The sequence below is a fragment of the Corylus avellana genome, chromosome 2 (assembly GCF_965113065.1).
Source record: "Corylus avellana chromosome 2, dhCorAvel1.hap1.2, whole genome shotgun sequence".
In the NCBI taxonomy this organism is placed as follows: domain Eukaryota; kingdom Viridiplantae; phylum Streptophyta; class Magnoliopsida; order Fagales; family Betulaceae; genus Corylus; species Corylus avellana.
In genome coordinates, this window is record NC_142491.1 from 3349204 (window position 1) to 3421292 (window position 72089).

The 72089-nt window shown below is 35.3% G+C and overlaps 4 protein-coding genes, 1 non-coding gene and 1 pseudogene across 5 annotated transcripts; 4 read left to right on the forward strand and 2 right to left on the reverse strand.

Moving 5' to 3' along the window:
* The first annotated feature begins 7308 nt into the window (after positions 1–7308).
* Positions 7309–20383, forward strand: LOC132189208 (peptidyl-prolyl cis-trans isomerase FKBP15-1). Its single transcript, XM_059603825.2, has 6 exons — positions 7309–7506; positions 7686–7732; positions 10179–10241; positions 14668–14758; positions 18478–18582; positions 20101–20383. Exons 1-6 carry the CDS (start codon positions 7443–7445, stop codon positions 20187–20189), a joined length of 459 nt encoding a protein of 152 aa, XP_059459808.2. The 5' UTR covers positions 7309–7442; the 3' UTR covers positions 20190–20383.
* Positions 20384–26368: 5985 nt separating this feature from the next.
* Positions 26369–29606, reverse strand: LOC148587206 (uncharacterized; annotated as a pseudogene).
* LOC132163878 (peptidyl-prolyl cis-trans isomerase FKBP62) lies at positions 29540–34144 on the forward strand. Its single transcript, XM_059574259.2, has 13 exons — positions 29540–29957; positions 30042–30128; positions 31404–31664; positions 31769–31843; positions 31929–32009; positions 32093–32287; positions 32380–32472; positions 32562–32737; positions 32836–32958; positions 33073–33219; positions 33312–33439; positions 33644–33764; positions 33857–34144. The coding sequence occupies exons 1-13, from the start codon at positions 29774–29776 to the stop codon at positions 33869–33871; spliced, it is 1686 nt and encodes a 561-aa protein (XP_059430242.2). The 5' UTR covers positions 29540–29773; the 3' UTR covers positions 33872–34144.
* A 7169-nt stretch (positions 34145–41313) lies between these two features.
* Positions 41314–45785, forward strand: LOC132189889 (small ribosomal subunit protein eS8). Its single transcript, XM_059604724.2, has 5 exons — positions 41314–41396; positions 41525–41597; positions 42633–42963; positions 45266–45435; positions 45516–45785. Exons 1-5 carry the CDS (start codon positions 41393–41395, stop codon positions 45601–45603), a joined length of 666 nt encoding a protein of 221 aa, XP_059460707.2. The 5' UTR covers positions 41314–41392; the 3' UTR covers positions 45604–45785.
* Positions 43758–43885, forward strand: LOC132168323 (small nucleolar RNA snoR86). Its single transcript, XR_009438839.2, has one exon. It is a non-coding gene; the product is annotated as a small nucleolar RNA snoR86 (small nucleolar RNA).
* Positions 45786–51056: 5271 nt separating the features above from the next.
* On the reverse strand, positions 51057–60511 carry CSLC6 (Cellulose-synthase-like C6). Its single transcript, XM_059578297.2, has 5 exons — positions 59541–60511; positions 56546–56854; positions 52656–52946; positions 52433–52546; positions 51057–52133 (listed from the first exon to the last, which is right to left on the reverse strand). Exons 1-5 carry the CDS (start codon positions 60222–60224, stop codon positions 51495–51497), a joined length of 2037 nt encoding a protein of 678 aa, XP_059434280.1. The 5' UTR covers positions 60225–60511; the 3' UTR covers positions 51057–51494.
* Positions 60512–72089: the final 11578 nt, after the last annotated feature.

Here is a 72089-nt window from a genome sequence, read left to right on the forward strand (position 1 = left end):
CTGACCCTTCATATTACAAGCATCTCCTTGCACTTCACCCACCCCAAACCTAATGAGAGAAGGAGATTCTAAAGAGAGACATATATCAACACACACATTTGATCATAAAGTTAATATGTGTAGTAAACCCATGGTTGTCATCTTGCACGTACGAGTATACTATATTATACGATACAATTAATCTTATCCATATTTTACATGTATGCTTTTACAAGGCTCAATGTCATTATCTTGTTAAGTACCACATTTTCACAAAAATATAGAGTTCATGTGCAGCAAAGATTATATCATGAGACTTGTTAATATGCATGTTTTGGTACACAAAATAGTCACGCAATGCGGAAAAATAAATGGCGAGCATTATGTGAGTTAAAACTCACCTGGATCGTATAAATTCTTTGAGTATTCCTGCAAACGGTTTGGGTTCTCCAAATATGTGGAAAACCTTCTATTATAAGTTCAACTAAAACGAATCTAGAACATGAAAACAGAGGCTATCGAACGACTGGCCAAAGTGGCTTCCCTGGAATGCTTTGGGTCTTACGTTCGGGCTCATGGCCATACGTCCGGTCAAAAGGTTCAAGTAGAACCTCATTTATTCCAAACATCCTCCTATCATCCCAAATCGGTTCTAAAGCTACCAAAAGGATTTCTAAAACTTCCTACCTTATAACAAAACCTCCACGCATAAGAAAATACGTTCGACCAAGATGATACGCTAAACCCACTTAAATAAAAGAGTAAACGGAAACAACATAATTAGAAACTCAAAACTACTAACTTAGCTAACTATGAAAAGCAGTTAAACAATATAACAACTAAGGAATAAGTTAGGTTTAGAAGATTACCTCCTTGAAACAAAACCTCCAAGAATCACCTCCCTTTCTCCAAGAACTCACAAAACCTCCTCCTTGAAACTACTAACTTAGCTAACTATTTGCAGGAGTAAATCTGTGTAGTCCCCTATGCGTACGTCCGGCCAGAAAGTTTGAAATTTTTAAAATGCCCTTCCAACTATTCCTAGTGATCCAAGGCTCAAATTAACCCTCTAACTAAGCTACTTAAGCTTAGTTAATTATTTTGGTCACTACACCATACCCTACCAAATTTCCTCCCAGAAACGTTAGTCCTAGATTACCTGCTGCCAGATTCTCTGCTACTGCCTTTAGTGTTGCATTAAGGTACAATAACACTCCTGCTCCACAGCCACATCCTGGCTCAAGTTAGCCATCTCCTTTCAACAATGGTCATCATATACCATGCTAAATCTATGGTAAGATCAATCATCAAGCCCTAGATTGTTACCATAAGATGGACTATTCCTTCAAAGAGAGACGCATTTTGATTTTCACTGCTACACAATTCAAATTATATGACAGTTATATAGCAGTCTACTAAATAACATCATTACTTTGAAAAAAAAAGGGTTCAATATATGAGATCGAAATCTTTGCTTTAATAGGTGCTCTTTGACAAGTGTTGTTGACTTTTTTTTTCTTCCTCTAATTGAAGTGGGGGGAAAGGTTACAAGTTATGGTCTTTTTACTCTTGATTCTAAAATAAGAGAGAGTGGGAGACCTAAAAAAAGGAGTAGGTTTCCCAACAATAGACCCAAAGCAAAAGTTACAGTGCAAAAAATACAACTAAAAAGTAAGAAATGAATAAAAAATGACCTGGTCCTATCAATAGGGGTAGCATAAAGCGATACTAACACCAAAACAAAAGACATAGGAAACATGACCGTTGTGAAGCCCTTCAACCCTATTCAAATTTCCTTTTATTGTCTCTCTCTACTTTCCAACCCAAAAAGGCACAATCGTACAAACTACAAAGCTTATGACAGGCACATTCCATTGCCGGCAATCTTTGGGTTGGTTTTCTGAAAGGTGAGACATAGACTTGAATTTTTATTTTTTTATGTTTTTTAATTTTGTTATGCTTGGCTCATTCTAAGCAACAAGAGTTAACTTGAACAAAGAAAATGGAGGTTTAACCAACAATCCTGTTAGTAGCCTTTTGGAAGAGCGAGAAGAGTGGGAGACAATTCAATTCACTAGAAAAAAAAAAATGTCTTTTGGAAGATTAAAAAGGCAATTGAATTTTCTAGACAAATATTTATGGATATAATTTGTCTACAAACGGGTTTGTAAGAATTTTTCCGACTTAATCTCCAAAAGTCTCATATAGTTTTTGAGCATTTGAGAAATATGTTTTTTTTTTTTTTAATTTTTGTTTATTAATGCTATTAAAAAAGCGATTAAAGAAACATGTGCCAGTGCTACTCACATACTAACAGACAAATGACATTTTTAGAGATTGAGTTGTAAGAATTTTTTTGCAATCCAGTTTGAAGAAAATTTTATTTTTATCTTTTTGATAACCCATTAGAAAAGAAAAAGAAAAATACAAATCACTTATAAAGCATTCAAAGTTATTTCACTTTTATGCCACAACTCACTCCAGCCACTCCATATGTTCAAGATCAATGATCGCTAATGGACCGTTCATCTTGTGGGGGCATATTAAGGATATAAATCTTTTTGATTAATGAGGATTTGATTTGTGATTATTTTTGATTTGATTTGTTATTAATTATCCTTAATTCAAGTATTTGTTTTGTATTTGAAATTATGCCAAACCTCTATAAATAGAGTTACGTACTCAAATCATACATCAAGGAAATATATAGCCTATTGAGGCTTTAGTATGTGGATGTAGGCTATATGCCGAACCACCTTAATTTTTGTGTCTTTCTCTTTTTCCTTTATTCCATACTATTCATTAACCTTTGAAGTGTGGAAAAAATATATTTCTTGCTTAAAAAATGAAATTTTTTTGTTTTCTTTCTCCAATCTTTTCTAGGTCAATTGAATGACTAGACGAGTTAAGCCATCTTCACTCGTGCTTTTGGAAGATGAGAAGCATAGAGGACAAATTGTATTTAGAAAGAGTTCAAAACAACTAATTTTCTGTAATAATTACTAAATAAAGAGAGAACCTGACAAGAAATTTTAAATTTACAATTTTTTTTTTTTTTTTGAAAAGAGTAACAATATTACAAGTAGTTGAAAAGAACAGTTTTTTTTTTTTTTTTTGAGAATTTTAGCGACTAGGCATGTATTAACATGTGTTAAAAGTTGTTTTCTCCCTAAACTTGTATGTGTTTTGAAATTACTTTCTCAAAGTTTAAAAAGTCTCAATTAAATGGATCCAAATTTTAATTTCTTTCAATTACCATCTTTTGTTATGATTTTTCGTTAAATTTCGAAAAAAACCATGGTTTTTTTTTTTAAAAAAAAAAAACCTATAAAAAAAAAATAAAAAAATTAGCATATATTTTTTTTATTAAAAAAAACATTTTTGTAATATATTTAAACATCTTTGCAATCTTTTTTTATATAAAAAATAGGGATATTTTGGAAATTTTGTCCATATTTAACAAAAAATCGTAACGGAATAAGATAATTGAAAGAAATTGAAAGTTCAATAGTTTTCAAACCTTAGGATTTCGTTAAAATGAGTGAAAATTCAGGAGAATTTTGTAAAATTTTCTCAAAATTGTAAAAGGATAAAATAATTGTACGTCATTACTAAGAATAAAATTGGAAGTGCCATGCATAAATATAACTTATTTACAGGATTCAATTAAAATATTTGTATTGTCATTTGAGAGACAAGTGGATTTTTAACTTTGATAAACCTATAGGTTATAAGAAAATCCGATTAGAGGCATGGCACACATTATTCTCTCAATCATCTTTCAACCATCTCCACGCAAGAATAAGGAAATTGCGGAGGGAGATTCGATCTAGTAACCTCCGCCTCATAAAGCGTGATTGATCTCCAGCCGATTTAACTACTCATTGAAGACAAGAATAATACTACACTTACTCCCACCTTTTTATATAATTTTTTGACACCCATAAGTGACTTTTAAAACCATCATTGAATATGAGATGAGTCTTTATTGGATTTTAATCCAATAGTAATTTTAAAAACTACCTATAGGCGTGGGACAATAGGTGTAAAAAAGTGAGAGTAAATGTATCATTACTCTTTTAAGAAATTATTCTCTCCATCACTTTTCCCACTGAAATTGCTAATGAAATTAATGTCACACAAGCTCGTTACTAGAATATTATTGTCTTTTTATTTTTATTTTTAAATAATATGATATTGCGTATGAGACATGTGTCATACTGTGAGAGGTGTTGACATGCCACTCCATTAAAATATTGGACAAAAGAATGAAAGAACCATCTAAGTTTTTGAGGTCAAAATAAAAGGAGAAACTTCACTTAACCCCTTTGAACTTTTATCACATTAGAAATTACCTTCTAAATTTAAAAAACTCTCAATTTAGTATATCAATCTTTTAATTTTTTTTTTCAATTCCACCCCTCAATTAGGATTTAACAAGGTCAAAATTCCCAAAAATACCTCTATTTTTTTTTTTTTTTTTGTAATTTTACTTTAGACCCCTGAATTACCATGCGATTTAACAAGCCCCCCAAGCTTCAAAATCTCTCAATTTGAACCTTTGAACTTTCAATTACAATCAATTTGAACCCCTCCGTCAGATTTAGTTATTAACTTCTAGCGGCAAACTCTAAAAAGACCAAAATATCTTTGGTTTTCATTTTTTTTAAAAAAAAAAAAAAGACCCATGGGTCAGGCCAGACCCACGGTGGGTCTTTGGCCGAGATCCAACGTGGGTCACGGCCAGACCCGCGTGGTCCTTTTAAAGTAGGATTTGAAATTTTATAAAAAAGTGAGGGGTATAAACGTTATTGTCTTTCTTTTAATGTTTAAAATCTAATGAAGGGGTTCAAACTGAGAGGTTTTGAAGTTTGGGGGCTTGTCAAATCACATGATAATTCAGGGGTCTAAAGTGAAGTTATTCTTTCCTTTTTTTCTTTATCATTTTTTTTTTCTGAAAAAAAAAAGGAAAAAAATTGCAAAGACTTAGGTGTTGGTCAAGAATTAATAGAATTTGCAAAAATATCCACGCCGGAATCTTTGAATTTTTTTTTATAAAAAAGAAAAAGTTAGTATTTTAAGAATTTTGACAGGATTTAACGTAAAATCTTAACGGAGGGATGAAATTGAAAAAAAAATTGAAAGGTATACACTAAATTGAGGGTTTTTGAAGTTTAGGAAAATAATTGCAAAAGTAACAACAATTAAGGAAGGTTAAGTGAAGTTTTCTCAAAATATAATCTACTGCACCATTTGAAACCAAGAAGTCTATTTGATATTATGCCTTACCACATGCAATAAAAAGTAGGGTTAAATGCCTTTCCAGTATCTATACTTTGAGCCATAATCAAATACTTACCTTGGTTTTCAAAAATGTCACAAATAGTACTTATGGTAAGCAAATAAACTTACTTGATACTTTTATTATGATTCTGTTAGGTTTTTTAACGGAGCTCTATAGAACCCTTACACATGGATTGGTACCTATGGTTTCAAAGCGACATGTGGCGTGATACCTATGTTTTTAAGTGTCACATCATATTAAAAATATTAAAATAATATGTCCCAAAAAAAGACAAAAAAAAAAAAAAAAAAAAATCAAAATCAAAAGAAAAAACCAAAAAAACCCACAAAATATCGAACACTCCTTCAGTTTCTCTTCATTCTCCAACCCCCTAGATTTTTGCAGATCCAAAAACAGAATACCCATCTTCGCCGTCCATCCGTCCAAAAACAGAATACCCAATATATGAAAGCCACCATGCATCATGCTCATGCTCATGTGATGGGATATTACTTTTATGGTGCAGCTGGTGGGTATATATGTCCCACACCGGGGCTATGGCCAGGAGTTGTTGGAGGAAATGCATCACCCTCAAGCATCTTATAGCGATTTACAGCGAACCAAATTTTGGAAGGAGGCTTTGGTTTAACTGGCCTTGATGCTGCTACTGAGCCAAAGTTTTGCTAAGGAGCATAACCACATGGGTAATTGTATAATAAGTCTCGTTCAATCCTCCAAAATTTTTAAATTCTTAATTTAATTTTTTTTTTTTTTCAACTTTTTACTCCTAAGTCAATCGAAATGAAAATAAAATCTTTGCCGTCAAATTTTTTTAACAGTCATTAGTCTGGATCAAAACGCATCGTTTCACCTCATTAAAAATTAATTTTGTTTTTAATTTAATTTTAAATCTTAAAATAAAATAAAAATTTAAAAAAAGAAAGGACAAGGGTGGCCGAACCACTTCATAGGGAATGGCCGGCTACCACATTTTGCTTGGGGGTGGTTCGGCCACTACCCTAAACCCTAATCCCCAGGGCCTAAGGAGGGTGGTTCGGTCACCCCTAGGGCCAAACCCTCAAATTGAACCACCCCCTTGAGCCCTGAGGGTGGTTCGGCTAGCTCCTAAGGCCAAATTCTCAAATTGTTTTTTGAGGGTTTGGCCCTAAGGGTGGCCCAATCACCCCCTTAGGCCGTGGGGGTGGTTCGGCCACCCCTGTCCCTTTTTATTTATTTATTTTACATTTAAAATTAAATTAAAAAAAGAAATTAATATTTTAATGAGGTGAAACAGTGGGTTTTGACCCAGACTAATGGCTGTTAAAAAATATTGACGATAGAAATTTTATTGTCATTTTGATTGACCCAGAGAGTAAAAAATTAAAAAAACAAAAAAAAATTTAGGGATTTAAAAATTTTAGAGGGTTGACTCAGGGAGTTATTATACAATTACCCTAACCATAAATAACATGAAACTTCTGTGTGCCATTCTCAAGGTTGTGGAAAGAAGAAGAGGAAATTTGAAGTGAGAAAAATGCTCGATATTTTGAAGGTTTTTTTGGTTTTTTCATGGTTATTTTATTATTATTATTTTTTGGGTTACATATTATTTTAATATTTTTTTATTTGACATGGCACCCAAAAACACAGCTACCACGCCACATGTCGCCTTGAAATTACATGTACCAGTTCACGTGTAAGGGTTACGTGGATCTCTGTTAACAAAACTAACGGAATCATAACGGAAGTATCAAGTAAGTTTATTTATTTATCATAAATACTATTTGTGACATTTTTGAAAATCAAGGTGGCTATTTGATTATGGAGCAAAGCATAGGCATTGGAAAGACATTTAACCCTAAAAAGTAATTAACGCTAAATTTTATGATTTTTTTTTTTTTTTTTTTTAAAAAAATTAGTACACCTAAAATCTATCTCTATCATTTGAGTATAAGGAATTACATTTTTAATAAATGTGATGCAGTAATAATAGGAAAAATAAAGAGTATAATGGATGGGTGAAAGTCCCAGTGTAACTTCGGGTAGCCGAAGAAATGGTCGCACCAATTCTCTAGTATTACTGGGCAGGCGACCAATATAAAAGCCAGTTTAAGAGAGGGACCCAGCACAAGCTGTAAAACCAAAGAGAGAAGGCAAGAGATACACAGAGAGTGCCAAGATGAGTTTGAGTTGTGCGTTGAAGGCCGCTCCTATTTTGTTCTTGATGTTCCTTTTGACCTTCGGTACCATCCCATTTTCCTTTTTTCTTTTCTTTTTTTGATTGAATATGCTATTTTCCTTCGGGTTTTCGTACGGGTGGCTTATTGTAAGCATTGGATCTGATTATTTACGTAAAAATGTGGGTTTGCGATTTTATACATTTTTGATTGATGGGTTCGTTTTCTTTTTTTTAATTATTCAGTTTATGCGAAGTCCCGCGATGTGACTGAGTTGCAGATTGGTGTTAAGGTAAATTGCTTAGTTTATACTTATTGGGTTCTCTCTTTTTTGTAATTTGAGGTTGCAACTTGAGTTGATTTATAGAGCTGGCAAAATGAGAACATGTGTATTGTGTAATGTTGCTGTAGGTTGATTTGTGATTATATCTAAGTGTGAAGAAATTGTTAGGTCAATGAATTTGTTAATGGGGTTTCTGAATATTTTAAGACTTTAATGGTTTTTATTTTGTGTTTAAGAATGGAAATTGAGGAGACAATAAGGAAGCGTGTAGTCGGTACTCGGTAAAACAGTGCGTTTTTTTAAGGTGTTTCTGTTTGTGCATTGCTTTAAGCAGTTAAAGATAAGTTGGGTTGGTGTTTTTAGCTATTAGGGTGTCAGAAATAGTGTCATATTCTATGTCCCAATATCTTTTGGAGAAGGTGACAAGAGATTCATCATAATTTGCTAAAATGCTATAATTTAGCTATAGGCCTTTTTTTAAAAAAAATTGTCCTTTTCTTTTCTTCATCTTCCTCCTTATAAAATTTTCAGATTAAATATTGGTAAAGGTTTTGCTTTTGATTACATTCCCATTCGAATCTCCTTGAGCCCTAAACAATTCCTTGGGCCAGCCCGCCGGTATTATCCGATCTGAATGGAGGAGGCGATTTGCACGGGTCCGAGGTTTATCCGACTGGGGTGGGTACACGAGGTGGCCTTGCCTTGGAGGGGTTCAAAAGCTGATAACCATGGATTGATAACCATGTATCTTTAACAGTTTGCTTGGTGCCAATGTTATTCTTCAAAAGCTGTCTTCTTGTTATAGGGTCTTTTGGAAGGTTTGCTATATTGTATACTCGGATGATTCTCCCACGTTCTTCATAACATAAGATTATCTGTAAAAGAAAAGGAAAAAATGACAACAGGTGCTGACCCTTTGGACCATTGGGATGAGGATATAAACACTACACAAAGGAAAAAAAATTCAGAAACTAGAATAAACAATTGAGGCTGTTGTTTTTTAAACCAATGTCGTAGTAGCTTGTAAAATTCGTTGCTGGAAACATGTTTAAGCATTAATTAAGTGATTAAATTTACTATTTCCTATCAGTTTTAACTTTTAGGATAAATTGTGATTTAACATGGTATCAGAGTCGAAGTTTTGAGGTCAAACCTTGACTCTATGGTTTATTCATTATTTTTGATTAAAATAGTTCACATGTTGTATGGTCCTACACTTGAAGGGGAATGTTTAAATGGTTAAATTCATCATTTTCTATCAACTCAATCTTTTGAGATAAATGCTGATTTAACAAAAAAAAAGTGCCAAAATCAATGATATACAGAATACCAGCAGGCCATGCTAGATCAGCCACTAGGTTCTTAATTGATATATATATATATATATATATATATATATATATATATATTTTTTTTTTTCCCTTTTCTTTTTCCCTCAAGGGTCAGAGGTGGATCAAATAAAATTCTGAGTAAAAGTTTGGTTCCCTCTCAGAATGCAATTAGTTTCTTGAATTCATTTAATTATTTATTCAAGGTCAGTTATGAAAGGGACTAGGAGCAAGGTAATATTGCCATCCATTAAGAATATATGTGGTGACTGATTTTCTGTAATCAAACTTTCGGTTCCAAATAGAAGAGGTTAATAAGTATAAATTGGAGTAAGTCTAGCTGCAAGTATAGGTCTCTGCTTCCTGAATAGTCAGCAGTTAGTATTCCTTTTCTCTATAGATATGCAGCTTTGCAGCTGCTAACTTCCAGTGGTTCTGGTTGCTGCAAACTAAAGAGGGAGTTGTTGTGACTGTCTCTGCAGGGTGAACCGAAAAAGGTTTGTTGATGCAGAGACAATTTAAAATAGTGCTTGGATCTGTTTGACTTATTTTGTATAATATATGCAGTGTCACAGGGAGGAATGGATGTGTCTGAGAGGGCAGTGTTTTTGGGAAATAGTTTTTAGACATTGCTGGGTTAGTTGGTGATTATGGTGAACCTACCCGTCTGGCACAATAGTTTAATGGATGTTTTTGGGGAGAGAGCCTGCATGGTCCTTGCCTGAAGGGCTTCTAATGTCCATGGCCTGGGACAAGTCTGTGTTGCGAGCACTAGTTTACAGCGATTAAAGATGAAAAGGATAGATGAAAATAAAACATTCATTATATTTATGTTCATGCATGTGTTGTATGTTTATCTCCTATTTAATTTAAGTGTGTAATAGTTTTTTTTTTTTAATATATATTGGGATATAATGATGTAGATATGCATATAGCTGCACTAAGAGTATTTCATTTTATATCTATACAGATCATTGCGTGCTAGTTTAGATTTTTGTTTTCTTGTTTTGGGAACCTAGGAGAGTATGTTGGTACATAAACAAAGTGTAAGAGTTTGGCTATATCTTTTCCCAATTTTCCTGGCATAATGTTTTCTGCTTACTAATCTTTGTCATTTATTTTTGCAGTATAAGCCAGATTCTTGTGACATTCAGGCTCGCAAAGGTGATAGAGTCAAAGTACACTATCGAGTAAGTTTGCTTGTGGGTTTAACTGGTTGCTAATTACATGATAGATGTCTTGATAGTAGAACTGATAAACTTGTTGTGTATCAACATATTATGGAGTATAAATTTACACTATTTTACTGCCTGATTATGTTTGCTAAGTTCGCTTTAGTAATGAAGCTTCTGTTATTGTTTATTTAAAAGAACCATAGGCCCCAGTAACAGTTTGGATAGTAGTAAATAGTCATGGAAAAAATTGGAGGACCATGGGAGTAGCCACTGAAGACCTGTAAAAGGCACCCCAAGACTAACTCTATTCGCCAAGCATTAATTTGGCACGTACCTGATGATTCCAACGCTAATTGTAACCTTAAGTAAAGGAGGCTTTCTAGTTTATCCCAAATCATATTTTATTATGTTTCTTGGTGTTAATTAGCTGCTAGTCAGATTTTTTTTATTTTATTTTTATTTTTTATCATATTTTTTTCAATGAATAATACATGTATGAGATTTTTCAACAAAGATTGTTTTTGATGATTGTGTGATGTAACTCTATCCAAGGAATGATATTGAGAAACCCTATCTGTGATACAACCATATCCAAGGATCACTTGAACTCAAACGCTCTGATGGAACATGAGTGTATTTTGGAAGTTTCTGATTTGTTGTATGGAAAGTGTTTATTTAGTTTATTAAGGGATTTCTAATTCATTTGGTACTCCACAGCATTTTTCTTAAAGAAAAAAAGGGGGTGTGAGGTCCTCTCTTCTGCATGCTTTTCTCATGAATTTATTACCATACCAGTATACATCAGATCTTTGGTCATTATGTGATATGTTGGTTTGCTGTTGTCTGGTTCATGCTGTTATTGATTCTTTTTGCTCTAGATGCAGCCAGGTCAGGTTTCTTTAGGACTTCCCTAGTAGGCTTCTAGTTGCTAGGGAAGACTGGTGTTTTCTGGGGCATGCACCTGTGTCTTGTTTAGTTTTTTTTTCAATACATTTACTTACCCAAAAGAAAGAAAGTATGATGAAGAAAGATATGGAAATAACCCTCAAAATGCTTACTCAATTACATATAAGAACAACAGAGAACCAATCTGACTTATGTGGCAGGCTGTAGCCTGTAGGTAATCTGTTACATCTGGTCTTCTCAAACAATCACCAGTGAGTAGACTGAGCTCTCATTAATTATTGACCCCCATAAATTTCCCATAAGTTAAATTCAACAATGAGGGGAACTTAGTGTGAGTCTGAAATATTAAAGGGCGCATGAAATCAACAGTGGAGGAATTGCCTCTTAATGTATAGTAATCCAGTACAAATGATAACTTCTTCCCTTGCCTTGACATTGCTTTTAGGAGAGGCCTAACTGCTTTTCTGTTCACATAGATTAATCTGTTTTTTTTTTTTTTTTTTTTTTAATTTTTTTTAAATAAGTAAAGGAAATTATATAAAAAGCGTAAGGCACCTCTAAGTACACAAGCAATATACAACATGCACCTAAACTAGAGCGAGCATAGATTAATCTGTTCCAGAGTGACAATGTCCTTTTTGTTCTGCTTATATAACATACATACACACACATACATTTGTACATATATGATATATATTTCTTTGTTGATAAGTAATATGTTAAGCAAAAAGAAGTGCAACTGTAGTACATGGGAGATATGCAAGAGAAACACCTAGAAAGAAAAATTTAGCATCTAAAATTTAATTAATTAATGTAATCTTACCTCCTTTGGATAAGCTTCTTTCCAGCTTGCCAATCTCTTCATTTTCACTATCTCATATTGCCCTTGATCTGAAAGGAGAACCCTAAGAAAAACCCAAATAATGACTTTGCAACCAAGAATTTCTGCTAGTCCTTCCACATTTGGCGTGTTGCTAACATTTACTAATTCAGATTTGTCCAAATTAAATTTCAGACCTGAGACAACATTGACACAACAAAGAACACATCTCAAATAAAATAACTGATATGGATTTATGCCATAAAAAATGACGTTTTGTTCGCAAAGAGGAGGTGAGAATTTGTCAAAAGCCAGTTAGGAACACTTCCCGCTATAAGCGCAAATAAATGAGCCCCTTCAACTGCCCTCAATAACATTCCATTTAGTGCCTCCATCATAAAAACAAAAAATGAAGTGGGGAAAAAAGATTTTTTTTTTAATTAATGAAACAATCTCATAAAAAACGTAAGGCACCTCTAAATACACTGGGAGTATACAAAATGAGTCACCTAACTGGCAGGGGCAAAACGAGTTAGGAAATTACTAAAACTAATCGATAGAGGAGACACAAACGCTGCCATCCATAATTACAAAGTTTCATAGAACAAAAATAAAATTTTTTCCAACATCCTCTTTTTGTCCTCAAAGCACCCATCATTCATTTCCTTCAATACACACTAGAAGAGGCACATAGGCACAATTTTTCACACCACAACACTCTTAGGCCTGCTGAAGGACCACCAACAATTAAGTAGATCAACAACACTACTATGAATAACTCCGGACAACCCAAAATGACTAAAAAAAGTACTCCAAATGGCGGAATCCTCCTCACAATGGTGAAGAAGGTGATTCACGGACTCCCCGTTCTTCTTATACATGCAACATCTATCCATCACGATGATGTGCCGCCTCTTGAGATTATCCAAGGTGAGGATCTTGTCTAGAACCGCCAACCAAACAAAGACATCTGTCCTCGAAGGAGCTTGTGTCTGCCAAACATTCTTTCAGGGGAAGCGACTCCCTACAGGAGAAACCAGTGAGCAAAAGTAGGATTTGGCCTTGAACAAACCTTTCTTGGAAGAAGCCCACAACAGCTGATCTTCACGTCCTCTTGAACAAACCTTTCTTGAAAAAGATTTCCTGCCTTAAACCTCTAGAACTCCCAAAAAAACCACTAGTATTTCCATTTATGATAATTGAGAATTGCACCGTAAATATGCAATAACAAATCCATTTTTGCATTTCTCCCTAACACTGCACTGCTGTAGCATTCCGGAGGAACTTTCAATTAATATGGTAACAACTCCATTATGTTTTGATTTTCTATCTAGACATTCGTTAACAATAAGGAATGAGTCTAAAATCTGTATCCCTTTCATAAAAGCACCCTGAGAGTTTGATAATATATATATATATTTTTTTTTTCTAACATTGGCTTCTATCTATGAGCCAAAACTTTTGCAAGGATTTTCTCAGCACCACCAACAAGACTGATTGGCCTACATTCCTTAACATCCAAAGCCCCAGCTTTCTTTGGAATGACTGCGATGAAAGTAGCATTGAGGCTTTTTTCAAACGTAACTTTCTCTGGAAAGCCCTCAAAAGGTCTATCCTCTTTGACGGCGCCCTAACAAGGCAACAAGTTTCAAAAGCACAATGGAATAACCAACTAGAGCCCCTCTATGCTTTTCTTGCGAGATTGAATTACTTATCGAAAAAAATAATAACCAACCAGACCTTGTGCTTTGTCTCCATTCATATTTCTCCCATAATCAATTACTTCCTCTTCCTCAAAGTTTCTCTAACCATTCATCTTCAATATTAATGGATGCAAATTGTAAGCCATCCAAAGAAGGCCGCCAGCTGAGTGGTTCAAGATATAACTGTCTATAAAACTGTGCAATCCTCTCCGTAATCACCTCTCAATTGGATTAATTTCCTCTACCACTCTCTTATCCCATAACAGAAAAACCCCACCAGAAGCCCTTACTGTTCCCAAATGAAGCCAATCCATAAACTCCCTCCACTCCAAAAAGAAAAAAATAATAATAATAATAATCTCACTACTTACCTAGACATAATCTCAAATATGGTTTCCTGAACACATTATCATCATTTCAATCCCTTAAAAAATTCTTAACCCTCATCTTTTTTCCCCCATCATTTAAGTCACGTACATTCCAAGAAATCTTTTAAGATTCACAAAGTCACATGCAAACCCTCTCTCTTCTGTTCCCTCCACTTCTATAGCTTCACCTTCAAAATCATAATTAATAGAGAGAGAAAGATTCCTCAATCTCCAATCCCTTTTTGCTTAATCTCAAAATTCTTCCTCTATGAAACACAGTCCACTTCATTGTTCCTCCATCTATTCTTCTTGATAGGCACAAAAAATCCATAGCCTCCTTGTCAAGAAAACATTGTGTGATGAATGGTGGTAGCAGTCCGTGAACTGATTGTAAACAGCAAGGGGTTAGATTTCTCCGGTAAATATATAGAAAAATATTTATTGTCCCTGAATATCATGAGAAATATTTAGTTATGTATCCCTGTACTTATACATACGTATATACATATTATAAGCATACACATAATGAGCTTCTACTCTTTTTTATGACAAAGTCAACAATTTGTTGAATTTATTTGAAATTGCTATATAGTTCAGTTGTAACTTCTATAACTGTAATATACACTTGCCTCTTATCTTTGCAGGGAACACTCACAGATGGAACTGTTTTTGATTCTAGTTTTGAAAGGGACTCTCCAATTGAGTTTGAGCTTGGAACTGGTCAAGTAATAAAAGGTGTGTGGTGACCTCTCACTGTTTTAGCAAATTCTAAAATGAACTCTTCTGGCTTCCAAATAGTTAGATGTTTTTGTGAAGACAGATTGGGTTATAAAAACTGTCACTTGACGTAAGTATAACAGCCAAAATGGAGATAGTTCGTGTAGAAAGCATTTGAGTACGGATGATTCACACAACATTTGCATGACATGAAACTATGCTTCTTTACTTGTTTAATATTTTTAAGTTCAGCTATGAACCTGTGCATTGTACTGGCCATAGACCTTTTCTCTCCCTGGGAAAAAAAATGTTTAGGTATCATAAGAAAAGAAAAAAGTCTTTGTGTGGAACTTGGTTAATAAAGTGGACAAGACATTGCAGGGCAAAAATGTAACTACTGGATACATAAAAAAAATGCCTATTGATCTTTAATTACTAGTTTTAAAAGGGAGAACGCATTATGCCAACACAAAACCTTCTTTAGCATGAAGACTATTTCAGTGCTATTACTCTGTTCTCTTTAACATTAATTGCATGAGAGAAATAAGAGTTGCCTGCTTTTGCAGCTTTTCATTATCCATGGGCTCAATAGAAAGGACATCATGTAATTTTCTGTTTGTAATTGTTAATGGGTTTTCAAGAACGTTTTTTCATATTTTTGGACAAAACATTCTAAGTATAATATATATTTTTTAAGTGTTATTATGATGCTGCCTCCCCTCCCCACTCTATCAGCAGGCCCTTCTTTTGCAATACATAATAAGGTCTCTCGGGGCCCATCTCTGCCGTAGAATTCGCCCTTTGGGGTTAACCCAACAGCCATGTTTTTCTTTCTACTAATGTTTAGGCAAATTACATGGGATATTAATGTGCTAGAAATGTGCACTGAGAAATCAGAATTTAGCTGTAAAATAAATAAATAAAGGGTTAAATACTAAAAAACCTCTCTAGGGTTTGAGCTCATTAGTTTTTGCCCACTAAGTTTTCATTTTTATCACAGAAGGTACCAATAGTTTTCATAAAGACGGAAATGGTACCTCCGTTAAAATTCCGTCCAAAACTTAATAGAACGCCACGTCAGCACCAATCACTAGCCGCCACGTGTCATAATTATTTTTTTGATTTTTTTTTAAAATTAAAAATATTAAAAAATTATATTTTTTTCAAAAAATAATAATAATAATAATAATAAAATTTTTTTTGGGGTGGCTGGCCACCCCTTTGGCCATGGGGGTGGCCGGCCCACCCCCATTTGGCTTGTTTGGGGGTGGGGAGCCACCCCCACGGCCAGATGGGGGTGGCCGAGCACCCCTAAAAAGCTGCAAGCTCCACAGCCTGAAGCTTTTTGGAACATTCAGCTTGCTTTTCTCCACTGCTGCAACTAAGAGAAAATTTCCCCAGCTCTCAACCAAGCTTGGCGATCGTAGAAATCTGCGCATGGGGGCTTGCATTTTGCACCATGTGTTTGTTGTAATGCCATGCGCTAAAACGCTGAAAGGGCTGTAGTTCATACTTTAGAATTTTCCTCCCACGTAAACCATTCTGCGTGACTCAAGGCTGCAGAGCCTTGGGAGAGAAGAAGTTGTTCCCCATATTGAACAATATGAACGTTCTCCACCGTTAGACTTCTGAAACCAAACTCACTGGGGGTGGTTTCGGCCACCCCCTTAGGCTCCTTGGCCACCCCTATCCAGCCGTGGGGGTGGCTCCCCACCCCCAAACCGGCCAGATGGGGGTGGCCAGGCCACCCCCATGGCCAAAGGGGGTGGCCAGCCACCCCCCAAACGTCGCCACCCCCCATTTTTTTTCTTTTTTTTTTTTTTGAAAAAATATAATTTTTTAATATTTTATTTTTTTTAAAAAAAAATAATTATATGACACGTGGCGGCTAGTGATTGGTGCTGACGTGGCATTCCGTTAAGTTTTTTATGGAATTTTAACAGAGGTACCATTTCCATCTTTATGAAAACTACAAGTATCTCCTGTGATAAAAATGAAAACCTAAGGAGCAAAAAATAAAAAGTTAAAACCCTAGGAGGGTTTTTAGTATTTAACCCATAAATAAATAAGTTGTAGGTAAAACAGTATTTGATGAAAGTTCAAATTGTCTGTTTTAACAATCTTTAATAGCTTAGGTTTGACCAGACCCTCCTGTTTTGTAGTGTGATATGGAGGAAAATAAATTGAAATTACCTGGGATGCATGTGTTGTCTGACTCATCAGACCTTGAAACTTACCAGTTTGCCAGCAGCATAGGAACAAATATACAAATAATCTGTAATATTTTAGCCTTATATATAGTGTTCAATAGTTGGTTGTGTATGAGATAATTTATTTATTTATTTTAAGTAATTCAACCTTATATGTGGGATAATTTATAACCACACTTACCATTATAACTGTCTTTCTTTTTCTTTTTCTTTTTTTAAATTTTTTACAAGAGGTTTTGTTGTTCATAAGATGATTCATTTTCACAATTTTTGCTCTAGTCACCTGAGTATGAATATACTGTGGCCTTATCTTTTGCTTCCTCTGCTAGTGTATAATATATATTTTTTTTTTTACATTCTTGCTTTCATCACCTTAATATGATCGTACTTGTGTGTGTCCTCGAGAGAGAATTTCACATGAAATACAATACCATCACATTCTTGCTTTAATCTCCTTAGTGTTACGATTTTATGGGATGATACTCCAATTTAGTTACCTTCCTCTTCATTGTGTTAGAAATTCGGTATGCATTTTTAAAAACCAAAAAAAAAAAAAAAAATTGTTTTTCTGGATGTTTTACTGTGTTATCGGTTGGGTTCATTTGAACTTGAATCAATATTGTTCTTGATCTCAGATGTATCAAGATTGTTATTTTGAAATCTCTAGTGTTCCCTTAAGGACAGTAACAGAATAATCATAGCCTATTTTCAATCTTATTCCATTTCTTCTGCAACTTCTGTATCTTTCCTTTTATTTATCATTATTATCATCTCTTGATCCGAGCACAGCTGTGGGTCTGTCAGTCATTAGAATTATTCCTTTGGTCATTTAGAGAGAAAGGGGTTCTGTCAATCATCAGCTCTTGATCTGAGATTAGGACTGTGCATGAGTGTATGTGCTTGAAACAAAAATGACTTAGGTGGCACAAATGGCTATAAAACAAGGGCAACCCTCCCCCAATCCCTCCCCTTTTCTCTTACAAGGGGTTTGGAGACTGTCCCTCTGTAGAAAGGGGAGGAATACCAGTGTTACTAGGGTTGGTGGTAGTTCAGCATCATAATTATGGTATCAGATTTTTGTTAAATCCCAAAGTTTCAATGAAGACCAATGACTAGTAATCACGTTTTTTTTTTTTTTTTTATTCAACTTGTAAGCACTTAATATCTACTAAGGTATATTTTAGTCTGAAATAGAACCTGAATATGTCTAAAGACCTTAATATTAGAGAGAGAGTCCAAAGTTTTCATTTTGCAGTGAGAAGCTTTTGTGGCAATTTCTTTATAGTCAGGGTCATGCCACTTGTGATGTCATATGATGGCATTTTACTTGAATTGTACATATGGATTAGTCATTGCTTAAGCTTCAGTGTTCTTTCAGGTAGAGTGGTTCACAATTAAAAGCAAACGTTTGTTCATAAATGAGGCCTATCTTTTTGTTTAACTGTAATGGCATATGATAGTGTGGAGGTTGTTTTGTTGGTAACTGTTGTGCGTGCAACTTGAAAGTTCCCCTTTTTTTCTTTTCAGGGTGGGACCAAGGGTTGCTGGGAGCATGTGTAGGTGAGAAGCGGAAGTTGAAAATACCTTCAAAACTTGGTTATGGGGACCAAGGTTCCCCACCAACCATCCCAGGTGATATTTTGTCTCCGATCCTCTTACATTATAAATCTATTGCTTCTTGGTAGAATTAATGTTTAAAATACTTTCCATTGATTGAGCGGTAATATAAAGGAGTTCTCTTTCACATTGAGGTGATTAGATGGTATGGACCTTCTGAACAGCCATGATTGTCTATGGTATCTTTTGAAATCAGATGTTTTTTGGCCCATCATTTGATAATTAAAAAAGAAAACCTTAATTGTGGCATGAGTAGAATGCATAGGTTGATGTTCGTTGGTATATATATATATTAATTTTTGCTCCTCAAGCATGGCTATTGAATGTGGACCAGCCCTGTCAGCTGGATTATTGAACTTTAATAGGACAAATTGTGGTCAAAAGATTGTGGGGTATGACTTGATGGTTTTAATAATCTGTGTCGCCACCTGCCCATGGTTTTTGCGAACTGAAAAGGTTGAGCTTTGAACTGTAAAATGCATCTTTAAAAACAGGAAGCATCAAGTACTGAACCTAGAACCACTACAGTGCATTTCCATCAAGCTACAATGATGTTTGGGTATAAGTTTTGATTTCTAATTTTCAAACTGTTGAAGTAGTAAAATGTATTCCATTTATTAAAAAAATATATATATCTTGGCTGGAATTTAGTTGGAAATTGCTAGAAAATTCAAAGGAGAGAAGAAAAAAAACCTAGGCATCACTCCTAAGGCTCTTCAGCATCACACCTTGTAGGATTGCATCACATAATCCTCAAAGTGGGTTAGTCCTTGAATAGAAACCATTATATATATGTGTGTGGGCATACCCAATTTAAATAACTAGTATAACCGATAAATAAAAACTCAATAATATAATACAACAAATAACAAGACACAATCGACCAAAAATATGGGCCATTTCTAGAAATGTAAAAAGTTACAGAAGAACCCCAGCCCCAATAAAACTAATGACTGGCAGCTAATTAACGCCAGAAAACATAGAAGAATCATGATTTGCTAGCTACCTATTGAAAGTCCCAAGTAACATCAAAATCATCCAATATTTTGCCAAATCAATGCTTTAGAATTAGCGTTGGGTCACCTTTTATAGGTCTTCCTTGGTTGCTGCCATGGTCCTCCATCAAATGCGAACTAAAACATAGGGATCATGCATTTTCAACTTATTTAGAACCATTTCAACTGATTATTGGATACATACCTTCTATTCAATTAAAAATATTGTTTGTATGAAAGTGAATGCTTGAAAACTTTTTTGTGAAAACTTCATGTGTACTTACTTACAATCAACCAAAAATACACTTTTATATTCTCAATAATTTGTTGCATCTCTTATTTTTACATTAAACAAAATTTCAACCATCCAAGGGGTGAAATATACTATATAGGGCACAGTTATAGAAACCCTAACTGGAGATGTGATGTGCCTTTTCTTTCTCTTTTGCAATGTTGATTATATGGTATAAACTGCATTAGATAATATAAAATGTTGACAAAAAGAATGTTAATTTATGTATTTGTTTGGGAAGTACAGGTGGTGCAACTTTAATATTTGAAACGGAGCTTGTTGCAGTGAATGGGAAACCAAGTGGAGGAAAAACAGATGATACTGATGAGCTGTAGACAGAGGAATGGTTTCTGTCTTTGACCCTCTTTTATCCAAACGTTTTAAGTGACCCTGCTATCTTCAAACAGTGATTTTGCTTTCAGACCGTAGAAAACATTTGGTTTTGAATCTTAAAAATGAGTACAGGGTGTCTCTGTATTTGTATTTTGAATTAGAATATTTATAATGCAAGTCTTTTCATTTTCTCTTATTGCTTGGCTTCATTTCTAGACATCAAATTTACAAGCATTCACGTTTCATGGGTGAGCAGTGGCTGCCTAACCTAGTCACCGTATTTAAGCACTAAGGGTACGTTTGGTACGCGGAATAGCTAGCGGTAATCTGAGCAGTGACTACCTGGCACAGATTTCTTGGATCTTCTTGGATAAATTTGTTGATCTCTAGTGGTAATTTGCATAATCCTCAATTCACTATTAGCTGGATGTCATGGATTTTGTGTAAATTATTTGAGAACGTCAAGATGATCAAAACAGGGATCAATCTACAAGTCTCGAATATGATTGTAATCTTGTATTTTTCAACTAATTTTGTCCATTAAGATCGATTCAATTAGTGATAATTAGATCCAATTCCATAGGCATATCGCATCATAAAATATATATATATATATATATATATATATATATAGAGGGTTAATTACAGGCCAAGGGTACGTGTTGCTGGTATTTTTGAAGAGAAAATGGTAAGAAAGAACCAATTTTAGTATTTGAAAGGTTAGATCACCATAAGTTAAATTCTCATAATCAATTATACTAAATTCTCATAATCAATTATACCAGTGTGAGAATTAACAAGTTCATCTTTTACTTTGTGAGCAAATAATGAAGGTAATCTGTCAATAAATTTTTCTTTTCAATAAGGTTTTAAACTATCTATAATCAGACATAGTAGGGCATCGAAGATTATTCAAATAATCAGAAATACGAGTAGCAATATTGGAAGGAGTTCTACTAAAATGTTTAATAATAGTATAAATTAAAGTATTAACACCATCAGGAATACCCTAGTGGAAGGAGTTCCACTATGGGCATTCTTTAAACCAAAAGGCATAATGTTCCACTTGTAATGACCAAAAGGAGTGGTAAAAGCAGTCTTATACCTATTTTTATCTGCGATATGAACCTGCCAAAATCCAAACTTCATATCAAACTTAGAAAAGACTAGAGTCTCACTAAGACGATTGACAAGGTCTTTCTTATTAAGGATGGAATACCTAATCCATTCTAACACATCATTGAGAGGTTTGTAGTTAATAACCAACCTAGGGGTTCCTCTTTCAAGTTCAGCATTTTTCATAACATAAAAAGCAGCACAGGACCAAGGAGACTTGTTTTCACGAATAATATTTTTAGCAAGCAAATAAGCTATTTCTTTTGGCAAAATTATAAAGTTTCAGCATTCATTTGGATAGGCCTGGCTTTAGTAGGAATTTTGTTCTCAGAAATTTTTTTAATATAAGGCAGAGAAATAATATGCTTTTTTCTATGCCAAAAAGCAATAGGAAGATCAGAACATATAATATCAATTAGTAAGGTATTAAAAACATAAATTTTTTATTGTAACAATTTATCAGAGAGTTGTTCGGCAATTTTTTTATATTTGACTTCTTGTTTTAAGAAGTTGAAATGTTTAGTTTTAGCAGTGATTATATTTAATCGATTAACATCAATATCAAATTTGAAGGCGAAACGAAATTTCACTTCTTGACCCATTTTATTAGTTGAAATACTAGGCTCATCAACAGAAAAATGATAAAGCATGGCAATAAATGGAAGACCAAGGATAACTTTATCAGACATATTTTTAACAAGCACATAGGGAATGTGAAAACAAACATTATTCTGACGTAAATGAATATCATTCAATTCATACTTAATATGCAAACAGTTACCACGAGCAAAATTTAACCTTTCAGTGGATTTTTCCAAATATTTACTAGGAACTAACCCTTCCTATATACAATTTAAGTCAGAACAAAAATCAATCAAAACAATAACATCAAGAGTATAATCTTGAGCAACAATTATATTTACCTTGGAATACCATTTGGGAGGTATAATTTTATTAATAAGATTAACAACCTTACCATTATTGGACGAGATCATCCTATTGTTGGATTATGCTTCATTAAATTGCTCAGATGGTTTAATCAGCTCTTCATTGTCAGAATTATTATCATGAAAACAGTTTTGAAGCTCTAATAGCAGAAGTTGTTGTTTTAAATCTTTATTATCAATAAAATATTCAGCTTTAAAAATAGATTTTAACCAAGAAGTAGTATAAACTTCCTTCGTAGAAAGTTTAGAGATCTTCCATTTATCAAAATTAAAAGAGTTATCATCTTCAATAGAAAAATGTTCCACAATAATAACATTAGGTGGTAAGGGAGATATAGAGCTAACAGAAGAATTAGATCTAAACATCAAGGTGATCTAAACTTTCAAATACTAAAATTGGTTCTTTCTTACCATTTTCTCTTCAAAAATACCTAACTACACTATATATATAAACAAAATTCTTTTATAATCAAGAAGGTAAAAAGTTCACTCACAAAATAATAATAATAATAAAATAAAAAATACTACACCTGATGGCGGTTTGGGAAAGTTGGTAGATGGTTTACAAATAACATCTAAAAAAAGAGGAATGCTAGGCTTACAAACAAGATTTACAAACAAACTTTTACAACATAATGTGGCATAACATGATTAGAAATGAGATAAATTCAACTTTTGAAAAACCCAATCATATTGTACCACATCATGTTGTAAAAGTTTTTTTGTAAAATTTTTTTGTAAACCTAGCCTTTTTCCTAAAAAAAAATGTATTTCATGTGCCACACCTTTCCATCCTGCTATAATAAACATGAAAATTAAATCAAAATTACATGCAGTCATCACATTTTGAGTTGGTGTTCCTTTTCTTCCAATGTATGGAATTTTCTTATCCTCTCTAATATTGCTAAGACGTGTTCTACCAATGGCACCAATGCAATCTTAAAATACATTTTATTAAATTTTAGATACTTATTACATTACTTTAACAAAAGGTAAGCACAAATTCAGCAATATTAACGAAAAAAGAAAATTAGTACCTTAAATTGTGGCCAATACAATGGCTTGTATCCATTTTTTTTTTTTTTTTTGGAACGTCATTGAATGGAGGGTTAGAAGGTTTGATGAGATCCATTGCCATTAAGTTCAGCGCTTTCAAAACTTTATGGAATGTCTATGTGTAGTCTCATCAGAATATTGAAATCTTTCTTGAACCATTCTATTACATGATCCATGTCCAAGTGTCGTCAAACATATACCTACTAACTCTTCTAGTCTAATACATCTGGTATGCTGAAGTTCATATGTACGTTGTAGAACATTACATAATTGAAAGAAAACATGTGGTTTCATTCTAAACATATCATGACATATAGTATCATTACTAGTCAATGTACATATCAACCACCTGTACCCAATTTTTTATTTTATTATTATTATTATTTTTTTCTTCAGAATTTCTATAAAGTTGTTTATCAATATGTTTAATGACATACGTTACTAATATACGACATCCAACAAAAACAAGAAGGAAAAATTCACCATCATTACCATCATCATTCACGTCCTTATCATGATAATGATCATTATTACCATTATTCATATGATCACCATAGTCCATGTGAATGATACATAAGTTGCATCAAGTGGAGAAAAATAAAATCACATTGTCCAAAAAAAAAAAAAAAAAAAAAAAAGGCGTAGTTCAAAAATCCCAACAACAAGAATAACTAATATCTTACTGCAAATTTATCCACTTGCTAATCAAGCAAAGAAGTGGCGTCCCCCAATAATGTCTCTTCATCTCTTACAAACATAAGCTACAAATGTGGTTTTTCTAGCACAACAAACATCTCTCTCTTTTCTTTATTTTGAAAAATATGAGCTGCCACATGATGGAGATTAGAACCCTCTTTAACACCATCCAAGGTGCACACACGTTCCATGACATTATGAATACTGATATCTGAATTCCCCGAACTAAGTGAGCTCTTAAACTGTAACGCCCCCAAAACTGATCTTAGCCAGCCTGACACTGGCAATTACCTTAGTTTAACCAACTAGTGGCTAAATGGGGAACAACCCCTCTAAGCATTATAAGAGTTAATGCATAAGAAGGTGAAATAAATATGAGAAATCTATAAACATTATAGTACAAGTATAATCCTTAAAATTTAAGATATGGAGTAACTAACAATAATGTAAAGCAAACCTGATAACAACATGAAGTTCATTCTTAAGCAAGGTCTGTAGTGATAACCACACCACTCTTGACTTCTAAAAACAGGTTTCCTATAAGAGTAATAACAGCGTAAGTCTAATGACTTAGTAAGTAAATCTCACAATTAGATATGACATGAGCTCATTATTATTAAGAAGAATTAAACATGCATTTCTTGGTAAACTTAAAAAGAGGTGTTGTCTCCGTTAATACACCTTAAAAATATCGTTTGGTTTGATAAAGGGTGGTGTACTCCTGACGGCAATTGCTTAAGTATTTTGATGTATAAAAACTAATGCTTTATAGATTATAACTCTCATGTATGGTCTACCCAAGATATTACTCATTCTCAGTAGGGTTGGCGCTATCCCGAAGGACCTGTAATACAATACCCGTACCCTGGCCATTGTACGCTACCGTCCACCACTAGCAGCCCGACCGAGTCCGACCCATGCTACTAATGATGTACGTCCTGTAATGACCAACCATTTGGCAATGGCTGCGTCGGTCACAAAAACTACTAGATCCAAGGCACACACACACACACTTGACCATAGAATGAAGTTTATGTAGTAAGCGCATGGCCAATATTCCGCACGTACCGGTGTACCATGTCATACGATACATTTTATCAACTAGTTATTAAAACAATTACCAAGTTATTACAAAAAGTAGACATGCTCATATCAGATGCGTGGTCAGTTAGCTAACATATCCCATGTTTTTAAGGAAAGTGTTCGTAAGTGTTTACTTACCTCGTTCGCTCACTCGAGTCCTCCAACATCACGAATCTCTGCTATAATGAAACACGACTCATCGTTATAAGCAGTACTAGAAAACTTTACGAGGTTCTATTTAATGAAAAGGGGTGCTTAAAACCTTTGGACCACATTTTGGGCTAAGGGGGCGTGTGACCCATTCTTTGGGCGAGCGTTCAGCCATGGAGCTAGGGTTTGGCCAGAAGCCCTTAAAATGGGTCCTAAGCTTCGATCTAAAGCTATGAGTTGGTATTTCTTTTCCTAGACTCAAAATAAACACAAGTACCACAAGAAAATACAACACAAAGAATCAAGGAGTTGTTTTAAAGCCTTTTGTCAAGCAACTTCAAAGAAAATAAAAGGTTGGTGGAAAGCTTTTCGAAAACGTTATAAGAAAATGAGTATCATAACATCTTCAAAATCGTAATATTAAGAGAATAAAAACAACACTTGGAAAGCTCAAAACTTCTAGATATTACCAACTAAGCTATGGAAAATCAAGAAGCTAGCAACAAAACACAAAGAGGGTGTAGGGGTTACCTCAACAAGCAAGTCTCCCAAGGGTGCTTTTCTCTTCTCTAAGGTTACTCACAATCCTCACACACACTCAAGGGACAAAGTCTCAAAGTTTTCTTAAGGTTCCAGAAGCAGAATTGAAGGCTGGGACGAATGGGGTGTGGGGTATTTATAGGAGAAGAGCCCGAGGGCAAAATGGAAAATGTTAGGAAAGGATCGAGCACTCGTTGTACTACAAGGTTGAGTGTGCGTATACTGTAGCTTAGAGGGGTTAGAGTTACAGGTGGCACGCGCGGGGAAAAACCAACGGTCAACAAAAAGTCAACAAGCATTTGTGTATAGTTCATACGAGCGCTCGTGTACTGTTCACAAAAGGCCAAAATTGTTCAGAGTACGATTTCATGAGAGTAGCGTAAGGTTCAGACGAGCGCTTGTGTGGTCCTCTAGACGAGCGCTCGTCCAGAGAAGGTTTCTTGGGCTTTTGCTTGCTAAAAGGCCCTAAAGGCTTGGGCCTATCAAAGAAGGTTTTAGATTTTTTTTTTTTTTTTTTTGGGCGATTTAGAAGGCTATTAACTTGTCGAGTAAGAAGTTAAAACTCTTTTTAAAACGATTTAAAAGTTGGGGTATTACATTAACTCTACTGCATCACTAATACAATCGAGCTCGTGTATCAGCTTTAACGTCGTTCTTCCTTTCTTCCCTTTATTTTGCATGAAGGTAGCTACTCACTTCTTTCTCTTTTCTTGGGTTGGCTTTGTAGGATTAGGTGGTTAGGTGGTTGTGTAGGACAAAGTATCTCGATATCATCATGACCGTATTGAGAAGCTTCCTCACCAGATGAGTCACATGACACCTCCACGAGAATCTCAAAATTAGTATGTAAAACACCTGAAGTAGGGGTCCATGCAATTTCTCCAATGGCTGCAGTGTCTCTGAGCATAATGTCTAATAAATGAAGGATATCTAAACCTTTTTCCCAAAATTTTGAAGCCTCAAGAACTTCCTACATAACGAAATGCGCATATTAATAGCTAAAAGTATGTAGTATTCATTTTTAAAAAAATCCACATAAATTGGTTATAAGAAACACACATTTAAATTTCACCACTCATTTGTTGCATTTATTGTTTCTTTTGACTACATTCCATCCCAATCCAGTTTTACTTCCCTTTAATTTGTTCAAAGCAATCCAATCTTTCTTCAATGTGTCCCGCTTATTCTTGAACTTGCGATATGTATTTGATTTACCGGTCTTATTTCTAAATGCCACATCAATATTTTTCCAACTTTGTTTTGTAAAGTGAGTAATGGGTCGATTACCCTGAAACACCTTATAATGCCTTGAATGTCAAAAAGCCTAAAAAGAGATTACTAATTAAAAACAACTATTTTATTTCATCATGTTCCATTAATAACAAGGTGTTTTAAACCATGTAGGTGTTACTCTTCTTAAGAAAACCTTTTTATGTAAACACCTCAAAACCCAATTTTAGTTTCTGGCCGAATGTTTTATGGGGATCACTGAACATTCAACCTCAACTTTTATTGCAAACGTTTGACCAAGGACCACTTCGAACATTCGACGACCAACCCAAGAACCATTAGGTATTGTCCAAACATTCGGCCTACAACCCTAAAACTACTGTATAATAGTATATCAAACGTTCACGCATAATATCATTTGTTCGATGTTAGTCTGAAAAACAATTTTAACCCATTACCCACTTTTTTAGATCATGCCACTCCCGGCCCTATAAATACTACCCATTCCTCGCCCCAAACTTCACCCATGTACTAGAAACACTAACCCTAGAGTGAGATGATATTTTAGAGAGAGAATGGGGAGATTTTGAAGATGGGTTTCCATCTTCAAGGTAAACCCATCTGTATTAAGTTGGTTTTCTTATTGTTCTCATTATTTTCATGCCTCCCACAAAGTTTTAAAGTGACATGATGAGTTTGTGCGATTATTCTCTTTAAAAAGCAAAACGGTTTTTAAACGTCTTAGAACACCTTTAATTTTCTTACGTTTGCATGATATTATGGTTCATTATGTTTTCATATACCCATTAAGAGCCTAGGATGAGATTTGTTACGTAGTGTTTGAGGATAGAAGCTTTGTATGTAGTCTGGCATCTGACCGACCGTTCTCTACAACCTGATCGAACGTTCAACCAAAAGCCAAAATGTTCAAACAATGTTCAGAATGGGTAAAATTAGGGTTTTGTGACCTTTTAACTAGTTTGCTTCTCGATTAGGACCTTATGTGTTTATAATAGGTTCTCTTGTACTATGCATAATGATAAACTATGTTTCGTTATAGCATGGAATTGAAATGTTTGAAAATTAGAGCAATCGTACAAGGTAATTAAATACTTACGACTGCTTTTCATAAAAACGTGTGATATGTTAGCTAACTGAGCACGCATATATTATGAGCATAATTATTTTTCATGCAATTGGGTAAATGTCTTAATAACTGATTGATAAGATACATAGTATAACATGGTACACCGGTATGTTCGATATATATCCATGAACTTACTATATAAACTTAATTCTATGGTCAAAATGCGTGTGTTTATATTGGCCTTGGATCTAATGATTGTTCATGGTTGGCGTAATCATTTTTGATTGACGGATCATTACATGATGTATATTATTAGTAGCGTGGGCCACCTAAGATCGGCTTGGTCGGGTTGCTAGTGTTATGTATGGACGGTAGTGTGCAATAGCTGGGGCATCGATATTGTATTATAGGTCTCTCGGAACAGCGTCAACCCTGCTGAGAATAGATAATATATCGGGTAGACCATGTATGATAGTTATGACATATTATGATATAGTTTGCTACATTGAAACTCATAGGCGATTATCGCTGGAATTATACATACACTTCTCAAAAATCAAAACTATATTTCTGGGGTGTAATAACATAGGCAAAAATAATTTGCTTGTGAAAATTACATGTTTACTTCTGCATATAACGATAACTCATTTCATAATCAACTGTGATATTTACTTATTAAGTCTTAGACTTGCGCAATATTTGCAGCTTGTTAAGTTATCTATTTTAAAATGATCTTTTAAAGGAAGGAAGCCAGGAGTCTGGTTTGCAATATCAGGTTTGATTAGAATGAATGTTTTTTATTACTAGATCAAATTTTATGATTAATGGCAATACATGCATATTTTATGATTTTTAGATATCTTATATCTGTCATTTTCACATTCCGCTTATATTTACTGAGTATGTTAGATGAACGATCCCTTGAATTAGTTACTAGTTAACTGAATGGGAGGAATTGCCAATAACCCTACTAGAACGATCCAATGCCAATTTTGGGGCGTTACACACTTCATCCACACAAACTTCACAAAAAATTGTGGTAAATTGTGGTGTCTAAAGAGCTTTAGTTTCTAAGTTACTTTGTTTTTATTTAAGATTGGGATTGACGATCTATTTACAAAATTATAATTTTAGAGATTAGGCCAAAACACTAATAAGAATTAGATTTTATACAACAAAATTCAATGCCACACTAAATCCAATTTCCAAAATTATCAAAGATTTCACTTGCCACCCGAGGCTAAAAAACAAAAGGTTGTGAACAAGAGGGAACCAAAATACTCTTCATTCCTCAACAAAGAAAAGAGAAATATGATAATAAATGTTCACAACAAAAAGTAAAAATAAATAACAAACCTCCTCCCAAAAAAAGTAAAAATGCTCAGCCGTCGATTCAATCAGCAGCGATCAGAAGCCAAAAACGCCTTCCCTCACACGAGTCGAGGCAAAAATAATCGATTTTCTGTGGATTCTGGAACCATCTTGACCCTTGATCGGAATAATCCCTTTCTCATTTGTCACTCTCTAAAACCCTTTGGAACACTCTAGAAAAAAGCCCCAAGCTCTCTCTCTCTCTCTCTGTGCACGCTATAAAAGCCCCATTTCCAAAGGTCACTCGCAGTCTATAGCTTCTTTCGCTCTCTGTCTCTAGAGTATTCGATTATCGTTTGTGCGTGGGAAAATGGAGGAGGATTTCGATATGCCGCCGCCGGAGGAGATGATGAACGACGACCTGGATCTGCCGGACGAGGGCCCCATTCTCAAGGTCGGCGAGGAGAAGGAGATCGGCAAGCAGGGCTTGAAGAAGAAGCTTCTCAAGGAAGGCGAGGGCTGGGACACTCCCGAGAATGGCGACGAGGTCGAAGGTACTCTTCACGATCCTCGTTCCATTATATCTTTCGCTCTTCTTTTGCCTTTTGTTCTCTGTTTATTGAAATGATTCTTTGCAGTTCATTATACGGGCACTCTGCTCGATGGGACCAAGTTTGATTCCAGCCGCGATAGGGGGACGCCGTTCAAGTTCACCCTCGGCCAAGGTGAGCCTTTGTTTTTCCCTTTCTGATTGATTATTACATGTTATTGAGCTCTCTATAACTGTTTCAAATTGCTTCCTTGCTAAGATGGGTTTTGTTTAGTATGTGATGAGATATATTTTTTTTTAATGAGTAGTATGTGATGAGATATCTATTATTGTTATCTGGACATGCTTGCGTAAATTCTATATGGAATGAACTTAATGTAACAGAATTAATGGAGGATCTCTAACAACGGAGGTTTAGATGCAAATCCCATTTGTCTGGTTGAATGTGTTGTGAAAATTCGGTTTATGGAGAGTCAATGTAGTGTTGTGGCTCAGTACCAGTTAGCCATTGATTGGAACTAGTATGCATCAATTGGGAGGTTGAGGGCATGGGAGGTTTTATTCCCCTTTGGTTTTATTGCCCACAAGGGGAATAAAACCTCCCATGCCCTCAACCTCCCAATTGCATTAATTGCATTCGGAGTAGATGGAATTCAAGGGGAAATGAGTATGCTTCGAGGCATTTTTTTTTATCGTGCTTTTATAGTGTCCAACCTCTACGGGTCCACATAGAGTTACCTTATAATTAATTTCCAACACAATTTACATGTATCTGATGGGAATTAAAGTTAATTATGATCAAGAACTGAATCAAACAAAGACCTAATCGGAGGGGGCAATCTTCCTAGGCAGCAGTCAAGTAAGCTGTAAAGCAAATTAAAAGCATTTCTTAAAATTAATTTGCATCAAGGTGGATGCAAACCAGAGCGAAAGACCAAGATGAGAGACAACAAAGGATATAGCTCCTGATACACTCATTATCAGGAAGGTAAAATGTTCAGTAACCAAAAAATTATCAACACTAGAGATATTTCAGGTACGAAGGGAGGTAAACATTTGTAGGATGCAACTAAGATTAGAAAGGGGAAATGCAAAGCACAATGTCTGTTGAAGGAGGTATAAACACAAGTTCTTTTTTTTTTTTTTTTTGATAAATAAGTATTCATTAGAAAGCTCCGAGGGGTGCAACCCTAGTACACAGGAAGTATACAAAGACACACACCCCTTTAAAGATAAAAAGAACACAATTCCACAAATTGAGGCATAGTAGAAACTTGAGGAATGTTCAAGGCTCCCGCCCAAAGGAAAAACAATTTGAGAAACCTATTGCTAAGCTCAGCCATTGTCATTTCCTTATCTTCAAAACATCATAATGTTGGCTTCTTGTTGAAGATGAGAGATTTAAGGTGAAGTGATACTTGTTTGACATGCTTTTCTGATGTGGTTGCAGGACAAGTAATTAAAGGATGGGACCAGGGTATCAAAACTATGAAGAAAGGAGAAAATGCACTTTTCACCATTCCTCCTGAGCTGGCTTATGGTGAATCTGGCTCTTCTCCAACCATTCCTCCAAGTGCCACTTTGCAATTTGATGTTGATTTGCTGTCGTGGACTAGTGTCAAGGACATATGCAAGGATGGTGGAATATTTAAGAAGATTCTAAAGGAAGGAGAGAAGTGGGAGAATCCAAAGGACCTCGATGAAGTCTTCGGTATGTTGTAGTGTTTATGTGTTTTTCTTTTTAGAAACTATTCTATTGTTTTGCTGTTTGAATGATATCGCTGTAACTGATAATCCTTGTTTCTGTGATTGCAGTTAAGTACGAAGCTTGCCTTGAGGATGGAACACTCATTGCAAAATCGGATGGAGTAGAATTCACTGTCAAAGAGGGTATGTTCTTTGTATTTTTATGAAACAATGATACTTCGGGATGAATGTTGGCCTTACCTATTTAATGCAATCTACTTTTGAACAGGTCATTTCTGCCCTGCGTTGTCCAAGGCTGTTAAAACAATGAAAAAAGGGGAAAAAGTGCTTCTCACAGTGAAGCCACAATGTAAGTTGTATTCTTGACGTCTGGTCGTTTGGAGCCAGGTGTTTGAGTGCAGTTTTTCTTATTTTATTGGCTTCTGGTTGCAGATGCATTTGGGGAAAAGGGTAAGCCAGCTTCTGGTGATGTAGGTGCAGTACCACCAAATGCAACACTACAGATAACGCTGGAGTTGGTATCATGGAATATTGTATCAGAAGTTACTGATGACAAGAAAGTTATTAAGAAGATCTTGAAAGAAGGAGAGGGTTATGAGCGTCCAAGTGATGGAGCTGTTGTCAGATGTTAGTGTTAGAATTTTTAGAAATAAGAATGTAAAATTTTACCTACGATAGTCTGTCCAGTTCCTGACAAGTTCCTTTATTTGCACTGGCAGTGAAATTGATTGGTAAACTGCAAGATGGTACAGTATTTTTAAAGAAAGGTCATGATGATGGAGACGAGCTGCTTGAGTTCAAGACAGATGATGGTAAGTACTGGAGTAACCCTTTGTTGGTCATAAGTTTTGTTTGATTTTGTTGTGTGTTGACTGACTTGTGGACTGATTTTGTCGGTCAGAGCAAGTTATTGATGGGGTTGATAGAGCTGTGATGACAATGAAGAAGGGTGAGGTAGCACTATTGACTATTGCACCGGAATATGCTTTTGGCTCCTCTGAGTCCCAGCAGGAGTTGGCTGTGGTTCCTCCTAACTCCACTGTGTCCTATGAGGCTGAGCTGGTATCTTTTGACAAGGTTAGTTCATAGCACAGGTCTCTATTTAGTTGTATAGATAATTCGTTCAATTATGTTTTTGGGTCTTGAATTCAAATTTTTTCTAATGGTTTCTGCAGGAGAAGGAATCATGGGATATGAACACTCCGGAGAAAATTGAAGCTGCTGCTAAAAAGAAGGAAGAAGGAAATGTATTGTTCAAGGCTGGTAAATATGAAAGGGCTTCCAAGAGATATGAGAAGGTACATGGGGTATATGGAATGAGGAATGCGACAAAGGACCCCAAGCAATTTACTCGCTTCAATGTTCCCTTTTTGTGTTATGCCCCTTGGTAATATTGTCTTTCATTTGTGTAGGCGGTGAAGTACATTGAATACGATACTTCCTTTGGTGAGGAGGAGAAAAAGCAGGCCAAGGCAGTGAAGGTTGCTTGCAATCTGAACAATGCAGCTTGCAAGTTGAAGTTAAAAGACTACAAGCAGGCTGAAAAATTATGCACCAAGGTTAATAGATTTTGGTTCAACGTTTTGTTGCTGTTTGTGGCTTGTCTTTTAGGCTATTTACGTTTATGACTTGATTGCTTGTGAATATGCAGGTGTTAGAGCTTGAGAGTAGAAATGTTAAGGCTCTTTACAGAAGGGCTCAGGCATATATTCAGCTAACTGACTTGGATTTAGCTGAGTTTGATATCAAGAAAGCTCTTGAAATCGACCCTGACAATAGGTACATGCAATCTCTTGACTAGTTAGTGTATAGCCTTTAGTTTTCTCTTCCTGAAATAACCAAAATTCCTAATATGAATAGGTCTCATTCAAAGGTTGATTCCTTGTACATGATAGCTTAAGACTAAGATACAAAACCAGGGAGCAAAATTGATATTAACTTCAATTATCTGGCTAATATGTTTCTTTTGTTATGTTGAAACAGGGATGTGAAGCTCGAGTACAAGACCTTGAAGGAGAAGGTCAAGGAATATAATAAGAAGCAAGCCAAGTTTTATGGCAACATGTTTGCCAAGCTGACTAAGCTGGAGCCTCATGAATCAAAAGTAAGTAAATTCTACCCCTTCTTGGGACTAACTGTGATGAGTATTTTGGAATTAGCTTTGTTACTTAAATATGACTTGTCTCTGATATGCAGATCGCAGAAGCTTAGGAAGCTGAGCCTATGAATATAGAGCAAGGCATAAGCGGATTGCAACATGGATTTTAACTTCCGTGAAAATAAGAGTAAATGCCTAATTTTCGGGGTCTGCTACTCTGTTTTCCTTTCACTTGTAGGACTTCTTTCTCTTGGCATGGAGAAGTTCAAATGCTTTTTCTCTGCTGGGAATTATTGACATAAATGCTTTAACTGTGAACTGTTATCAATAGAAGAAATTTGTGAAAACCAAATGGTTTTACATGTGACCGTTTTGATGTCTTCTTATCTAGTAGGGTCATAATCTTTTTGTCTTTCTTCTTCCCCCCAAACAAGGATTCCTATCACTAAAAAAAAGAAAGAATGGTTTTCTCGTTTCCTGTATCTTTAGAAGACCTATTGTCCATCTTGGTGGTGGTTGCAGTTATTTAGCAATCAGCACCTTGATTTACCTATGTCTAGTTTGTCTGTCATAGAGAAGCAAGCCTCTGGATGCTGTGGTCTTCTTAAGAAAGAAATTACTCTCGAACCCCATTTTACATATTCTTTCAAATGAATACTCCAAAGGGTTTTTTCTCTATGATGTGTTATGAAAATCAGGGGTTGAAAATCAATAGAAAATCTCTATTGATGAGAAATATAGAGATTAATTCGTTCGAAATTTAATAGTAATTTTTAGTGTCCACATCAAGGAGTAAGTACTTAGAAGTATATATATCATTTTGCTTTACTAGAAGATAAATTGTTACATGCATTTTTAAATGTTTACATTTAAGTGCATGTTTTACAGTTTTTGACATGTTAGTGAAAATTACTATTAAGTTTTGAATGGATCATCATTAACTTTTTATTTCACTGTTACGAACTTGGAAGTAAACACTAAAAAGTGCATGTTGCATTTCTTTTAATAGAAACCCATCTTATGAATCTCATGTAAGAAAAGGGATTGATGTCTCCAGCCCCTTTCTTTTTCTTTTTATAGGTCTTTCTAAGGTTTCTTTCTCAAAAATCGGCGTGAGAGCTATGCTCGAGCGGTAGTATGGTGTGCTTGATCCCTTTCATTGATGGCTTTCTTTTAAATTTTGCATTTTTTACCTTAAATTTGCAGTTTTTTCTTAGCAATCTATAAAACATTAAAATTACAAAATTAATACAAAACGTTAGATTATAATACAATTAAAGGATTAACGGATGCAAATTAAGTGGGTCAAATATGCAATATTTAGTACTTATCATTATTAATAAAATAATAGGGGTCTTAAGATATTTTCTATACTTTTTTTTCTTAATTTTGATTTTGACCTATAAATTATCTTGATTCTAAACTTGCCTCAAAGGTTTTAACTTCTAAAACTAGATTTCACTCCACACAACTTTCACTAATTATGTTCGCACTCCAGCCTTCATTTATTTCTATTAATATTCATATAATTTCTTAAATTCCTCAAACGTTATTATTGTGTCTAACATATAAATCAACCTAACTTTAATATCAAGTTAAGATATCTTAAATCGAAAATTAAAATCTGGGGTGCTACATAAAATCTTAACTTAGCCGTGCATTTACTTTATTTTCCCACATTTGGTAGCAACTCCATTATGTAATAAACCTTGGCATTTCAACATTGGCCATCGTGATGGTGAGAAGCATAATGAACATTTACCAAGCCAGGGGATTCCAACAAGACAAATAGTTGCATAATGAACATTTATTATTTACTTATAACAATCAAATATAGAATTCTATGCAAAAAAAATAAACAAAAAAATTTCAGCCAATAAAAATTATCAGGGCTACTTAATAAATTCTACTTAGCCTTGTTAAAATTTAACATAGGGCAAACTCAGGAAAAGGGAATGACATGTCATGCTACAATTGTATAACAACCTCTCTAGCTATTAGATTGTTTTCCTATATAGATTAATAATTTGTTTTGCGTTTTTAAAAATCAAGTTTTCATTACCTATATTTTGAAATTGTTATTTTTCAAACCGTTGAACCAAACAAATTGCTTATGTGTCCTATAACTTGAGGGGAGTATTAAAAAAGTACTCATATGGTGGAACTAAAAAAAAAGGAAATCCCATCAATCTCACCAACCGATCACACAAGGATCTGGATCCCTTCCATTGGAGGGGAAATTGGAGATTCTCTATTTATTCATCTTGGCCATCCAACTTTCATTCAACAATCCATACCACGCTACATGTCCCACTCAATTTTAAATACTAAAAATTAATTAACTTTTTAAAAAGAAAATAAAAATAAAAATAAACTAACCTTCAAAACAAGACTTTTCCAACAACCACAATCACTAAGAGCATTTGTGAGATTGTATTTGAAAAATAGAGTTTTTAAATAAAAAACACTTTTTGACAAAAGCTTTATTTTTAAGCTTTTGCCAAATGTATGTTTTGGCTGATTTTAAGCTTTTTGGACCTTTAAAAGCGCTTTAAATTCTTTTTACCAAATGGGTATTTTTTTTTTCTTTAAACAGACTTTTTGAGTATTAAACGCATTTTCAATCCCCTCAAACGTATACCCAAATATACCCTAAATTTTGTTGCATAAATACCCTTTATAGATGCAATTATAGTCCATCACTTGTAGCATCACAAGAGAAGCTAAAACAATGACAACTCACAATGGCTTAATGATCTTCTTTCTTGTTTTGGCATCCTTAAATTTGATATGTTTGTCCCAAACATGGGATATCCACGTTGTTAATAATGTGAGCGGTAGATATACGCTGTCCGTTGATTGCATGTCCCAAGACAATCATGATATGGGCATGCACGATGTTGTGTTTGGGGATGAATTCTCTTGGAGTTTCACACCAAACTCGTTGGAGACAACTCTTTACTGGTGCGCCAGGGTTAATAAGGTAGATGTCCAAGTGTTTTGGACGGCGCCGTATTGGCTTGCTTATAGATGCGATTGCATTCGGTCTAATAAATGCGATTGTATTGGATAGTAAAAGATGATGGAATTTACTTGCGAAACATCCCAAATAAATGTGATGAGTTTATGCAAGGATGGGAACTTAATCCTTCAGCAATGCGACGCTACGGCCTCGTTTGGTTAGAAGATCACCATTTCTTATGAAATATTATTATAGGATCTTATATATAATATTTGAGACATGCGTCATTTAAGCTATTAAAAAAGTATGTGATGCTGGTCAAAAAAACAAAAAACCATGTGATCATATTAAAATATTAATTAAATAATTAAATTTACATTTTCCTATAAGCTTAAGTTTTTGAAATAACTGGTGATATAACATGGTATTAGAGCCAAAGGTCTTGAGATCGAACATTAACTCCGTCACACCCATTTTAATTAAATATTTCACTTGTTGGGCTTTACATATTAAAAGGAAGTTCGAGCCCACACGTGAGGGAGTGTATTAAAGTATTCATTAAATAATTAAATCTATCTCTTCTTATAATCTTATACTTTTGGGATAACTAGTGATTTAACAGATTTTTACATGCAAGAGACACATGTCACTTTTAGAAGCTAGTTTGTAAGAAATTTTTGTCTTTTTTTTTTTTTTTTTTTAATATATATATAAATATATTAATTCTAAATGAAAAAGGTTGATTACTAAATATGAAGGTAATAAAAATGACACCACAACCTTAGAACTCCTCCACTTAATTTGGACGACATTCATTAATGTTCATGGTGAAAATCTAAGAGACACATGAAAGAGTGCAAAAAGAAGCTCAATCGTTCAACAAAAGGATGTCAATCGTACAAGTTAAAATATATATATTGAAACTCAAACACACAGACTACAAATAAAATATAAGCTTCAAATCCAAAATACAAGCATAATTAATACATTGAAGCACATGCATGATGATCTATTCAAATGTAGAGACATTCTGACACCCTTCTTTCTTTTTGAACATCATCTTCTCCTTTGCCTTTTTGAAATATGCAAATACACACATCAGCCAATATCATCCTTGATGTGTGTATTTGCAATCCAAAAATACAGATTTGGTTAATCACTTAATGAGAAAATATGGCAGATGTTATTATCAAAAAGAATAAGTGAAAAGATATTCTGAGGGTAGCTTTCAAACGACCAAATGTATTTGGAAAATGCGCGTTCAATATTTTTATCTATATGTTCAAATAATTTTAATCAGTGAATATAACACGTATATATATTTATTATAAATATTTGGGGAAAGTATATTTTGAATCCATGAACTACAATGCATTTTTACTTTACTCCCATGAACTACCAATTGTGACATCTGACCCCCATGAACTATTATTTTATGCCCAAAACCCCATTTCGTCAGTTAAAGGACCATTCTATCAGTCAATGGTGTTAACTCAGACGGTCATTGTGACAATGTGTTGTCATTCATGGGGGCAAAGTGACAATACGTTATAGTTGATGGAGGCAAAGTGCCAATGAATTGTAGTTCATGAGGGCAAAGTGACGGGTAGACCGTCTCAGTTAATACCTTTGACTGACGGAAGGGGCCTTTGACTGACGAAATGGGGTTTTGGGCATAAAATAGTAGTTCATGGGGGTCGGGTGTCACAGTTGATAGTTCATATGGAAAAAAGTGCCAAGGCGTTGTACTTCATGGGAGCAAAAAGTACTATCCTCTAAATATTTAAATGTTAACACAAATATAAAATCATTGAGATTCAGGGCATAATCCCAACATCGTACCTTCGGGGCACTAGTATTATATTACAAGTCCCTCGCGGTAGCATCAACCCTACCAAGAAAGGGTTAAGGGTTTGGATAGACTATATGAAAGATAACTATGATTTCTCTACTTCAAAATATCGTTGGTTGTTGGTGGAATTATGTCACATACTTCATTAAAGGCATAATAACGTAAGCAATACATGTTATATTTGTGAAAACCCACTTTTACTATTCCAAGATACAAACTGCTTGTAACGCCCCCAAAATTGGATTGATTAATTTGATCCATGTTGGAAGAGTTATTGGCAATACCTTTAGCTCAGTTAACTGGTAATTGACTAGTGGTACCGTCCATAAAAAATAATAGGGTAAAATAAGCGGGAACCGGAAATACATGATTTGGGATTTACTACAATTATAAATATCCAATAGTATCATTAACTACATATGCATAGCCTCCAATAATATTCTAAATACTAACAAGACATGATATTGTGAGACATTTGCTTGGCGTCTTTATTCTAGTGAACTTTCTCACTCGATACCTCAGCAATTTGCTAAATCGCAAATAACTTTGTAAGTTCATGACTTAGTAAGCAAATATTACAGTCGTGCATCCCTGGTAGATTCGAAGGTAAGGCAACTCGATATGTTAGTCTTCCTACTTTCAGAGTAACCTCAAAAGGTCCAACGAATCGATGACTCAACTTCCCCTTCTTCTCGAATCGTATTACTCCTCTTATCGGCGATATCTTTAGGAATACACGGTCTCCCACCTCGAATTCCAATGGTTGCCTCGATTATTTGCATAGTTTTCTATATCAACTTTGGGTTGGGTCATCCTTTGCCTCATGATAAGTACCTTACCTCGAGTGTCTTGAATCATCTCACACTTTAACATTTGCCTCTCTCCAATATTGTCTCAATACAAGGATGACTAACACTTTTGTCCATAGAGTGCTTTGTACAATAGCATCCCAATTGTTGATTGATAACTATTGTTGTAAACGAATTTGATCAAAAGTAGGCACTAAATCTAATTGCCTTTGAAGTCCAAGACACAAACTCGCAGCATGTCTTCTAAGATCTGGTTAGTCCGCTTCAACTGACCATCCGTTTATGGATGAAAGGCAGTGCTAAGCTTCAACGCCGTTCCATCTCCTTTTGCAAGCTCTGTCAAAATCTTGAAGTTAATCGAGAATCTCTATTTGAAACAATTGTCGATGGTACTCGATGAAGTATAGTTTAACCAATTTATCCTTCAGGTCCTTAACCTTTACAGGGATAAAATGAGCAGTCTTCGTCAGACAATCCACCACCACCCAAATGGCATCTTCTTTGGCTGATGTCTTAGGCAAACCCACAATGAAGTCCATGGCTATCTCGTCCAACTTTTACTTGGGCACGAGTAGCAGCTTAAGCATTCCTGCTAGTAGTTGGTGCTCAACTTTCACCTGTTGGCAGGTAGAACACTATTCCACATACTTCACAATGTCCCTCTTTATGTTGTTCCACAAGTAAGTCTCCTTCACATCCTTGTACATCTTGGTGCTTCTAGGAGGTATGGTATATAGAGAGCGATGAGTTTCATTCATAATCTCATTCCTTAATCTTTTGCTCTCTATCACATGCACTTATTTGAAATGGGTGAGCAAGCCATTGTCTTTAAAGCATAACTCTTGTGCCTTACCCTCTTCGACTATTTTCTTGATCTTCAAACATTCCAGATTGTCAGGCTGAGCAGCCTTGATCATTCCAAGCAATTCTAGCTGAATTACCAAATTGGATAAGAATGCAGGCATTCCCTGGTCCTCTACTTCCAACTTATCCTTTCATCCTTGCAAGCTTCATGACCAATTGAATTTGAGGCTACGAAACTCCAAGAGCAGCGAGGTCGATAGCAGCGAGGTAGAACATTATTCCACATACTTCACAATGTCCCTCTTTATGTTGTTCCACAAGTAAGCCTCCTTCACATCCTTGTACATCTTGGTGCTTCTGGGAGGTATGGTATACAGAGAGCAGCGATGAGATTCGTTCATAATCTCATTCCTTAATCTTTTGCTCTCTATCACATGCACTTATTTGAAATGGGTGAGCAAACCATCGTCTTTAAAGCATAACTCTTGTGCCTTACCCTCCTCGACTATTTTCTTGATCTTCAGACATTCCAGATCGTCAAGCTGAGCAGCCTTGATCATTCCAAGCAATTCTAGCTAAATTACCAAATTGGATAAGAATGCAGGCATTCCTCGATCCTCTACTTCCAACTTTATTCTTTCATCCTTGCGAGCTCCATGACCAATTGAATTTGAGGCTACGAAACTCCAAGAGCAGCGAGGTCGATAGTTGACTTCCTACTTAATGCATCTGCAACCACATTGGCCTTCCCAAGGTGATACCCTAGTTGAAATTTGGATCCACTCTAATTCCAATTAGTTTTATTTGAAGGGTAAAATTGTCAAAAAAAAATGTGAAAGGACAATTTTGCCCTTATAAACAAAACTAACTGGATCCTCTTTAGTTCATTTGAACTGGAAATGATCCTTGTCCCTCTAGTTTGTTAGTAGAAATCGTGAAATTTTTAACATTTTTAGACCATGTGTTTTTTAAATCGCAATTCCAAACTCTTCATGTTTTGTAATTTCTTCTAAAAACTTAAATTATTTATGAGAAATTGCAATCTCAAATGCATTCTTGGATTAAAAAAAAAGCACGTAGAATTTTTATTTTCCTAAAACGAGGAAAAAAAATGACAAAATCATTATAGTATATTAGGTTTCATATACAGTGAGGCAGATAGGGTTTTAGAGAGACAGAGAGACAGGGCGAGACCGTTGGGGACAGGATGGGTAGGGTATCGTCGTTCTCTTTACACTCTACGATCTAATACCCATTGAATCTCTTTGATACCTCCATTTTCTCAGAATCCAAACAGAAAAAGCTGATGGAATTTCCACTGCTTTGTTTTTTGTCTCAGGTATTTCAAGGGACTCCATGCACAAGAGGCGTGCCACCGGTGGCAAGAAAAAAGCCTGGAGGAAGAAGCGCAAGTAAACCCTATTCCCCTCTTACCCTTTCACTCTCTCTTTGGACTATACTTTTGAATTTTATAGATTTTTTAGTATGTATGTTTGTGTTTATATTTCTCATTTGGGTCTTGTTTAGCTGCTGATAAATCTAGATAAATAAAGAGACAATGAAAATGCAATCTTGCGGTTGTTCATGCTTGGGAACCCAGACGTCTCGGGACGTGCCTAAACTAGTTCAAGCTGATGTATAAGGCTTAGTTGAAGGAGGGTTTTGTTTCTGGGTTTGTTTAGTTGCCGAAGAAAAATCTGAGAGGGCAATCGTAGGAAGCATTTAAATTGTGTGCATTTTGATTTCCAAGGTGGTTATGGAAATTGCATGTATTTTGTTAATGTTGTGCTGGAAGATAGCATCCTCGGATTTCATGTTCACCAGCGTATTTGTTGGAATTCACACAGAACTTTGCAAGTTTGGCGTCAAAATAAAGACTGCCTACCATTATTTAATCGGTCCTATTACGGGATAAAACAAGCTGGTTATAGGATTAGATTGTTTGAAAGGTTTCGAAAATTACTGGTACAATTTTTACTTTTTTGCGCCGTTACAAATATGCAAATACATATTTGGACCATTGAATGTTACCAATGGCACAGTCACTATTTTAATTGATTTTTAAGGCTGAAAAGAGTACAACAATGGCTCAATTTGTTGTTGGTTCGTTACCAGACCTTCATTCTGTTGCAAGGTTCTGAGCCTTAAGTTATGAGTTCTTTCACCATCCTTGGCAATGATCTTTCTTGTTTGTTCAATTTGATTATCTGTTTTAATGTATTTATTTTATCTTCTTTCCTTCTACTATCCTGTTACTTTTTTTATTTTTTATTTTTATTTTGCTATCATTTATTGCCCAAATAATATAGACCTGTAAGTATGTGAATATTGCCAGAAACCATATCCATATTAGCGAGGTTCAACTTGACTATCTGCTGTTGGCTCACTTTTGACTTTTGAAATATTTTGTCCAAGCTCTATTTTAAGTTGTTATATTGTGTTATTAGGTATGAACTTGGTCGTCAGCCTGCAAATACTAAGCTCTCAAGCAACAAGACAGTAAGGAGAATCCGTGTTAGAGGTGGAAATGTGAAGTGGAGGGCCTTGAGATTGGATACAGGGAATTATTCATGGGGTAGTGAGGCTGTCACTTGCAAGACCCGTATCCTTGATGTGGTCTACAATGCCTCAAACAATGAACTTGTTCGAACACAAACACTTGTGAAGAGTGCCATTGTTCAGGTGGATGCAGCTCCCTTTAAGCAATGGTACCTTCAACACTATGGTGTTGACATTGGTAGGAAGAAGAAGGCGACTGCTAAGAAGGAAACGACGGAGGTGATATATGAGTTTCAAACTTTATTCACTTTTTATTTTTATTTTTTGTAATTGTCTGAATGTTGTTTATGGTTTTAGCTTCTTCTGTCATGTAGTATCAATATATGCTGTGGCATGATTTTATTAATAGAGATGTTATTGTGCCGTGGTCAATTTTCCTTCATTGGCTTATGCTTTGTACTCCTCATCCCTACCTCCTCCCACCCAAAAAAGAGAAAGAAAAAGCATTAGATACTGGAAGCATTAAAATTTCAACTGAAGGTCTAGTCAAAATATAGTAGATCCAATATTGTGTGCTTTTGTTTCTTGTTTTCTATCCTGCTCTTGTCATATTCTTAGATTTCTTATATATATGAAATCAGCAGCCTGTATAGTAGTCATTGAGGCATTTTGCCGTTTGGTAATTAATTTTACTCTGTATAATCTTGTTTGCAAATGGTTGCTTCTGGTATTATATAAGACTGCTGATTTTTTTTAATAATTTTTTTTTTATAGTAAGACTTATGAGTTAGAAATCTTGCATTTGGTAGATCTTGTTTTCATATCAGTATCCAGCATATATGCATTATTTTTCAGCAGTTTTTATTTGATGAAACACTAGGGATCTAGAATGCACGAGTAAATTGCTTTTTTTTCCCCCTTTAATATATATATATATACGGCCAGCTGATTTCGCTTATAGGTCGCACCAGTTAGGGTTAGGGGTAGGGTTAGGGCTTTTTCTCCTTTTTCTTCTTCTTTTCTATTTTGTTCTTTGAATTTTGAGGGATGAAAATGGAAAAAGCCAATTTGCAGAGCAAGAGCGTCAATAATAGATGGCGCAAATTGCATTGAAGGTTGGCGATATAAAATTCTTAAAGTGATTCTCCGTGCCTATCAAATCCGTTCGTTTTGATTATGGCCTCGAACAAGTCGCAACATTCTATTCTGCTTTTATGGGAGTTTGGAAGGGTGTTATGGCTGGTTGGTATTCTTTTTCTAGATTTGATAAATTTCAGATAGGTGGCGTAGAAGAGTTAGTTTTTGGTACGAAGCTTGGTGTGCTGATAAACTTTAAAGTCCTTATTTCTTGAGCTCTTCAAGCTTGCTACAAGTAAATATGCTACTGTGAGGCAGCATATGGGAGTAACAGGTGGTGCATGCAATGGAACCTATATTTGTGAGACCATTTCAAGATTGGGAGTTTCAATCAGTTAATACTTCCTTTGACTTTCTGTATTCAGTTGGGATGTGTTGGAATGGATGACAAATGTGCTTGAAGTTGAGTAGAAATTATATATTTTTAATGTTCGATTGTATTATAAGGGCTAAAGAGGGGTTTCTAGTTCATATTTCCTTTGGAAGGCTATTTGGAGTAATGGACAGCAACTTTTTTGAAAACTTATACAGTTGATACTCTTTATAAGACGGAAAAAGATTGGGCCTGTTTGACATTGTTTTAAGGTAGCTTTTTACTTTTTAGTAAAAAAACAAAAGCATTAACAAACAACTCAAAATACAAAACACTCAAAACTACTTTTACCTTTACGTCATATTACAACCAAAAAGCAAAAGGTACCTTCTAAAAGGTTTTGCCAAATGAACCAGTTATTCTGGATGGGTGTTATATGTGTAAGTGAAATGGAAACTATGCCAATCATTTGTTACTTTACTGCTCAACTGCTACAGAGTGATGGGCTTTTGCATTATGGTGTCTGGTATGAGATGTGTTATGCCTATCGGTGCTTGTTTGCTTCAGTGTTTTTGGAGGAGACCTACTTCATTTAGGAATAGCGTTTGGAATGCGATACCTCATGTCTCGGTGAACCATATGGTGGGAAAGAAATAGGTAGACTTTCGAGGGATAAGAGATTTTTTTTGACAGAATCAAGTCTGCTCTTGTCCAATCTCTCTGTTTGTTTTTTGGATGTCACTAGATGGAAGTAGCCCATATGGTTTTACTGTAATCTTTTGGACTTATTGTATACTTGAATATTATTTTGGGGAGATACTTTAGTAGACACCCTGTCTATGTTAAGTTACTGCTCTCTCTGATTTTTGTATACGGCTGTTTTTAGTTTGATAAATTCTCTCTACATATTAAAAAATTAAAATATTGTAATTTATGGACATTACTGATAATTTAGCTGACACCAGATTTTTAATGGGTAATCTCATCATGAGAAAATAAACATGCCACTCCTGTCTCCTTTGCTTGTTACCCACTCGAGACACTTTTGCCGTTATAATATTATTTCACCTATTGTGATTATTTGGTTTTGATAAGAAAAATTTACATTCTCTGTTTGCCCACCAATTGTAGGAGGGGGAAGGTGTTGCAGAGGAAACTAAGAAGAGCAACCATGTACAGAGGAAGCTCGAGAAGCGCCAGAAAGAACGTAATCTTGATCCCCATATTGAAGAGCAGTTCGGTGGTGGTAGGTTGTTGGCCTGCATCTCTTCCCGTCCTGGTCAATGTGGGAGATCTGATGGGTAAGATTAGTTAAACTAAAAAGGTTTTCAAAGTGGCTTTTCTATATATTTTGTTTTACCTTTTTAACTTTCTGTGATAGGTATATATTGGAAGGGAAAGAGCTAGAGTTCTATATGAAGAAAATCCAGAAAAAGAAAGGAAAGGGTGCTACTGGTGCTGCTGCTTAATCCTACTGTTTTATCTTTCCGATAGGTTATGGCTACCCATTGACGAGGTTGGTATAACACATTTTTGCTGATACTTGATTGGTGACTAATTGAATGATGCCTATACATGTCTGAGCATCATTACTTACAACATTTGTTGCCACAGATTTTGGGTTTGATTATTCTATTCTCAATTTTTTCTACTTGATAATTGTTTGTGGCTGCAGTGAATGCTTGGCAAATGACCTAAAAGTTTCTTTCTTTCATAATAAAATTTTGGAATGTAATGATATAAAAACAATTAGCGTTAAAAAAATTATACATTCTTGTACTATCTCTTTCAAGGGAAGAGTAATTAATATCATCAAACGTGAGAAATATTGTTGAGTCTGGCTCTCTCTCTTTCTTTCTCTGTATCAACTTCCACTGCTACCATAATACATATCATGTCAAGAGCACTTCGAAAGAAGTCAAGAAGATTGTTCTGTGCTAATCTATATCCATTTTCCTGTCAATTTTCAAGGATTCATTTTGCTCTGTTGTACCACTTACTTTATCTTGAGCGATTTAAAGCTAAATCCCATGTTCATCTAGCCATGCATCCAGAGACATTTTAGTAGAACATGCTTGATGAAATGAGTAATTCTAGAAATATTTCTTATGTCTTGTTACCTAAAAATGAGATGACTTTTAAAATTATTATTTGATTAAAATTCAATTATCATTAATCACAAATTCAATGATGATTTTAAAAGACACATTATTTATAGAGTGACACGAGGAACACAAGAGGGGACTTCTAGCATTTCTCTGATGAAGCAATCCAGAAAGATAGTTATGTAATTTTCTTATTACGCCGATGGATTTCTTTGTTTTGTACATGAGACTTTTGATTAAATCTTGTCTATGCCGGGGGTTAAGGCGAAGGAAGAAGATTATTTTCCATTGACCTCCAATGAACCACTCCAAAAAAAAAAAATAAAAAAACTCATGTACGAGCATAGAGTACTTGGATACAAGCCCCAACGGCTAACACATTGAATTTATAGATAAATACAAAATCAATTATTGTAGTTGACTTAAATTACAAATTGCTTCTTATAGTTATTTTTCGAATGGGTCAAAATAACAATTTAGTCAGTTCAGTCAAAACATTTGATGGTTTCCGTTAGTATGCTATGTAAGCACCAATGAAATGATGACATGTATTACTCTAATAAAAAAAATATATAAATATATTTTAAAATAAATATATAAAACTAAAAGATTAATCTTTTTTATTAAAAAAAAAAAAAAAAAAACAGATGTGGCTGCTCAAGTGATGGTGATATCTTTGATTGCGTTGTGTCTCATCTCCAACCAGCTTTTGATTAGGGTTCTCGGAATTTATATCTTAGAGCCAAGATAATACTGTTAATATATATATATATATATATATATCATGGTAATGTTTAGAAGAACACAGTAAAAGATTCAAGTGAAGAAAACAGGTAATTAGAAACTTGAAAAGATGAAGAGTCTTTTCAGATCTAATTCGTCTGTGACCTGTTATCCTTGAATAGGATCCCAGACATAGTAAATGAAGAACAGATCGAGTATCAGTCAGATATTCCAACATTGATTTCAATGATTGAAACATACCCAAAATCCCTAATAAAGAAATTTACAAGCAAAAATGGTTAATGTCTTCATTCAAAAGTATGTGTATATATATATAAGAGCTAAATCTATCCAAAGATTTGGAAGGAAACCGAGAAGACGTCGTAGAAGAGATTCCAGCAGTAATGGATGGCCATGAGGGTAGCCCTTTCTGGATTCGAATCTCTTCAAATTTTTTAAAATATGACTTGGATTTTAAAATTTGAATTTTTTATTACATTTAACGATTCAAACAAATGCAAATGCTTGTGTGTTACCGAGTTAAGTGGGTTTTACTTTTAAAATGTGGAAATTTTATTTCTTAAAGAAAAGAAATTAATTATTATTATTATTATTTTTGAATTTATTGAAGTATTTTTGACTTACCCAAAAAAATGTATAGTCAATTATCTTTTGGTTGGCCTTGAGGTGGACATTGTCAATTTTTTGATAGTTTAGGGAGGATATTGGCGCAATTAAAAGTTTGAGGGGGGATGTTCACAATTATACACGTTATATATGAGTAATGATGTATCAAATCTAATAATTAATTTGTAAGATGAGATAAGAAAAATATGAGAAAGTATTTACACTAAGCAATCTCTCCATTTTGATAGCACAAAGTGAAAATTGAGGAAAAGATCATAAGAAATGTTGTTTAAAGTTAACAACAACAACAATGACACTAAGCAATTCATGTGTGTGTTTTTTTTTTTATAGTTTTGAGGATAGGTTCATTCATTTGTGAATTTGTTGTGCAATTTATTTTCTTAATTTAGTATATATTTTTTAATATACTAGTTGAGAAGGCATGTGCTTGGTTCCCTGTGTTATGTATCACTATAATTATTAACATTATAATTTTAATATCATACATATATTATATTACATAATAGATTTAATATTTATATTATTGAACAAGTATATATTGAATTTTCTAAAAAAATAAAGTAAAATTATAAAATTGAGTAAATATGATATATTAAAAGAAAACGAGAGAAAGTTAATTTAGATAACACACTTATGTTGTTACTATAAATCAAAAGGTATTGAAAAATATTTTGCACATTCAAATGCTTTGTCGAGGAACAAAGTGATAATGAATATTCTCTTTGTTTCCGATTTAATGGAAAACATTATCCTAAAGCTCGGGCATGAGTATAAAGTGCAATTGATTCTCCTTATATATGTATAAAGTGAGATTGATTCTCACAAGGTGGATAAGGATAATTATGAATTTAAATCAGTTACTCAAGGAAAAAAGTAGTGAACAAAGTGACAGTATATAAATTTTGGTTTGATTACGGAATGGTTCCATGGAAGGGTAATATGTAATAAATAAGTAAATTATGAGGATGAATTAATTAAATCAAATACACTTATTAGAGTGCGATTACAATTATTTAGTATAATTAATTGTGACTAAATAGTGTTGTGTGAGATGTCAATATTTTTTCATTTAGGTCCCTCGTTGAGCTGATGTAAATTGACTATATATATATTGGTCCTCAATAATATTTATATATTTGGGATGTTTTATTTTAATAAAACATCGGTCAAATAGATTTATTTTCTAAGTGGCTAAATTGAGAGAATTGGGTTTAGGGAATTAAATAGAGCTATGGACTCATAATTTAATTTCTATAAGATTATGTATATTTAATTCTAAATGACTAAGCAAAGTCTAAATAGCATTGGGCTTGAGGATAAATCTCAAGCCCATGCATATGGATAAGTGGGAGTAGGTTAGGGTTGAAACCCTAGCCCTAGGCACATGTGTAGAACTTTTTCTCCCCATGGCCATGTATGTTGAGTTGGCAAGGGGAGTAATTTCTACCCCCTTCGCCGGCCACTACATAGACTGGGATTAATAATCCTAGTCCGACATGTATTCTTCTCATACCTCTCATAGTATTCCCAAATCTATAGGAGTGGAGGCTAGGGAGTGCACAGAGCTGAGGAGAAGACGCATGGGCCAGGGAAATAATCCTTGGCCCTATGCGACCACTAGAGGAGTGGAGGCTAGGGTTTTCCTAGCCCTAGCCGTCCACTCCCCTTTAGTAGTCCTTATTGGACTAGGTCTCCTAATGCTCCTTGGACCACATTACTTAAATCTAATTATCTGCCTCCCTGATAAGCCTATAAATAGGGAAGAGCCTAGGCTCTCAAATCACTCAAAACTCTCTGAGAATTAATAGTTAACTCACGAAGAACAAAAGTTTAAGATTTGAAAAGTCAAGTAAGAGCCCACACTCTCTTGGTTATTATTGGTCATTGGTGAGAAGATCTACAGGTCTTTACATCCCTGAGATCTGTCATGTTCTTGAAGAAAGAAGAACTTGTTCTTCGTGTTCTTGATATATATATATATATATTCTTCATGTTCTTGAACAAGAAAGAACATATTCTTGAAGAAGCAAAAAGATTTTTTCCCAAAGCTAGGAGTGGCCGTTTGATATTCAACTAAGTGTTCTTCATTCTTGAAATGTAATTTTAAATAGCAACTGTTCTTCACATGTATTATACATGTACAAGGTGAGATGCATTCTCACAAGCTACATAAGGGTGACTCAAGGAAAGAGGCAGTGAACAAAGTGACAATACATTGACTTTGGTTCGACTACATAAGGATTCCATGGATGAGTAAAATGCAATAAATAACTACATCATGAGGATTAATTAATTAAATAAAAAATAATTATTAGATTGCAGTCATAATTATTTAATGAAATTATTATGATTAAATAAATTCGTGTGACATGGTCTAGGTAGACATGGTCACATGCCTATTTAAGCTAATGATATTGATGTAAATTGACTAGTATTTATATTGAGCCTCAATTATATATTTATTTACTTGGGATGTTTTATTTTAAATAAAACATGAGCCAGAAAATTTATTAATCTTATTGGTTAATTAGAGAAATTAGACTTAGAAAATTAAATAGAGTATTATCCTATTAGGCTCATAATTCTTATCCCGTCATAGGATAGTTAGAGGCGTAAAATAATTGCATTATTAACAAGAACACCACTAGGCACTCAACCAACATTTCCTTTCTAATTGACAGATTGCCCTATGGTATCTAGCCTCCTCCTCCTTCTGAGCTCACTCGGTAGCAAAATGGGCTGTCTTCAAACTATTCTAGATGCATTCCCCTCTTCCCCTCAGCTTTTCGTCTCCACCCTTATCAACAATAGAAAGGATCCACCTATTCGTGTTTGATTTCCTCTTTCATTTGTCCGTATTCTTACTTAAAAATAAGAAAAAACTTCACAAAGGACCTTTATATTTTTAAAAAACCTCCTCAAATTTAACATCTTTCAATTTCACCACTCGACCTTTTCATTTGATACAATTTACCCCCATCCGTCAATTTTTATTGTTAAGCCCGGACGGAAACCGCTAGAAAAACCAAATTACCCTTCGATTTTCAATTTTTTTTTATTATTATTATTTTTTTAAAAGGAAAAAATGAAAGAACAAAAAAATAAATAAATAAATAAAATTTTAATTTAAATTTAAAATTAAGAGCAAATTAAAAATTTTATAAAAAAATCAGGGCTATAATAGTCATTTTATCAATTTTAACATTTAAAAACTAACGGATGAAATACTTTGCATCAAATTGAAAGTTCAGGGGATGAAATTAAGAGTTTTTGAAATTTTGGAGTCTTCTCAAAACACATAGTAATTCAGGGGGTCTAAAGTGAAAGTTTCCTCTAAAAGTAAAAAATAACAAAAACTCCCACTAGCTTGCTTCAAATAGAATATCGAGTTAAATTAGAAAAAAAAAAAAAAAAAAAGATTTTGTTTCAACCCGTTTCAGCACCAATACGATCAAAAGTATGTCTCATTCATTGTAAACAATCTGTTGACAACAAAAAATTAAAGAATGTAAAAATATCTAACAACTCCAACCACGTTTGGAAGTTAAATAAACTAGCATAACAAACAAAGAGATTGGGAATGCTTAATTCTCTTCACTATTTTTCAAGCTCGTATCCCTTTGAAACCTTGAAACAACTTTTTGGTAAGGAATGTGACTTGGCAGCAACAATGATACAACAGGCCCCCTCTACACAAAAATAAATATATAGACTATAAATTGTGCCAAGTATCAAGAAAAATCGCCTCAACTGGGAGCCAATAACCCACAAAAAGCAGGTACAAAAGTCCGGACATTTGCTCCGCTCATGGCGAACTGAATGAATCCCCAGTCCATATCCTGGAGAATAGTTTCCAACATTAATCCCAAACAAAATCGTCGGGGTCAACTTACCTGCTCGCCGATCAAATCAAGACCAACAACTAAGAAACTGATCCCTTGAAATAACAGGAAATAGAAATGAATTCCTTGAGCAGACAATAAGCTTCTTGCTGAGGCAGTTAACAAAATGAATGCGAGAGCGAGTTCCTTCCGATACAAACGGTTTCTCTTAGTTTTCCCGGTTTTCTTAGACATCTCTAGTTTGCTCAGCTCTTCAAGGCCCGACTCTGAGGACGACCTGTGAAGAAGACTCGTACTTTCCGCTAGTGGATCAGATTGTTTCTCAAACGCAACTAGATCCGTCTCCGAGGATCTTCCCAGTTTCTTTGTAACTATCCACTCATAGGAACTTCCAAACCGAAACAATCCAGATATCATGGCATTAAATTTGGTCACAGACATGGTATTCTCAAAAAGAAGGTAAGGAACTATAAATGGGAATGACCGTGGTGATGGAAGGATATTCAAAATAGACATTAGTCCAGGAACATAACAAACAACCCAAGCAGGTAGTTGAGCTTCTGGCAGGAACATGGTCAGGGGGAGAATGATGCAAAAGAGGGTGAATGAATAAAATGGCAGGATAAGCTTCCGTAGAAGGAAGAAAAGAAATATCAAATTGGCTTTCTTGGCCAAACTCACCTGCAATGTGAAAGACATTAACATTAACATGAGAGATGACACTAACCTGAAGCTGAAATACATTTAGGAGTTCTTTAGGGCATAGATACATCTCTATGATTGGAAGCCTTAATGGAACTTCCCTAGTTTGTTTATGGGAGAGGGCTATGATTAGTCAACCACATAATCCTGTGTTTCCTTATTACCTTGAGATACCATTCAATAACTTCTGATTTTCTTGATAATCAAGGTTAATAAATTGTTAAGTATAGTATTTGATGTCATGCAAATTTCATCTTATGTAAATAAAACTTCCCTACCTTCGAACGAAGTATGTCAACAAAGCACAAACGGAACAACTGCATTGGGCCTGAATGCCATCGGTGTTGCTGTTTCTTGTATGCCTCATAGGACTCTGGAAGTTCACAAAGGCACTGCAAATAGAAGAGTAAGTTACTGTCAAAAAAATGGAATAGTAAGTTTAGAAAACCTTATGATCATCTCAAAACATTTGAAGAAACTGTGTACGGCAAGACGTCAGACCTTTACATCATTCAGATAAATGAATTTCCATCCACAAAGATGAGCACGAACAGCAATGTCCATGTCCTCAACAGTTGTTCGTTCCAACCAGCCACCACATTCTTCAAGGGCTTTGATTCTCCAAACACCAGCAGTTCCATTAAAGCCAAAGAAGTTGATAAACACACCATTGACCTGTTGTTCAACCTCAAAATGGAACGATAAGTTTATATTCTGCAACCTTGTAAGCAAGTTCTCATCCTTGTTCACAAATGCCCACCTTGTCTGGACCAATGCCAGATCATCATTCCCCTTCAACAAAAAAGCAGAAAAAGAAAAGAAAAGAAAATTGTAGTCAGATAATCAGAACTTGTAGATCACCTGTGTCTGTAAATAACTAAATGTCTGCGTAACAATGTACACAACGTTTTCCATGTTAAAGAAAAGCGCCGATAGAGTCTATAGATGGTGAATGTCACGGGATGGGGGAAAGGAAGAACTGAGTAATTACATTGACATCGATTAGGAATCGCCTCACCAAGAGACAACTACCACTACCACAACAAAAGGAGTATTAAAATTCTCCCCTATCTATGGGTAAATTCAACTCACACACACCCATAAGAGATACAATCCAAGATCTCACCCTCCGCCCCTTGTGAGGTAAGGGGATGCCATTGGTTTAAAGACAGTTGGCATTTTCAAGCATATTACAATATCAAATTTGCACCCAAACATTAAGAATATTAGATCCTATGTTAGCTTCGATCCTACAAATTAAGTATGAAAATATGATAAATTACGATAAAGGATATTAGATCCTACAAATTAGACTAGGTTAGCTTAGACTTGGAAACCAATTAAATTAACAATACGTTGGTTAGAGACTATCTTGCAATGCTCATTTGTCCACATCCTGAGACAAGCATCAGGCTATCACTTGGCCTAGAAGTTGCATAGTCAGTGCACACGTCTTAATTCATTACAGCTTACTTAATTTCTTCTTTGCTAACCCATGTCAGTGGCCCAGCAGTCTATCCATGTCCAGCACTTGTCTGCATATCTAAATGGAGGCTTGGCCCATGCCAATCCTAATCCAAGCTTGCACATTGTCAGCCTTAATAGCACTGCACATACTAGCACCCACTATCTTGCATGCTGGCTTGCCCATGACCATGCCCATGAGAAGGCTGCCATAGCAACACAAAGCCTACATCACACATCAGCATGCAACCTATCACGCTATGCTTGAGCAAACCATTGAGTGTAAACGGCTTTTACCATGCTATTGATAGTGCACAATGCCAAAACTGACACACTAGGGAGAATACCATTGGCTGCCACCTTAAGCATCAGTTCGCAACACCTTGCCTGCCCATGGAATGCCTCCTCCACGCCCATGGATATAGTGCTGGCATGGGTGCAAGGTGCCACCACATTCCACCACCACTATCAAGTGAAGGGTTCAACAAACCACCCTCACTGAAAGAACTCAATGTCCTTCTTGGTAGGGTGCAAGTTGTTCTTTCATCTATCTCTTGAGCTGCCACAGTGTTGTATCCCTTTCCTAACAATCTTCCAACTCTGGCAGACCCTTCCATTTTACAAGGTAATAATATGTCCTATTTTTCATGCTTTTGACTTTCTGTCTTGTTTTTTTTTTTATAAGTAATAATGATATAAAAAGCGCAAAGGGGCGCAACCCTCATACACGGGAAGTATAAACAGAGAGCGCCTAAGAGGGAGAGAAATGAAAAAGAAAATCAGAGAAACTAATCATTAAAGGAACTAGCCAAGCGGCCGTCCAAGAGTAAAGAGTAAAGAAGAAAAAATGAGTCAATTCCTCTATGGTCCTAGTAAAGAAGAAAAAATGACTTTCTGTCTTGTGAAGCAAACTCTTCTAAACATTAGGAGCAAACTATTTCCAAATGTTAGGTAGGGTACATCTCGACTAACTTTAAGAATTGTCTACCAAATCCTTGTTAAACGATTTGAGGAAACTTACATGGAATGGGACATGCAGGTAGGCTCAAACCAATATGCTACCCTCCCCACTCACTTCGCTAGTTCAAGGGGACCATAATACATAACAATTAAGCCTTTGCGAGTTGCATTTCTTATAAACTTTTTCCAAATTTGGAAGTTTCAACATCAGTTTATCCTAACACCGAGTTCTGGAAGCCTTCTTAAACTGTCAGCATAGCTCTTCGTCTATCATTGGGCCTTACCGAGGGTGTAGATGTTATTATTATCTTTGTATGCATGTAGCTATGTAGCAATATCATAGGATGTCTGTATATCCTACAATATTCAACATTTATTTTTCCAGTTGAATACAAAACGCAACTTTAAGACTCAGAATTTAAGGTTCTCACCAGACCCAATATCCTTAATCCTAATCTGCTATAAATTTTAACCTCACATCTTCCAACAATAACTTCTTTTGTTGTGGAAAATACATTCCTCAGAGGGATATCCTTCCCATGATGTTATTTAAGTTTCTATGTCCCCAAAACTTGTCGGCATTCTCATGCATAGATAACTTGAAATCACGCTTGAACAATTTAAACTACTAGGATAAAGACTCACTCACATGTTTTTACACAATTTGCAAGGTAAAATATTAATCTTGGAGGCAACAAAACTACAACCCATAGAACTAAAAAGTCCAAATTTTTTTTTCGTACGTAAAGCAAATTCATTAAAAGCACAAGGGGTGCAATCCAAGTACACAAGATGTATACAACAAAAAAACACCCAACAAGATCAAGAATGAGGAAAGGAAGCATATAAAAATCTACAAAGTTAAAGAGATATTGAACAGAGGCGCACTCAAAGAGTAATTTAAGAAAAATAAAGTTGTGGCACCAAACTCATCTTTTTGCAATCTTTGAAACTTCGATTATTAATTTCTCTCCACATGCACCACATTAAACAAAAAGGGATTATATTCCAAACAATTTTAAAATCATTCCTACAAAACCTTCCTTTCCAACAGTCCGAGAGCTTGGTTTGGGCATAACCCACTCTACTCCAAACATCAAAAAACCGAATTCCACAACACTCTTGCAAGATTTTTTTTTTTTTTTTTATAAGTAATGTTTGTATATACCAAAAAGCACAAAGGGTCGCACCCTAATACACAGGAAGTATACAAGAGAACGCCTAATTAGGAGAAAAAAAAAATAACAAGAAATTCAGAAAGACTAATCACTAATGGAGCTAGCCAAGCTGCTGTCCAAGTAAAAAGATTAAAGAAGAAGAAGGACATGAGCTCCTCCAAAGATCTCTCAGAGTCCTCAAAGCATCTCGCATTTCTTTCTCTCCATAAGCACCACATAAGCAAACAGGAACCATCTTCCACACAATATTTAAATTGAAAGAAAGCTATAGAAAATATTTGAGAAGATTGGAAGCCACCTAACTAAGCACCACATCTTTCATCTCATGTTTGAAATACTTTCATATTTCCTATGAAACATAGATATGATTTAACAAAGAATCACATTATTTTGCATAACCCTAATTAATCATGAAGTCCAACAAAGGCCAATCTCAAATTCTATCAACAACATGAACAGCTACCAATCCAAGAAATGCATCAAGACTGAGGCTTTTCCTCTTTCTAATGTATCTTCTTACTTCCAGGAAAAAAATAAATAAATTCATTCTAATAGAATCAACGACCAGGCTCTCTTGGACTGTCCACATAAAAAACAAGTGTTGACTATGTTTATGCTGAAGTATGGACATGTAAAACATATGTATTTACATGTGCATTATACACATTGTCATCATGTAAGCTGAGAATCCAAACACTACACATGGTGCTTTCACATCAAAACATTAACCATCAAACATGCTGACTCCAATAGAATTCTTAACAGATAAGATAATGATTATACAGTTACCTTAAAATAAGGAACAGTTTTCTTCAAGAAATCTGGTCCTGGCTGAAAATCTGCATCAAAGATCGCCACAAACTCATAATTTTTAACATAATCACAGCTCATGGCAGATTTGAGATTCCCTGCTTTATAGCCTGTGCGAATGAGACGATGTCTATACAATATGCGAACACCCCTTTGTTGCCATTTCTGTACTTCTGCCTTGATAAGGGATTGGACATCTAATTCATCAGAATCATCTAGAACCTGTACGAGCATTCTATCCCTTGGCCAGTCCTGGATACAAACCGCTGCAATAGATTGATGGTAAACCTGTTTGGCACCCAAGGATAGCAGATATTAATAATTACACGAGGAAAAGGGAAAGAAACAATACAAAATTCAATGAAAAGCTAAAACAAAACAATATACGTAAATATAGGCATACATACATACAAACATAACTACGTACATGCAAAATTTAATAATGAATGATTGAAGAAATTTTTCTACATGCTATTTCATAACTGCTCCAGTCCATATCCAAAAAGATACTGAAAATTGAATAGACCAATTCAAATTCTTTATTATTCAATAGCTGAAGAAGGGCACAACTCAACTAAAATGACCAATCCAACTAACAGGAAACTACACAGATGTCATTCTGCTTTTTTCTTTGCTTCATTTTTGCAGGGATTCCACCATTTTGCATTCTGTGGGCCATACACTAAGCATATATGAATTTTCTTTACTGCTAGAAAAACATTTTATTTCCCATTTAGGTTTCTATGGTTGATTCCACAATAAAAAGGAGAAAAGAAAAAAAAAGAGAGAGAGAGAAAAATACTACGAAGGGCGGATGGGTGTAGGAACATTAGGAGAGAGAGAGTTTTCAGTTTACCAATACACTTAACAGAAATACATACAACTTGGAATCAGAACAAGTGTGCTTGTATTGTACTAATCAACCTATTTCTCAACTGTGCACATACTGAAAAACTTGTAGGTGCATGCAAACTTGCAAGTACAACTTCTGGAACAATGACTGCCACCGCAATTATTCGAAAACAGTCCCAATAGCAGTTCACCGTGCCACCACCACCCTTTGCATACCATTACCATTTTCAGAACATCAATAATTATTCTTTTTTTTTTCTTTGATAAGTATAGTAAGTAATATCTCTTCCTTTTTCTTTTTTTTAATCTTTCAACAGGAAGAGATATAGAAAGTGTGATCAAGCTTAACTAATAATCAATATAAATAGCCAAAGCATAAGATCAAATGATTATTAAATCAAGTCAAAATGCACACCTCCATCCCTAACATGCCTTTAATTATGAAGTATCTACTTTCTACCCATCTTTTGACTTACAAAATCTACAGGTATTCAATCTTGTGAATCAAAGACAAGATAGAAGAGAGTTATTTAAGATTCTTTGGACATAAAGAACAACAGGAAGGCACTAAAGAACAATAGAAAGGCCAAATAACACAATGGCTGATGGTTGTGAGTAAAGAAGACATGAAGCATTATGACTTGGTAGAAGATATGGCGTTAAAAAGATCCAAGATGGAAAGGAGGATGTACAAGCCAACACCATGTGGTATGGACATAATTTGAGTCAGTAGCATCTTGAAGTCTAGAAAAAAGATCTCTTAATCATGCAGTCATAAAAGTTCAAAAAAGAATCTGTAACAACATTTGCTTGGGAAAGCCTACTTATAGTTAACAAGGATATAAAATTGTTGACTTGAACACTAATCCTCAATGGCAGACACGTTACAAGCACAAGGAGACAAAAATTCAGTTGTATAAATCTTTGCCTTTCACCTCTATTTGTCTTGTCTACATGCTTCAACTGTGAAAGCCCATTTGTAAAATTTAATTTTTTGAGATTGGTTTAATACTTATCTAAAACAAAATTGATCAATCATATAGGTAATTTTTTTGGCTAGTATGATGCAGCTGAGTAGGATGACTTCCACACCATTTCTCATTCAGGAATGTGATGATGATGGAGCAGAACTAAGATTCGCAACTGAAAGTCCTTCACTTGCAACGAGTAATTTTTCAAAATTTGTTCACTATTGTATAATGTTGGCACAACTATTGGGGAGTAATGTAAGATTAAAAGTATTGGGATGCTACATGAGTCTTATGAAGACCAAATGTGAGTTTCTATAATATACATTGAAGATTACTCTTGACTATCATTTTTTTTTTTTTGGGGGGGGGATGGGGGGGGGGTGCGGATAATTTAAGGCAGAATCACATCACTTGTATTTAGCTTACTATTCCTGCAAGATCTAAACCTTGCACAACCAAGTGTTCATGCAAACTCAAGTACCAACTTCTAACTCCAAGCCCCCATCACTCTTGCTCTATAGCACTAATGCTAGCATCAATCTTCCTCAAAAAGGAAAGACTTGTTCATCAGGAAAACAAACACATAACCTAACGGGCAGTAAGAAAATTGAGCAGCTAAAGCCATATAAATCAATTGAAATATTCCTAAAACTAACTCTACACAAACTGCCACATAACCTTCTAGAGAAGGTAACATCAGCAGAGGATTACCATATCGAAGATGACCAGACGTGAAGATTTTATATTACTAAAACTAGTCTACTGCTACTGCTATTGATAGTAATATTTGGGAAATGAGTGATTGAAGAGTAACCAGCATAAAACATGAAGACATGTCAATGCTCTATGGTATTAAACCTCCTCTCATAATTTGTCGACAGAAAGAGATCCACGTACCACACCATATCAAAATTTCAACTAGAATTTACACTTCATCTCAGAAAGTTCGCGACAAATTCAAAATCAGGAGTAGCTACCTACTCATCTACAGCTAGAATTCGGACATTTAACAAGCTCAAAACAACTAGCACCAAACTTAATGCAACCGAGTTCTTGCTTAAGTAATGAATTCGAATAGAAAATTACAATAATTTAAGTTCGAATTCAGAAAAGCTAGTGTGGAAAGGGATTCGAAACCTACATGCTCTTACCTCCCTCTCATTGCACATCGGGATTTGCACCAAAACCATCGGGTAATCCTCCGCATCTGCATTCTCTTCGTCTGCGGCACCGTACTCCATCTGCGCTACGGGCTTCAATTTCCGGAACTTGATCCAGAAGCATCCGAGGATCAGAACAACGCGGTCCACCGATTGAATCAGAAACAACACGATACACACATTGGTCAAACTCTGCAGCGGCGGCGCCAAGTAATTGGCCCGAATCTCCAGCCAATTGGCGTACACGAACCCTACCGCTCCCATCGACGGCGGCCTGAAATGCCATCCCTTGAAGTAAGCAACGAGCTCGACGGAGAGCAGGAGCAGGACCGTGATCAGGAAGGCCTTGATGAGACGGTAGAGCCGCGAGGAGGACGAGTCGGAGGCGGATGCCGGGGACGCGATCCGACGGTTGGCAGTGCGGAGGAGAGAAACGACGCCGTTGGTGAGGAACGCGAGGCAGGAAAAGATTTGCTGGAATCTCAAGAGGCACACCCAGGACAGCTGGCGTGCGCTGCGTGCTCGGCCCTTGTCAACCGCCCGGTCGGAGGAGGGGCTACGGATGTCGACGGTGAGGGAAGCAGTGGAAGGATTTTGAGAGGAAGGTTCTAGAAGGCTACTTTCTCTGTGCTTGTTCCACCATTCCTGGAACTCGTAGTTTTGAGGTCGAGACATAAAGACTGAAAATGCGATATATATAAATCTATATATATATATATAGAATATCGAATATCGAATATATGGATCTTCTTCTACTGTTAGTGGAATGTATATAAATCTGTTTGGTATTTTGTCAGTGTCGGTGTGATCCGGAGGAGGAGGAGGAGGACGAGAGAGGGAGAGGGTGAGGGGGATTGAGCTAAAAATGGAAAGAGTGCACCAAGTTTTGTTGTTCGTTTCTGCAGATTTTCAAAACCAGTCAGCAAGCAGGCCATGTGCGGTTGAAGGGTTAGACTTTTCCACTTCACATTGTTTCGTCCGCTAACAAACGAATGTGATGCTTTTTTTTTATTTATTTGTTTATTTTTTATATTTTTGAAAAACTTCACTTATCCTTCAAATGAAATTAATGAATCTTATGGTTCGTCTTCTAGTCTCATTTAACCCAAAAAAAAAAAAAAAAATTTACACACCCCTGATTTGCTAGGCATTCTGAGAAGACCCTCATACATATTAAAACTCTCAATTTTACTACCTCTACTTTTTTTTTTTTTTTTTTAACATGTCCGCACAAGAGGGGAAGGAGGATTCGAACTAGTAACCTCTATTTTCTTAGACGTGGTCCGAGCTAATTGAGTTACCTCTTGACATCACTGCCACAACTTTCAATTTGATACAATGTACCCCTCCGTTACTTTTTAAATCTTAAAAATGCTAAAATGACCATTATACCCCTAACTTTTTTAAAATATATATATTCAAATTTACCCTTAATTTCAAATTAAAATTAAAAAAAAAAAAAAAATCATCACAAGGTGACCCATGGTTGGGTCACTTGTGACCCTTTTTTCTTCATTTTTTTTTTTATTAAAACAAAAAAAAAAACAAAAAAAAAAACAAAAATCGAAAGGTAATTTGGTCTTTTAAGGGTTTCCATTAGAGTTTAACGGAAAAAATTAACAGCGGGGGTAAATTGCATCAAATTGAAAGTTTGATGAGTAAAATTGAGAATTTTTTTAATTTGTGGAATCTTCTCAACACAGGTGATTGTTTAAGGGTCCTTTGCAAAGTTTCCCTAAAATAAAATTTTGAAATCTCATTCTCTCCAAAGAGTGTTTGACTACCACAATCATCGATTAATCAAAGTAAATCATTTTTTTTTACATACGCACATGGGAAAGGAAATAGGAGACAGAGATTCGAAGTAGTGACCTCCGTTTCATCAAACAACTTAGGCAGTTGCCTAGGGCCCCCAATTAAATAAAGCCCCCAACTAATAATTTTACAATAAATTTTTTTTAGGCCCTAATTAATAATTATGAAGTAGATTCTTTCTAAAAAAAATAAAATTTAAGGCTCTAATATGGTAATACGTAAATAATTGAGAGTGTCTGATTAATGCCCCAATTTTTTTTTTTTTTTTTTTGACATGTCCGCACAAGAGGGGGGATGGGGATTCGAACTAGTGACCTCCACTTCATTAAATGTGGTCCCAGCCAATTGAGCTACCTCTTGGGGGACTTTATGCCCCATTTAATAATTATACAATACAGGTTTCTTCTAAAAAAATATTTAAGGTTCTAAAAGTTAATAAATAGTATCTAATTAATGCCCCTAATTATGGTAATAGTAATTATTGATTGAAAGTCATTATTCATATTCATAGAAAGTCTCAACATCCATAAATCTCCAATTGTTTGCATTGTGCATAACTTTTTTTTGAAGGTTAAAAATTACATACTCATTCATTGATAAAATGTCGCGAGTAAGAGCTCTTACAAAGAAAGCAAAAAGCTCTAAAAGCAAATCATAGTCGAAGCTAAAGTTACATATGTTAACAACATACCAATCAACCATTATAAATTATCCGCAAACCCATGACTATTCATCAGGATTAAAAATAGATCTGCACCAAACAGACACCTTCCAATGCATAGGTAGAGCTTAATCGGCTAGGACCACACTTAATAAAGTGGACGTCAAAAAGGTAGAGCTTATTCCTCGGCCTTGAGAGCAAAGAACCCCCAAGCCGAAACTCGACTCGATAGCCAAGCGTTCACATCCACAACCCAAGGGTCTGGACCAAAGCAGCAACAGGCAGATCGAAGAGAGGACAAAGCCTTATTACAAGCAAAAAAAGGAAAGAAAAATGAACAGGAAAATAAAGGGATAAAATGGAAATACAAGCAAAAATAGGAAAAAAAAAAAGGAAATACAGGGAAAAAAAAACACTACGCGGATAATGGCAGCCTGGAGGAAGCTGATCACGTGCTGGCCGAAAACCGACGCTGAAGGTGATGTTGGAAGTTCATCGCGGTGGGGACGCAAGAAAGACCAGGCAGCGAACGGCAGGCGCAGAGTGGGTATAAGGGAGATCGGCGACGCACACAAAACAAACTGGAGGGAAAGTTTGAGTGAATCCCCCAAGAGCAGCACCCACAGAGTGTGCCAAACAAGCAACAAAAACAAATAACAACACACCAAGATAAACGTCAAAAAAACAGGCATAAAACAGAAGCAAAAAAATAAATCAGAAAACGAAAACAAAACCACAGCCGGAGATACGTATCTAGTGCACAAGGTGGGATGGGCACGGGCAAAACTGGTTAGCAAGGTGGTGGTGCATGCGTCGAGGTGGGGGGCGAAGGGCAGTAGATCAGGCAAAAGCGAACCGGTCAAAACCAACCTCAATCCACAAAAAAATGCAACAGAGGATGATGGCAGGGGAGGAAGGCGGCAAGGTGGAGAAAGGGAGAAGGGCCACACTAGAGAAAAGCGGACCAGAAGAGGGAAAAGAGGGGCAAAGAAGGGGGAGAGAGGAGACAACAAGGGTAGAGGCATCATGTGAACTTCTATCACCCATTGCAAAGAGGGCGAGGGGAGGAGGGAGGCAGCCAACGACCATCTTTCCTCCCCAAGCCTGGAGATACCTTATCTGTGCAGTTGTAGTGCTCAAAGAGAAAAGAGCTAGGGTTTGGGATTCTAGGGTGTAGATGATATACGTTTTACAAAATTGATGTTCAATACATTGCATTGTGCATAACTGATAAAATTACAATGTCAGTGACTTTTCAACATCTATTTTTTTTTTTTCACATCGTATTCCACTATAAATTGCACTTTATAGCTTTCCTTTTTTTATTTTAAGTCATATTATTTCATGTTCTTTTTTTTTTTTTTTTTGATTGAATTATTTCATATTCTTGTATCAAGTGATAAGTCATTCAATATCTAATAAGTAATAAAAGAAGAAAGCCCCTACTATCTGGTCTTGGTGTAAAGCACCACTTTTACGGCCTCCAATATAAGATTGGCACATAAGCTAAATACACTGTATAGAATAGGATTGAAAACATGGATTTTTCAACCAAACCCACCCATCATCCCTTTTTTCTTCATTCTAACCCACTGAACCAACAAACCAATGCCCCCATCCCCCAACTGAATGACGTCACCAAATCCACCAAATGCCGTTGCCGGAATCTACCCAAACCAGTCGTCGGAAACCGCCTAAACCTATAGACAAAATAAACATTTTTCCCCTTTCAACAGATCTATTGAGAGCCTCTTCAACATTTCTTTTTTTCTTTTTCTGAGCATCAAACGAATTTCATTCATGTATGAGTATGATCCTATTTTTAGAAGAAAAATTCTCCCAATTGAAACAAAATTGTCATCCTAGGTGTGGTTATTGCAGAAAAATTCCTCGCAAGAATGAGAAAAAACAGCTACGAAATACTACCAATCACAATAGAAACTTAGTCTTACCCATCGTTTGAATTTTCTCTTGTGTTGGTGGGTGAAACAAGGTTCCCCAGTTGAATTGGTCGTTTTTATTTTTTTTATTTTTTATTCAAAGAGGGAAAAAGAGGATTACAAAGGGGGTCCTTTCCACTCCTAAATTTAAAGAGGAAAACACGCGAGAGTGAGTGAGAATGCTTCCAAACACTAGGTTCAAAGCGGCCCATTTGGCGACATGGTGTGCACAAAAATTTGGCACATCTTGAGACCTTCAAAGCAGTCCAATCCGAGAAGGAGAGGATTTGAAGGTTGATGTCGGTAAAGACATGGGCAGAGGCCCATTCGGTGCTGAGGTGGGGGGAGTTGATGGCTAGGATTGTAGTCAAACAGTCCTCTTCAATGATAAGAGGGGAGCTACCGTACCGAGAGGCAAGCTGCACGGTTGTGTTGTGACTTGGTTGCATTGTGTTGTGAAATGGCACATCTTGAGACCTTCAAAACATGGCTAGAATTGGTTGTGTTGTGACTTGTGGGTTTTTCCTTTTGACGTGTGCTTGAGAAATGGAGTTCCAGTGTTTTTACCTCTTCTTGGATTTGGTGTTTTTACTTATGTGTTGAATTATTAGTGGGTGCTATAAAATTGGGCTTTTACACCAAGTGTTGTTTGAAGGTTTTCTCATAAAAGAAAAGTTTTAAACAAAATTTTACAAATTAAAGAAAGTGTACTGATTGACATATTAAATTACATAAAAATATTTGATTCTTTTTTAAATATTTCGCTTATAAAATTTGATTGACAATAAATGTTACAGTTGCTTATGCATAAATATTTTTTTTTTCAAAATTAAAATTTGATAAAATCCTACCTAATATATAAAATTTCACAAGAAAAATTAAATGGATTATCCATATTATCAATTGAAAAATGAGATGTTGGAAAACTTGATTATAAAAACTTAATTAGTAATTATGCATCACAAAAAGTAAGATAGTGATTTTTACATAAGAAAATAAATATAAAATAATTAGTAATTAAATATAAGAAAAATGTCTCACTTAAACTTATTGCCTTAGGCCTCAAAATCTATCAAGTCGGCACTGTGGTGGTCCCCAGCTGAATGAACTACCCCTTGGAAACGAATAATCAAAGTAAATCTAAAACATTATAACATAGATGATTCTCCAAATGTCACGGGCAAAAGACTAGTCATCCAAAATAGATTACAAGATTACATGCCAAGTTTAAATGTCATAATAACATCAAGTCTCAAAGCCTACATTTAGCAGATAAAGCGTAAAGATAATCTCTAACTGTAATGCCCCATGTAATTTCTAGGTTCTGTTTAGCTTAATTGAAGGTTCGCAAGATTGCCTGATTCATTAAGGATCGTTAGGAGTAAGATTTTTCGATTTTAGGGTTACGGCCGAACATTTGTAAGGGCGACCATCGAATGTTGGTTGACCAAATTAGGAACCACTAACGTTCGACCTACAACCCGACAACCACTGAACAACAGTACCAGAACGTTCGCCCATAAGTACACCCAACATCCGTTGACCTGCAGGCATGTCCCAACATCGCCCTCAACTTTTCAAACCCTATAAATACCCCCTTTCAAGCCCTTTTAAGCTTCATTCTGCCTTCTGAGCCTTAGAGAAACTCTGCTTGAGTGTCTTGTGAGTTGTGAGGATGAGAAGGAAGGCTTTCTTGGAGGTTCTTGCTCTAGGAAGGTAGCTTTCTTGACTTAGCTTGTTGTTTACCTAGTTGTTACTCTGGTTAAGTGTTTTCCATAGCTTGGCTGCCTGTTTTGGGCTTATGTTGTTGTTTTAGGTTTTAATTTTAGATTAAACATGGGTTAGCATTTGCAATATTGTTGTACGCATTATTCTGCATGAAGATGTAATTTTGGGCTAGGAGTGTGTTAGGAACCTTTTTGTAGTCTTAGCACTTGTTTAGAAATGATGAGAAGGTTTTCTGGTTCGACATGAGTTTTCTGCCTAGCAAAGAATGTTCGCACCTTTCTAGTTGAACATTCAGCTTCGAGCCTGAACGTTAAGCTGTTTGACAAAATGTTCGCTGGCCAGGCAGAACCTCTGTTTTGGGCATTTTTAGGACTCAAAACACATTTTAGCCTAGATTTAGGACTTATGTTAAGTCTTTTCATAGATTTGATCTACTATGAACTCTATTTTTTGAAAACATTTATTGCCTAAGCAATATAATGAACATGGTGAGATTTGTAAAAACATGCAAACAAAATATGTATAAGACTAATTGCATCGTATGACATGGTACACTGGTACGTGCGGGATAACGGCCATAGGCTTACCATACATGTTAACTCTATGGTCAAATATGTGTGTGTTATATGAGTATTGGATCCAACGGTTGTTTCGTGACCAATGCAACCATGTTTGATTAGCGGGTCAATACATGACGTTCATTATTAGTAACATGGGCCACCCAATGTCGAACTCGGTCGGGCTGCTAGTTATGAACGGTAAGGTACAATGGTTGAGGCACTAACATTGTATTACAGGTCCCTCGAGACAACGCCAACGCTGCTGACAATGGGTAACATCTCGAGTAGACAAACAGTTTGAAATATGACTTGATTCTCATAATTATAGCTTATCCTATATCTATATTGCATCCATAATAAACTGTCACCTCACAATGTAACATGTATATCATGTGCATTTTTACTCACTAAGTTGTCGGACTTACCCTTGTATTATTTCCCCTCCATTATGTTTGACTGCACTGTTTAGCTAGCTTAGCTAAGGATGGATCTAGGGAGACACCTAGCCATTATGAAGGATTTGCTTAGGATTATTTTTGAGGACTTGGACCCTATATAGCTCAACTCGATGTGGGATGCTAACAGATCTATTCATCTGGAGTTTCTCACGAGATCATTTTTATGCTTTATTTAGTTAAACGTATGCCTTAGTTTATTTGGAGCAGTTGTTAGTAATGATAACAACTAACAACTGATTAAATGATATATATTATATGCACTGATTAAATGATTTGAGCATATGGCATATAAAATGTATTTTACATGCTTATTACCAAAGTAAATCAAATTTGTTATGCATGTGAAAGGTCTTAGGATTACATTGAATATGGTTATGGGTGTGAATAACATGGTTATCGCACAAGGTCTTAATTCATAATCCTTGTATCCTTAAATATATATAGTTCGCAGTCGATAAATGGAACTTGAGCATTGCATTTTGAATAAGACTGTTATACATCAAATTTTGGTGATCTACCTTGATCAAGCAAAGCAGTGACTTAGGATTAATGTGTAGTGTGTTGAAATCCTAAGGCACTGAACGGACCAAGGAGTCGTCTTTCCACAAAGATACTGTCTATAAGGAAAGACAATGACTCATCAAAGGCTACTTAAGACTTTGATTCTAAATTCTGAGGGACTTATGGACTTAGATGTTTCATGTAGGTTGCTTAGATGTATCAAAGAGTGAGACTTATCATCGGTTAAAATAACCTTAATACATTAGGTGATCACATGAAACATTGTGGGAAAACTTTTTCCAAGAGGGAATCCAAAACCTTTTCCAAGAGGGAATCCAAATCCTTTATCGAAAAACAAAGAGATAAGAAATTCCCCCTTGTTTTAGATTTTATGGATATTATTCTCAGAGTTTTTGGCCGAAGCATTTTGGTTGGCATATAAAAATATATACATGTGCTTTGAACAAGTATGAGAATAACGTAAAATTAGTGGTTCAAGGATAAATAGGTAGAGAATTAAGTGATAGTATCCTTAGCCTTAATTTTGCTACAAAATATTTCATAGAGGAATTATAAGTCATCGTTAAGTAAGTCAAAGGGATTAATTGTTTAATAAAAAATATATATTGGAGTGCAGTCACCATTATTTAGTGGAATTAATTGTGATTAAAATATTGTTACGTAATAAATGTCAGGGAGACATGGTTACAAACATATTTAAGCCAATAATATTTTTTCTCTTTAGGTCTTTCACCAAGCTAATGTAATTTAACAGCAATAAGGCTTTCTTATTTATTGGGCTAAATATTTTATTTATTTAAAACATGGACAAAAGAGATATGGTGCAGTTGGGCTTAGGCCAAAACCTAGAGGCCCAATGAGCATAAGTGAAACATATATGGCCAAAGAAAATTCACTAGGCCTATGTGTTGAAGACAAAGAGAAAGGTCCGGGTAAAACCATAACACAGTTCCATTGGATGGGAATGCATGGTCTAAGGAGATTCTCCTTGGACCATGCGGCCATTTGTATGGAGGCTAGGGTTTATACCCTAGTTGTCCATACTAATCCAATAGATTCTTGAATTTGTTTTTTGCTCCTAGTCCCAAATTGCTTAAAACTGAAACTCTGCTTCCCTAGTTAGCATATAAATAGAGAAGCGCATGAGCTCTCAAATCACTAACTCATTCCATCAAATTCTCTTGATGATTAATTTTTAGAAACTGACTTAATAGTTCTTGAATTAACTCACGAAGAACAAAATTTTAAGATTTGAAGACCCAAGTAAGAGCCCAAACTCTCTTGGTTATTATCAGTTATTGGTGAGAAGATCTAAAGGTCTCTTCATCCCTGAGATCTATCTTAAGAAGAACTTGTTTTTCGTGTTCTTGAAAAAAAGAAGAATTTGTTCTCCGTATTCTTGAATAAGAAAGACCACGCTCTTGGAGAAGTAAAATATTTTTGCCCAAAGCCAGAAGTGGCTGTTGATATATAAATAAGTGTTCTTCGTTCTTACAATTTAATTTTAAATAACAAATGTCTTTCACATGTACTTCATAGAGTATTCTTAGCACATGAGAAATTCTTGAAATAAAAACATTTATAAATCCAGAAAATGCAAAGACCTAAACCAACCAATAAATACGATCATAAATTATATATAGATCGAGATCTCATATATATATATATATATAGAGAGAGAGGTTAGAACGAAAACTGAATGTCAACTCTAACTAAAAACTGACAGTGGTACATAATAAGTAATTATCCTTTAGTTAATTATTGTAACCAACTTATAAACAGTTTACCAATTGAAATTCTATATATAAAATGTAATAATGAAAAGTTTAAAGACCAATAAATACGATCATAAATTACATATAGATCGAGATCTAATTTTTTCATATTTATCTCATTTTTTCATAATGGCATAAATGACGAGGCCGCATACAACACACAAAGATGAAAAGATGAGCATTCTTAACCCAATTAGGTTACAAATAGAGTACCAACCATATTCTGTGGCGATGCCCGTCTGCTATGGATGTTTGGAGCATGGGGTGTGCAAAAATTCAGAAGAGCTCCTTTGAGGGATCGAGTTTCAGGATGGTGGTTGAGAACCTTTTCAACAAGTGCTCGGTGGAGGAAATGGTTCAGTTTGCTGGACTGGTCAGACGTATATGGATGAGACGAAATGATGTAGTTTTCGGAGGAATGCCCAAGCGATAGAAGATTATCAGACAGCTTTGATGTAGCGAGAGACCTCTATAGTGGATGTTTCTCCGTGTTCGTGGAGTTTGCCCTCTCTGGGCTGGTTTAAGGTGAATTAGGATGCCTCACTGGAACCAAGGCGTGGTGTTATGGGGTGGGCGGTGGTGGTCCGTGATCACAGGGGACAGCTGATAATGGCTAAGTGCATGTATCATCAGGGCTATCTAACCCCAGTTGCCGCAGAAGCCTACGCAGCCTTGATGGCGGTCAACCTGAGCAAGGAGCTGGGTCTTCAGAGTGTTCACCTTGAAGGAGATGCTAAAGCGGTGGTGGACGCTGTTAATGGAGCCGGAGAAGACAGTAGTATGGTGGGTCATGTAATGGAAGATTTAAAAGATGTGGCCTAGTCTCTGGTCCGATGGAAGATGACCTTCATTAGGCGAGAGGGAAATAATGTAGCCCACGTCTTAGCTAAGCATGCCTTACATCATGCACTAAATAGTATGTGGCTGGAACCACCAGACTGTATTCGTAATTTATTACTGCTAGAGTCTTCTGCTCTAGTTCAGTGATGTTCTAATGAGAATATGATATTTCACTCAAAAAAAAAAAAAAAAAAAAGGTTACAAATAGAGTAAAATGTGCCAATAAAACATAGTTTTATGATCAATTTTACTCTCTTGGATGGTAGTTCTATGCAATAGTTTAGGCTAGAACAGACAGTAGGCTTCCTAATCTTTATGCATGCTAGGGCTAATAGGGTCAAAACAATGCCACTTAGCATCCCAGATAAGAAGCTAGTTGGTAGCTGATTGTTCCCAAAAGCTATTAAACAAGAAAGAAACAGGACATAAAAAAGTACCATTAATGTGTTCCACAAGAACTATCATCCTCATCCTCCTCTAGTTGGGGAAGCCAAAGAAATCCTACCTCTAGCTGGGGAAGCCATAGAAACCCCATCAATGGAAAGCCCTCCTCTAAATGGGGACGCCAAAGAAATCCCATCAATGAAAGGCTTGGAGACATCCCAACATGAGAGATGAGATGAGAAGAGACTGGGGTACTCTTTTGAGAAACCATGCATGCAAGATCAATTCTTTAATGAAGACTGATGTATTTTCTAGAAAGTAAAATATGATAGTTAACGTAATTTAAACCAACTTATATCAACTTATTAGCGCACCCACCCCTTCAACCATTAGCTATCACGTCAGGTGTCCATTTGAATCCAAGAACCACGTAAAGAGCTCTTGGATGCCCAGCCACCCCCATTTTGCCAAATGGGGTAGCTTCCAACCACCCCTTTTCCAACACAATTTTTTTTTTTTTTTTAAATTTCATTTAATTTAATTTTTTTAATGTTTTTAATTTAAAAAAATTATTTTTTTATTTTTAATTAGGTATATGGACACGTGTCGAGTTTTTAGGGGAGCTAACGTGGATTTTCGTCAAACACAAACACAATTCGGACAACAAACATGATTCGGAGTTATTTGCCGTGGGCATGACAGAACAATCAATTTTGAGCAGCTCAGAAACAACTTTAAAGAGTATCCTTTGGCATGAAAATCAAAATGTTCTAATTCCAGCGAAAGCCCTATGTATGAAAGCGATGATGTGAATGTTCATTTGGAAATATGGTCCTAAACAAGAAAATAATAATGTTTGGTATTCTGTTCTTGACACATTTGAGAGAGGAGAAATTCTTGAAATAGAAACATTTCAAAATCAAGAAAATGCAGAGACCTAAACCAACCAATAAATACGATCATAAATTACATATAGATCGAGATCTCATTTTCTCACACACATATATATAAGAAAAGACTAGATAGATACCCCGGAAACAGATAAGACTCATCAACGAACTCTTTATCTCTCTTTTTCCATCTAATTAAATTGGTTTATGTTCGTTTTAGTATAACTAGATGGTTATAAATCCTTTATTTTTTTCAACCCAATCGCTCTTTTGATTTTGGAAATTTGTAAAAAAATATTTTTATCAATGTACTGCTTTTTCTACACATTCATCCCCACACTCTAATGGAGAATATATACGAATAATCATGACTTATAAAAAATAAAATAAAAAAATCGATAATCTAATCCACTTATGGTAAAAACATTTTCTGCATCAAGCACTCATATATTTTTAACGTTTAATTAGATCGGGTAATCATTCAAATTAAGTATATATATATGTGTGTGTTAGAACGAAAACTGAATGTCAACTCTCACTAAAAACTGACAGTGGTACATAATAAGTAATTATCTTTTAGTCAATTATCGTAACCAACTTATAAACTATGTACCAAGTGAAATTCTATATATAAAATGTAATAATGAAAAGTTAAAAGACCAATAAATACAATCATAAATTACATATAGATCGAGATCTCATTTTCTCATATATAACAATTCTACTCTCTTGGATTGTAGTTCTGAGCAATAGTTTAGGCTAAAACAAACAGTAGGCTTCCTAATCTTCATGCATGCTAGGGCTAATAGGGTCAAAACAATGCCACTTAGCATCCTAGATAAGAAGCTAGTTGGTAGTTGATAGTTCCCAAAAGCTATCAAACAAGAAAGAAACAGGTCATAACACAGTACCATTAATGCGTTCCACAAGAATTGTCATGCTCACCCTCCTCTAGTTGGGGAAGCCA

Bases quoted from the DNA above. Each gene is read 5' to 3' on its own strand.
- LOC132189208 (XM_059603825.2), top strand. From the start codon at position 7,443: ATGAGTTTGAGTTGTGCGTTGAAGGCCGCTCCTATTTTGTTCTTGATG. The intron at 7,733-10,178 runs GTAAATTGCTTA...TTATTTTTGCAG, and splicing joins AGTTGCAGATTGGTGTTAAG to TATAAGCCAGATTCTTGTGA. The intron at 10,242-14,667 runs GTAAGTTTGCTT...TTATCTTTGCAG, and splicing joins GAGTCAAAGTACACTATCGA to GGAACACTCACAGATGGAAC.
- CSLC6 (XM_059578297.2), bottom strand. From the start codon at position 60,224: ATGTCTCGACCTCAAAACTACGAGTTCCAGGAATGGTGGAACAAGCAC. The intron at 52,947-56,545 runs GTAACTGTATAA...TTTTTGTTGAAG, and splicing joins AAACTGTTCCTTATTTTAAG to GGGAATGATGATCTGGCATT. The intron at 52,134-52,432 runs GTAGGGAAGTTT...TTCACATTGCAG, and splicing joins TTGACATACTTCGTTCGAAG to GTGAGTTTGGCCAAGAAAGC.
- LOC132163878 (XM_059574259.2), top strand. From the start codon at position 29,774: ATGGAGGAGGATTTCGATATGCCGCCGCCGGAGGAGATGATGAACGAC. The intron at 30,129-31,403 runs GTGAGCCTTTGT...ATGTGGTTGCAG, and splicing joins CAAGTTCACCCTCGGCCAAG to GACAAGTAATTAAAGGATGG. The intron at 32,473-32,561 runs GTAAGTACTGGA...TTTGTCGGTCAG, and splicing joins TGAGTTCAAGACAGATGATG to AGCAAGTTATTGATGGGGTT.
- LOC132189889 (XM_059604724.2), top strand. The intron at 41,598-42,632 runs GTAAACCCTATT...TTGTGTTATTAG, and splicing joins GCCTGGAGGAAGAAGCGCAA to GTATGAACTTGGTCGTCAGC. The intron at 45,436-45,515 runs GTAAGATTAGTT...TTTCTGTGATAG, and splicing joins CAATGTGGGAGATCTGATGG to GTATATATTGGAAGGGAAAG.